This window comes from Leucoraja erinacea, chromosome 3 (assembly GCF_028641065.1).
Source record: "Leucoraja erinacea ecotype New England chromosome 3, Leri_hhj_1, whole genome shotgun sequence".
In the NCBI taxonomy this organism is placed as follows: Eukaryota; Metazoa; Chordata; class Chondrichthyes; order Rajiformes; family Rajidae; genus Leucoraja; species Leucoraja erinaceus.
The window spans coordinates 83959025-84031113 of record NC_073379.1 but is presented as its reverse complement, the minus strand read 5'-3'; the positions used below and the strand labels follow the sequence as shown (position 1 = coordinate 84031113).

At 42.2% G+C, this 72089-nt stretch overlaps 1 long non-coding RNA gene and 1 other non-coding gene across 3 annotated transcripts; one reads left to right on the top strand and one right to left on the bottom strand.

The window, feature by feature from the left end:
• Positions 1–24817: 24817 nt before the first annotated feature.
• On the bottom strand, positions 24818–49164 carry LOC129695797 (uncharacterized). 2 transcript variants are annotated; one of them, XR_008723230.1, is made up of 4 exons: positions 48953–49164; positions 48682–48793; positions 30498–30629; positions 24818–26729 (listed from the first exon to the last, which is right to left on the bottom strand). It is a non-coding gene; the product is annotated as an uncharacterized LOC129695797 (long non-coding RNA). The 2 variants fall into 2 exon arrangements; XR_008723231.1 differs by lacking the exons at positions 24818–26729; positions 30498–30629 and adding an exon at positions 47446–48031 and having other exon boundaries at positions 48953–49158.
• Positions 35069–35263, top strand: LOC129695936 (U2 spliceosomal RNA). Its single transcript, XR_008723255.1, has one exon. It is a non-coding gene; the product is annotated as a U2 spliceosomal RNA (small nuclear RNA).
• Positions 49165–72089: the final 22925 nt, after the last annotated feature.

The window sequence follows — 72089 nt, the reverse complement described above, 5'->3', positions numbered from 1 at the left end:
GATATGTGGATATACCCACCGTGCTGTTAAGGACGGAGTTCCAGGAGTTTGACCTAGCAATGGTGAAGGAAGAACAATATATTTCCAAGTCAGAATGGTGTGCGGCTAGGGGACACACTTCTGGGTGGCGGTGCTCCTATACTTTTGTGCAGGAAGGAACTGTAGCGAGTCTGAAGAAATATTCTGACCCAAAACATCATATATACCTTTTCTCCAGAGATGCTGCCTGACCCGCTGAGTTACTCCAGCACTTTGTGTCTGCTCACATACTTTTGCTGCCCTTGTCCTTCTTGCAGGTAGAGGTCATGGTTTTGAAAGATGCAGTCTTGGTAAGCTGCCTCAGCACATCCCGTAAATGGCACAAACTGATGCCAGTGGTGTGGTGAGTGAAAAGTTGTGGAAAGAGTGCTCATTAGGTGGGCTGCTACATCCTGTATGGTGTCAAGCATCTTGAGTGTTGTTGAAGCTGTACTCATCTGGGCAAATGGCCACTATTCCCTCACGCACCTGATCTGAGCTTTGTGAATAGACAATGGACAATAGACAATAGGTGTAGGAGCCGGCCCTTCGAGCCAGCACCTTTAAGAAATCTATCTAGCTCTCTCTTGAAAGTATCCAGAGAACTGGCCTCCACCGCCCTTTGAGGCAGAGAATTCCACAGACTCGCAACTCTCTGTGTGGAAAAAGTGTTTCCTTATCTCCATTCTAAATGCCATACCCCTTATTGTTAAACTGTGGCCTCTGGTTCTGGTCCCCCCCAAAATCTGGAACAAGTTTCATGTCTCTAGCATGTCACACAGAGAGTGGTGAATCTGTGGAATTCTCTGCCACAGAAGGTAGTTGAGGCCAGTTCATTGGCTATATTTAAGAGGGAGTTAGATGGGGCCCTTGGGGCTAAAGGGATCAGGGGGTATGGAGAGAAGGCAGGTACAGGATACTGAGTTCGATGATCAGTCATGATCATATTGAATGGCGGTGCAGGCTCGAAGGGCCGAATGGCCTACTCCTGCACCTATTTTTCTATGTTTTATGTCCAAACCCTTAATCTATCTTTCTATATTACTAAAAGTCTGTTCTTGACCAGTTTTGGGCATCTGTGCTGCGATTTCCAAGAGAACGCCATGACCTACGGCCATCATTTTGGCCACCTCGCTCAGATCCCCCCTCCGCCGTATGTGTACCGAGGATTTTTCCCGTCGGTGAAAAATGACAGAGATATTAATAATTTTACAAAATTCCCCATTCTCTCTGCTGCCCCTGTTGGCGGCAGGGGGGGAGGGACTATAAAACCAGGAAGTGGTGTGTCTGCAAGCTGGAGGAAGGCAGGGGGTCACGTTTCTCTGAGCTGTGAATAACACTGAACACATGACTACTCAAATGTAAGTGTCCTTAGTGGTTCTAAAACGCTTGCAGAATGTGTCTATTGGTTCTAAAATGTTTGCAAAACGTGTTTATTGGTTCTAAACTGTTTGCAAAAAGTGTCTCTTTTGGTTCTACAATGCTTGCAGAATGTGTCTTTTTTGGTTCTAAAATTTATTTTTAGGTTCTCCTCCCCCTTTCCTCTCTCTCCCCCCCCCCCCCTCCCCTCCCCCCCCCCCCCTCTCCTGCCCCCCCCCCCCTTCTCCTCTCTCCCCCCCCCCTTCTCCTCTCCCCCCCCCCTCCTCCTCTCCCCCCCCCTACCCCTCTCTCCCCCCCTCCCTCCCCCCTCTCTCCCCCTCCCCCCCCCTCTCCCCCCCCTCCCCCTCCCCCCCCCTCTCTCTCTCTCCCCCTCTCTCTCTCTCTCAATCACTCTCTCCCTCCCCTTCACACTGTCTCTCTCCCTCCAGTCTCTCTCTCTCTGTCTCTCATCCTCTCACCCCCTCTCCCCTCCCTTTCCCCCCCTCCCTCCCCCCCCCCTCTTCCTCCCCCCTCCTCTCCCTCCCCCCCCCCCTCCCCCCCCCCCCCCCCCTCCTCCTCCTCTCCCCCCCTCTCCCCTCCCCCCCCCTCTCCCCCCCCCTCTCTCTCTCCCCCCCTTCTCCTCCTCCCCCCCCTTCTCCTCTCCCCCCCTTCTCCTCTTCTTTCCCCCCCCCCCCCTTTCCTCTCCTCTCCCCCCCCATCTCCTCTGCTCTCCCCCCCTCTCTCTCTCTCCCCTCTTTTTTCCCCCCCCTCCCCTCCCCTCCATCCCCCCCCACCATTCCTCCCCTAAAAACCCCCTCCCCTCTGTCTATTGGTTCTAAAGCTAAAGTTTGCAAAAAGTGTTTCTATTGGTTCTAAGCTTGCACAAAAATGTCTCTATTGGTTCTAAGCTTACAGAAAAATATCTCTATTGGTTCTAAAGCTTGCAAAAATATGTCTATTGGTTCTAAAGCTTGCAAAAAAAATGTATATTGGTTCTACAGCTTGCAAAAAATGTCTATTGGTTCTAAAGCTTGCAAAAAATGTCTATTGGTTCTAAAGCTTGCAAAAAATGTCTATTGGTTCTAAAGCTTGTAAAAAGTGTCTATTGGTTCTAAAGCTTGCAAAAAGTGCCTCTATTGGTTCTAAAGCTTGCAAAAAGTGTCTGTATTGGTTCTAAAGCTTGCAAAAATGTCTATTGCTGTAGAGAGATAAGGCAGCCTGAGGAAAGGCTCGCCTGTCAATTTCCCTCCGTAGATGCTGCCTGGCCCGCGGAGTTCCTCCAGTTAGAAACTGCTTTCAGACAAAAAGAGACACAAACTGCTGGAGTACAATAGCTCAGCAAGTGAGAGTACAATAGCTCAGCAACACTCAAAAATGAAAAAGAATAAAAATGTGATTATTTCACCTCCCTTCAACTATTTTGTGTTTCAGCATGAGAGGGATTATAACATTAGAGACATTCCTCTTGTAGTGATGTGTTAATGAAGAGTTGCAGACATCAATCTGATAGTAAAAAATATATTTATTTAACCTCACCTTATGTCCCTTCTGTCAAGCTTCCAGGTTTGCCGTTTTCAGGAGTTCCCACGGTACTCGTAAGAGTCATCACGGATATCGCACTGGCATCTGCACTCATACAATGTTGCAACGCTGCTCAAGACACTCTTGGAGAAATTCAAAAATGTTTGAATTTTCTCCCGACCTTACCAAGTCACACGACTGCCTGCCGTCAGCGCCACGGAGGTCCTCGGTGGTCCACGAATGCCGTACAGCTATCGCAGAAGGTTCCCACGATGTTACACTCTTGTTAGGTCTTGCTTCAGGTCACACCGTGAGATCGCCCTTTAAGGCAGCAACTCTACCACTGCGACACTGGTGATAGAGTCTCCCACTACTGGGAATATCCTCTCCACATCCACTCTATCCAGGCCTGGGACATTGAAAGGTGTTCGATGATCATTTTAGTTGCTTTTTGTTCGGAGTTCAGGTACCAACAGAAATCTTGCCAGTCAAGAAACCTGTGCACACAGCACTCTGTGCACCTGTAGGAAGAAGGAGTATCTCTGACACAGGGCCGTAAGTGACTCCCACGAAACCATTGTTTGAAGAAGAGTCTCAATGTTTCGATTTCCAGTATGTCTTTGAGACGTTGTATCTCTTTATCCCATATAAGAGGTTATTGAACAAAATTGGAGCAAGCATGATTGTGGTAATATACTATTGTGGAGTGAGAATTAGTTAATGGACAGAGACCAGTCATGGAATAAACAATGATGTTTGGGTTTCTGACTGCGAGGATATGAGAGGAATTATTGTAGAAATGGAATAGGCGATGTTTTAGGTGGAGAACATACTTCAGACTAAGTCAAGAAGGGTCTCGACCAGAAACGTCAACTATTCCTTTTCTCCAGAAATGCTGTCTGACCCGATGAGTTACTCCAGTTTTTCGTGTCTATCTTCGGTTTAAACCTGTATCTCCAGTTCCTTCCTATGCATTGTTAAGTGAGGTTGGTGTGGAATATCATAATTTGCTATTTGGAACAATGAAGGCTAGTGCTTTCATCTTTACCTGATACGGCAGCAACTTTGGTCATATTAGCATTTCCATAGAATAGCAAACAGCTGCTATAATATCGCACAAGTTTTGAAGGGCTAAGTATGTTAGTAACCCAGGCCCTAAAGCAGGTGTCCACACCAATCTATAAATGACTATGTTTTCACGATTTGGGAGAGATGTATGGGTGCATCTCAGGACAGTCTCAATGACCTATGTTGAACTTATCTGTTGCACTACAATGCTGAGAACTTTACACTCTGTATTTTCCCCTTTGCTCTACCTATTTTAATTGAGTTTCCCTTAATTGTATTTATGTATAATATCATCTGATTTGATTGGATAGAATAAGACATAAAGCTTTTCACAGCACCTCAGGGCACTTGACAATTGTAAACCTAAGCCTATTAGGAAGCATTCATTTATCTCCTGCCTTTTTGGATATTGTTGGATTTTTTTGTCTATTTTGAGAATTTTCTACTTTTACATTTTTTTCATTTGATCTATCAATGCTCTTAATCAAACCTGCAGCTAAAAACTGCCCTTAATGTCCAATTTTGGATTTAATATTAGGTTATGGGCTCCTTGGGGAGTTCTCATCTGACGGGTATCTCTTCCAACATGCCTGTCTTTAACAGCATGTGCATATTGAGAAGTCTTCTAGTAGTTGTTGAATAGAGAATCAAAATGGATTATACTGCTGGAGCAGCACTTAACTGAATTAAGTGTGCACTTAACCCATGCATTTAGATAGGGAGGAGCTGGCCAGTTATCGAGAACATTTCTTGACAAATGAAAGAATTGGTGTATTTAAAATCCTTGCTATAGCAATTCACATTAAACAAATCCTTGAAAATAAGTCTGTTGTGTACAAATGGAATATCATTCACAATCAAGTATTATTCAGCATACACAGATGAATATTGCCATTTTAAAATCTTGGTTGTGATGGGCTAATATTCATGGTATCAATGCTATTGGAAAATATTGAAGTCAGTTGAAAACGAAAATCAGCAGGATTTAAAACACATTTGCCAAATTATTATCTTCTACTCTTGCACTTCCATTAAACACCAATTTCACATCCCAGTGGGGTTGGATGTAGCTCAATAAGAAATTGGATGAGCTGTAAAAAATTGTCACCTTCGAGCTGCAGTGTGTGCTGTAAATTGTAACGTCGTCATTAGCAACTGGATTTGCGCTGACCCATGTTAAACATCAGGGAATTCAATGTTGTTCACCATTCACACACCACTGAATACTGGATATGCATGGATGTCATCACCATGTCACGACTTTGAAATGAAACTAAAGAAGATAGAAATCTTCTCGAAGAAGGCTAAAGTAGCCTTGTAAGCCACTGCAATAACTAACGCATGGTCATTTAGCATAGGCCAATAATCTTGACAAATGATTGCTAGTTCTCCTTCCAAAAAAAACGAAACATTTGAAAACAGTTCACCTCTTTGTGGATAAACTGAATATGACATAAAACCAAACAGACCAAACAGAGGGAAAGTAAATTCCAAACTATTGACATGTTGAGAAATTGTTGGAACAAGGCTGATATTTTACCTTTGTTCACTAAAGAAACATTTGTTCTTTATAATCATACATCTCTTTAAATCAAGTTGAGAGTGATATATTGTCATATGTCCCAAAACGGAACAATGAAATTCTTACTTGCAGCACAACAGATGTGTAAACATGGTACTCTCTTTAAAAGACAAATGTTTTGTTTGGAACAGGTACATTGCGACATAACAGCATCACAGTATTTCAAGCAAGAATTTACCTGTTTAGTTTTGAGTTTACTATTCCTCTTTTTCGATTGTGTTGTTCTTTAATCTTTAGTAGCTGAGCGACTTGTCGTGTGAAATACAGCTACAAACCTCTTTGTCTTGAGGACATACCATTTAGCTGCAGATTTCAAGCACTGGTTTAAACCGAACAGATCAAAACCAACAAAATAAAACAAAATAATAGGTGAAGTTTATGCCTTAAACAACATAAATGTTTATACTGACAGCATCAGTCGCACCTATTATTGAAACAGAGGCAATAACATTTTACACAAGTAGAGTCATTAATGTCATCAACTAGAGAAAAATCACAGACCATATTTCAAGCACTGGTTTAAACCGAACAGATCAAAACCAACAAAATAAAAACAAAATAATAGGTGAAGTTTTACTGACAGCATCAGTCGCACCTATTATTGAAACAGAGGCAATAACATTTTACACAAGTAGGGTCATTAATGTCAGCAACTAGAGAAAAATCAAAGACCATATTCCCATTTCATACATCACACTGTAAATCTAAAAGCTCTCTGCAGGTTTGTTCCCAAGACGAGCTAATTCCCCAGATTAGCAAGATTCAAAGCCGCGCTATGTGCGATTGTCCCAACTCAACAATGTTGCACTGTCTGACATTATTGGTTACCTTCTGCAACTTCAGTACAGCAAAATTATACCTTCCATTCAATTTTACCAAGAGGCTTATGAGGGAAACATCCCCTCCGTCTCCACCACAAACGAGTAGACTCCTCTCTCAGTACCTGAACTCATCTTTCCGTACCTCCTAGCCTCTGCTAAAGTCACAGAGGCCTGCCCTACCAGAAAACCACGAAGTCTTAGAAGAATATGACAACAAGCCTTTGAACTGTGAGGAAATAATACAATAAAGGTATTATTTTAAATTCACAAATTGAAATCATCAATGATGAAAATGATTGTATGATCATTTTTCACTCCTGCTTGTCAGTCTTCTAATGTTACAGGGGCGATCAGCTTATACCTCATCCCTGGGATTTGAAACCATGAGTGATCAGTAACTACCCAAACCCTGTGTACAAGACTCACCAGTCCACTTTCCATGTTACCATCTATCTGGTGGCGGAGATGAGCCAAATGATCAAATACTGTTCTTATGCCTTACGATCTTATGATCTAGCTATTGTGTCATTGGCTTTGAAAGTTTTATTGTATTTTCATGCGTGGAACATATATAAATGTAACTTTGATGGTGAGAAACACCAAGTTGGCACAGATTTTGGAAAACTCGCATATATCTATGTCCGAAGTTTCTAGATCATGAGATCTATCACATCATGCGAGATTTTATGTAGAATACCGTGGAATTGTTTTTTAAAACATAGCCTATGGATTTAAGAATTCTGAATTTACAGATATAGCATGGAAACAGGCCCTTCAGCCGACTGAGATCACATTGACCAGCGATCACCCCCATACTCTGCCACTATCCTACACATTAGAGTCAAATTACAATTTTTCTGAAGCCAATTATAAGCCTGTATGGCTTGAGTGTAGGAGGAAATTGGAACATCCGGAGGAAACACATGCGTTTCTATGTCACGGGGAGAATGTACAAACTCCGTACAGACAGCACCCAGAGTCAGGATCGAACATGGGCCTCTGGCGCTGTTAGGCAGCAACTCTACCGCTGCGCCACTCTGCTGCCCTAACCCAGCTTCGATCCAGCCAATAGATTTAAAATCACCTGTTCAAATTCCACTGCTACTTCAAGGCACATGCACAGAATTGGTTGTGAACGAAGGGATGTGGTCTGATTATATTGTAGTTAAATGACTTGACCTTACCCGAGCCACTTGTGGGGAGAGCAAGACCTCTATCTTGTTCCAAATGAAAGACTTTAAACCTCGTTGTTAACAAAAAACCCCACCATCCTGCACCCCCTCCCCCTGCTGATCTCATGACTGCTCAATCGCTACTTCAGCTACTCACACCAAGTTTTGGAGACTGAGGGGGTGACCTGATGGAGTAAACAAAATTATGAAAGATGTGTAAGAAGGAACTGCAGTTGCTGGTTTAAACCGAAGATTGACTCAAAATGCTAGAGTAACTCAACGGACAGGCAGCATATCTGGAGAGAAGGAATGGGGGACATTTTGTGTCAAGATCCTTCTTCAGACAGGCTTAGATAACGTAGATGGTCACTCTTTCTTTCAGGGTGGAAATGTTAAATAGTAGAAAGAATAACTTTGTTGAGAGGGGAATATTCAAAGGAAATTTATGAGACAAGACTTTTCATGCAAAGAGTTGTAGGTGCCTGGAATGCATTGCCTGGGAAGTGGTGGAAGCAGATATGATAGTAATATCAATTGGACAGGCATAAGAGCAGGCAGAGAATGGAAAGATATAAAACATGTGCAGGGATTAGTTTCAATTTGCATTATGCTTGACCCAGAAAATGAAGGCCCTATTTCTGTACTGTACTGTTTTATGTTCTATGAAATCAGAATCTGACCATCGGAAGTAGCTGAAAACTAGATAAATATAGGGCGAGTATGCATGTGATACATTTCACTTGAATTTCTTATTTATAGTAGTTTTTTATTTATTTCAGTAGTTTGCAATAGGTTTTGTTGAGAAGCAAATGGATTGTTCAAAGGACATTTTGTCAGAATATGATTGATGTCTGTGTTAGGAGCTTTTATGATTCGTTGCCTTTCAGTGAATCTGACATTTAAGCCAATAAGTGTGCGTTGTGTCCTAGCCTGCAACTGAATGGCAGGTTAGTGAATAAGGGCATTTATCATGCTCATAACTGAGATCGGATACATTTTCCCATCAATGTATTGTGGATAGGTAATCTCTATTGGACTGATTCACAATGCTGTGCTGATGAAAATACACTCACCTTCCAGGAATGTATTTGGGGCGATGTAGACACGAGTGTCCAATGCCTGATATGTTGAATTATGCTAAATTAAAATTTAGTTGGAATTTGAAAACATTACACAAGCAGGATTTGTATCCTGAAAATGAATGCAAATTAATGCTAACATGCTCCATACCAATTTATCATCTATCCCTCCTTCAGTCATTTAAAATAGCCCCTGAGGGGATTATTTTCCTCCAGACTTTATGGTTTTAATAGTGTGTGACTGTTTGCTGTAGCATTGCAAATTAAGAAAGAACTTGAGCTTAAATATTGCTTTTCACACCATGAATACAATTCAAAGCCGGGTACCATTCCACCTGTTTCCCCCACCTTCAATCACAAGCCTTCTGGCCATCTTTCAGCCTCATTTGTCTGTCTGACCCAGGTTTGCGTCTCGCTATGTTGTGAGCCACTCCTCGCTCAAACATAGAACTTTACCCCTTGCCATTTTCACTGAGCATATTGTTAACTGTAAGAAAATATTCAAAAGATTAGTCTGATGTAAATGATTAATTAAACACACAAAAGGCTCTGCAAAGCTACAGATAACTACAACTTTGCAGATCAATATAGGCCAAAGCAATGGAAGGGTTTACAAAAGAATAATTGAATTTGAAATGTTAAATTGAGACAAGCTAGCATGTATTAGGAGGAAAAAGGAATAAAAAATAAAAGGAAAATGCCGAGCAAAGCAAATGCAAATTATTAAAGATTACATTTTTTTTTAGTATACTGCTTAATATTTTGAAATTAAGTATAAAATGTTAGTCCATTGGTAATATCACAAAAGACCAAGTATAAATGACTTGCTATCAATGTTGACAAGAGCTTTGTATCCAAACTCCCATCTTCAGTCCTTACTTCCGTTCCTTCCAGACTGCCAATTTTAAATGTATTTATATTTACAGTGCCAATGAGTTAAGCAGATAGAAATTTAGACGAGCAATGTGGCAGATTATTAAAATAAACTATTTGCAGTGCATTAACTGAGAGAATTCTCAGACTGAGTAGAATAAAAATTAGTCCCTGTCTCAACACTGGAATAAATTATGTAGATGAGACAGCACTGAGACTCAAAAACTTGACAATATGTTTCTCTACACGAGTGGTTTAGTAGGAAATAATTTTTGCACCCAATGGATGTTTGTTTTGCAGCATTGATATAGATGGAAATACATCTAAATCTCATTTCCGAATATTGGCTGAAGACCGGTTACCAGCATGCTGAGGATTGCAGGCACAAATGTATTTATTATTGAATAATGGACACATAATGCTGGAGTAACACAGCAGGTCAGGCAGCATCTCTGGAGCAAAGGAATAGGTGACGTTTTGGGTCGAGACCCTTCTTCATACTAAGAGACAGGGGAGCGGGGAACTAGACCTATGAAAAGGTATGAAGTACAAATGAATTAAAGGTATGAAAAGAACAAATCATTGCCAGCACCGATGATCAAGGAAAGGTGGAGCCCACAAAGGTCTATTATTTGTTGTGCGTTTGCTATCACTGCACTTAGTGCACAAAAAAACCCTGTCTCCCTGATTGGAAAAGATCTCAGATGATTAACCATGGAACTAAAAGTATTTACAGAAATCGCCCAGATGAGTGGCGTACAAGAACATGACTTAAATATGGAATTAGAAGTGGGTTATTCGCATCCACATACCATTATCAACTTTCACTAAGATGAGAGTATCTCCCATTCAGCCACTGTTGAATCCATCTTGCTACTCCACTATTAATACCCAAAAATTGATCCTTCTTAACCAACCTTCCATGTGGAACCTTGTCAAAGGCCTTACTGAAGTCCATATAGACAACATCCACCGCTTTACCCTCATCAATTTCCCTAGTAACCTCTTAAAAAAAATTCAAGAAGATGACCTTCCAGGCACAAATCCATGTTGACTGTTCCTAATCAGACCCTGTTTATCGAGATGCTTAAATATATTATCTCTAAGTATCCTTTCCATTAATTTGCCCACCACTGATGTTAAACTAACAGGTCAATAATTGCTAGGTTTACTCTTAGAACCCTTTTTAAACAATGGAACAACATGCGCAGTACACCAATCCTCCGGCACCATTCCCGTTTCTAATGACATTTGAAATATTTCTGTCATAACCCCTGCTATTTCTACACTAACTTCCCTCAATATCCTAGGGAATATCCTGTTAGGACCTGGAGACTTATCCATTTTTATATTTTTCAAAAGTGTCCGCACTTCCTCTTCTTTGAAACTCATAATTTCCATAGCTACTCTACTTGTTTCCCTTACCTCACATAATTCAATATCCTTCTCCTTGGTGAATACAGGAGAAAATAAATTGTTCAATATCTCCCCCATCTCTTTTTGACTCTGCAGATAGCTGTCCACTCTGACTCTCTAATGGACCAATTGTATCTCTCGTTATCCTTTTGCTATTAATATAGCTGTAGAAACCCTTTGGATTTACTTTCATCTTACATGCCAAAGCTTTTTTTAACTTTTCTAACTTATTTCTTAAGATTCTTTTTATATTTTTTATACTCCTCAAGCACTTCATTTACTCCATGCTGCCTATAAATATTGTACATCTCTCTCTTTTTCCAAACCAAGTGTCCAATTTCCATTGAAAACCATATTATAGTATTGTCTGCTCTGATTGGATACCATGCAAAACAAAGTTTTTCATTGTAACTCGGTACATCTTACAATAATAAAACTAAACATAAACCTACATTGGTGCTTCTGTAAATAAAGGCAAGTGTCCCATTAGCTTTACTAATTGCTTGCTGAAAATGTGACCTGCATATTAACTTTCCGTTGTGTATGTAAAGGACAGCTGGATTCCTCTGAATGTCAACATCTTTTAATCTCTCACCTGTTCTTGCCACCAAAGTGAATAATATCATATTTATCCACATTATACTACATCTGCCATGCATCTTCCCACTCGCCCAACCTATCTAAGTCACCCTGCAACCTCATAGCATCCTCCTCGCAGCCCACACTGCCATGCAGCTTTGTGTCATCCGCAAACTTAGAAATGTTACATTTAATTCCCTCATCTAAATCGTTAACATTTATATAGTAAACCATTAGGGTCCCAGCTTTGAGCCGAGCGACACCCCCACTAGTCACTGCCTGCCGTTCTGAAAATGACCCATTAATTCCAACTCTTTGCTTCCTGCCTGCCAACCAGTTCCCTATCCATGTCAATACCCTACCCCCCAATACCATGTGTTCTAATTTTGCACACTAATCTCTTGTGTGGGACCTTGTCAAAGGCTTTTTGAATGTCCAGATACACCACATCCACAGGCTCTCCCTTATCCATTTTACTTGTTACACCTCAAAAAATGCCAAAAGATCAGTCAAGCATGATTTCTCCTGCATAAATCCATGCTGACTTTGACCGATCCTGTCACTGCTTTCTGAATGTGCTGCTAGAACATCTTTAATAATCGACACCAGCATCTTCCCCACTATCGATGTAAGGCTACTTAGTCTATAATTCCCAATTTTCTCTCTCCCTTTCATAAAAAGTGGACAATAGACAATAGCAGGAGTAGGCCATTCAACCTTTGAGCCAGCACCGCCATTCACTGTGATCATGGCTGATCATCCACATTCAGTACCCCTCCTGCCTTCTCCCCATATGACCTGACTCCACTCCCTTTAAGAGCTCTATCCAACTCTCTCTTGAAAGCATCCAGAGAATTGGCCTTCACTGCCTTCTGAGGCAGAAAATTCCATAATTCACAACTCTCAGGGTGAATTTTTTTTTCCTCATCTCCATTCCAAAGGGCCTACCACTTATTCTTAAACTATGGCCCCTGGTTCTGGACTCCCCCAACTTCAGGAACATGTTTCCTCTAGCGTGTCCAAACCGTTAATAATCTTATATGTTGCAATAAGATCCCCGCTCATCCTTCTAAATTACAGAGTATACAAGCCCAGTCGCTCTATGCTTTCAACATATGACAGTCCCGCCATCCCGAGAATTAACTTTGTGAACCTATGTTACACTCCCTCAATAGCAATAATGTCCTTCCTCAAATTTGGAAACCAAAACTGCAAACAATACTCCAGGTGTGGTCTGCAGAAGGACCTCTTTGGAGTTACTCAACTCCTCCTGTTATAAAGGCCAACATGCCATTAGCTATCTTCACAGCCTGCTGTACCTGCCTGCTCACTTTCAGTGACTGACGTACAAAGACAACCAGATTTTCCTTCCCCTTTTCCTAACTTGACACCATTCAGAAAATAATATGCCTTCCTGTTCTTGCCACCAAAGTGGATAACCTCACATTTATCCACATTAAACTGCATCTGCCATGCATCTGCCCACTCACCCAACTTGTCCAAGTCAACCTGCATTCCATAGCATCCTCCTCACAGTTCACACTGCCACCCAGCGTTGTGTCATCTGCAAATTTGCTAATGCCTTCACGGCCTTTATCTTGCAGCCATGACTATAATTCCCACAACATCACACTTGCCAATTTCTAACTAAGCTTCAAGTTCATCCACTTTATTTCATATACTTTGCGCATTCATATACAACACTTTAACTTTGGGTATTCACCTCCCCTCTCACTATTGCCCCTGACCTTACTGTCTTATCCCTTCTCTAACTTCCCTTCCCTTCCCATTAATCCGGGAGTCTTTTGTAACTTTTCCTGTACTCACTTCACCTTTAATTGGCTAACCTCCAGTCCACAAGAACTGATCCAGAGTTGAGAGAACATTGGAAAATGATACCCAATGCATCCACGATTTCTAGGGCCACCTCCTATAGTACTCTGGAATGCAGACCATCAGGCCCTGGGGATTTATCTGCCTTCAGTCCCAACAATTTACCTAACACCATTTTCTGACTGATGTGGATTCCCTTCAGTTCCTCCCTCCCACTGGATCCTTGGTCCCCTTGTATTTCCGGGAGATTGTTTGTGGCTTCCTTAGTGAAGACAGAACCAAAGTACTTATTTAAATGTTCTGCTATTTCCTTGTTTCCCCATTATAAATTCATCTGTCTCTGACTGTGAGGGACCTACATTCGTCTTCACTAATCTTTTCCTTTTTACATACCTAAATAAACGTTTACAGTCAGTTTTGATATTCCCCACAAGCATTCTTTCATGCTCCCCCCCTCTCCACTCTTAATTAACCCCTCTGTCCTCCTCTGTTGAATTCTAAATTTTTCCCAGTCCTCCTGCTTCTTCTGGCCAATTAATATGCCTCTTCCTTGGATTTAACTATCCTTGACTTCCCTCGTCAGCCATGGTTGAGCCGCCTTCCCAGTTTTATTTTTTTCGCCAGACACGGCTGAACAATTTCTGAAGTTCATCCATGCGGTCTTTAAATCTTTGCCACTGTATCTCCACTGTCAACCCTAAGTATAATTTGCCAGTCTATCCTAGCCAATTCCCTTCTCATACCTTCAAAGTCTCCTTTATTCAAGTTCAGGACCCTTAGTCTCTGAATTAACCATGTCACTCTCCACCCTAATGTAGACTTCCACCATATTATGGTCACTGTTGCCCAAGGGGTCTTGCACAACAAGATCGCTAACTAATCCTTCATTGCACAATACCCAGTCTAGGATGGCCTGCCCTCTAGTCGGTATAGTGGTTTAAAAACACATCCCATATACATTCCAGGAAATTCACCTCCTAATTCCTCTCGTATCCTCTCAGTCAGAACCCCAAAAATCATTGTTTATTCCGTGACTGGTCTCTGAACATTAACTAATTCTCACTCCACGATAGTATATTACCACAATCATAAATGTTTGACGGCACTGGGCCTATATTTGCTGGAGTTTAGAAGAATGAGAGGGGACCTCATGGAAACGTACAGAATAGAGAAAGGCTTGGATAAAATGGATGTTGAGAAGATGTTTCCACCGGTGGGAGAGTCTAGAACAAGAGGTCTTAGCCTCAGAATTAAAAGATGTTCTTTTAAGATGGAGATGAGGAGGAATTTCTTTAGTCAAAGGATGGTGAATCTGTGCAATTATTTGCCACAGATGGCTGTGGAGGCCAAAGTGGATATTTTCTACAGCAGTGATAGATAGATTCGTGATTAGTGCAGGTATGGGGACATGACAGGAGAATGGGTTGAGGAGATGGAGATATATCAGCCATGGTTAAATGGCAGAGTAGACATATGGGCTGAATGGCCTAATTTTATTCCTATCACTTAGGATCTTATGAATCATGCTTGCTCTAATTTTGTTCAATAACCTCTTTCTGGCATAAAGAGATACAACGTCTTCGCAAAGTCATACTGTAAATTGAAACATACCACAAGCACGCATTCCCCTTTATCTAATTTGCAAGTTAAAACCTCAAGAAATCTGCAATAAATTTGTCAAATGTTTTTTTCTCTCTCATGACACGGTCTAGTTTATTACTATTTAGTAAGAACCCTTGCTGCCAGTTCCTTAATCTTGGAATCTAGCATCTTCCCTGCTACTTACATAATTTCTTTGCTATGATTGTTTTAACTGATGCTAATTTCTTCCAGTTCCTCCTCCACTCAAATTCTCCATTAGTTCCTGGAGGTTTTTTTTCCAATTAAAATACATGTTTAATTTCTTTGCCTTTTTGTATTGTTCAATGTGATTTTCATATCTTATTCTTTACGTGACATGCACTGGTGCTTGCTGTTCTATTCCTTTTAAAATATAACTATAACAGCTTGGACTGGTTGATTCTGCGTGTCTTTATAGATTTCTTGTATTTTACTTTCTCTTTCATTAATAATTTGTCAAATTCTGTAAGCTCCCAGTTATTGGGTTAATTATTTAGTTTAGCAATATTATATGATGTTTTCGTTGATCTTTTCTCTCCTGTTAGCCATGAATAGATGATGTTTTATGCTGGACTTTTGTGACAGTGATTGTGTTTGTTATACACTAAGCATTAATTCCATAAATGTTAGCAATTGCTTATTTACGCTTAATATGCTTTAATATGGTTTTTCAATTTATCATAGCCAATTTAGGATTTATACGACCATTGTTAGCTTTACTTATAGTCTAGACCCTGGTTTTGGATTGTGTTGAATCACTTTCCATCTTGATCTGAAATTCTATCATATTTTAATCATTCTTCCTGAAAATCTCCTTACCAGTTTACCAATTAATCCCTCCACATTGCACTATACACCAAAATAGTCCACAATAATGTTAACAGACTATAGCCTTTCGTCTGGACAGTTTAGTTTAGAGATCCTTCATGGAAACAAGCCTTCAACCATCTAGTCCACATCGACCTTTTCACACTAGTTCTATGTTATACCACTTTCACATCCATTCCCTTACACACTAGGGCAATTTACAGAGTCCAATTAACCTACAAACCTGCACATCTTTGGAACGGGGGAGGAACCCAGAGGAAAGCCACAGGATCACAGGATGAACATGCACAAACCTTCCAGCTGTGTCACTGTGCCATGCTGAACAGCCATTCTGCTGAAAGATCTTTGCTCTACGCTTTTCTTCTGTGAAGCTGCCTGACTTGCTGAGGATTAACAGCATTTTCTCAAGATCAACGATTATCACAGGTAAAGAGAGGACACTGCCTCTTGGATTCATTCATTCATTCATTCATTCATTCATTGCATTGTTTCTCCAGTCTAATTTGATAGAAATGCACATTTCATTTTGGCAATTTCTCTTCCTCCATTTCATCTCCATTGAGTGTTGATTGCAGCTGCTTCAACAGTTTCTGCAGAAGCTGACCTGTTATTACAAAATTGGTTGGAAATTAAAATAAATACTTCAATAAATCATTTGCCTCTAACATTCCTAACAAATATGGCAGATATTTGGAAACTACCTTTTTTGGCAATATGGCAGATATTTGGAAAAGAGTGTTAAAAATATTATAGAAACTTACTTATTGAGAGATATTTCTTAGCAGCGAGTGACATTTTGTATAATCCCATGGGGAAAAAAAGATATTTAAACCTTCTGACCTGTGAAGTTTCAAAGCCATTGCCATAATTGACCCTTTTTTATTTTCAAATTTGCACCTTGTCAGCATTCATTGAATTGCATATAATTTTAGGTCATTTGTTCTGCTAAAAAGAAGAGCATCTGCATGAAACTGCTGTCATTTACAAACTTCTACTTTTTGTAGATTCTTGAGCACGCCATATCTAGCCTTTCTGTCCATTTGAATTTTAAGGATGCACTCATATGCACAACATAATGATTTCTTATAGGGAATAATGGGGCAGCACAGACCTCCCCAGATGTTCCAGATCTTAACCTAGAAATCTCAGGACAACTATTGTTAAACAGGCCTTTCGACCCACAATGTCCATGCTGACCATGACGTCAGGTTAAACTAATCTCTGTCTGCACATGATCCATATTCCTGCATTCTCCGCATATCCATGTGCATATTTATAATCCTCTTAAATGCTACTATCTATCTGCCTCCACCACCATGTGCATTCTACACCTTGCTATTTTGATCCCTGTCATTGGGAAGAGAAAATCAGACAGACTGAGGAAAAGATTGAATAATGTAATTATCATTGCCTACAAAAGTTCTACATTGGGGAGCATGGTGGCATTGATGTTAACACTGCTGCATCTCTGCATCAGAGACATACACGTGATCATTCACTCACATACCATCTGTATGGCATTTCTGCCTGAATCCATAGCTTTCCCCGGGATCCCTGGCTTCCCCCGCATGCTAAAGATGTGCTCGTTGGTAGTTGTCTTATGTAAATTGCCCACAGTTTAGGTGGGTGGTAAGATAATTGGGAGTGGGAAGAGTAGGTATGGTCGATGGATATGTAAAAGAGAAGAGTTTGCTTTGAAATAATTGGATTATGGGATTACTCTGAGAACTGACAAAGACTAGATGAGCTGGAGTCATAGAGTGATACAGTGTGGAAACAGGCCCTTCGGCCCAACTTGCCCACACCGGCCAACAATGTCCCAGCTATACTAGTATCACTTGCTAGCACTTGGTCCATATCCCTCCAAACCTGTCCTATTCATGTACCTGTCTAACTGTTTCTTAAACGATTGGATAGTCCCAGCCTCAACTATCTCTTCTAGCAGCTTGTTCCATACATCCACCACCCTATGTGTGAAAATGTTACCCCTCAGATTCCTATTAAATCTTTTCCCCTTCACCTTGAACCAATGTCATCTGGACCTCGATTCCCCTACTCTGGGCTAGAGACTCTGTGTATCTACCCGATCTATTCCTCCCATGATTTTGTACACCTCTATACGATCACCCCTCATCCTCCTGCGCTCCATGGAATAGAGACTCAGCCTACTCAATCTCTCCCTATAGTTCACGCCCTCTAGTCCTGGCAATATCCTCATAAATCTTTTCTGAACCATTTCAAACTTGACAATATCTTTCCTATAACATGGTAACCAGAACTGAACACAATAGTCTAAATGTGGTCAGACCAAAGTATTATATAACTGTAACATGATCTCCCAACTTCTATACTCAATACTCTGACTGATGAAGGCCAAAGTGCCAAAAGCCTTTTTGACAACCTTATCTACCTGCGACTCAACCTTCAAGGAACCATACACCTGTACTCCTAAATCCCTCTGCTCTACACCACTCCCCAGAGGCCTACCATTAACTGTGTTGGTCCTGCGCTTGTTCGACATCCCAAAATGCAACACCTCACACTTCTCTGTATCCTCCCTGTATTCCATCAACCAATCCTCCACCCACCTGGCTAATCTATCCAGATCCTGCTGCAATTGTCCACAACTATCTTCATTATCTGCAAAACCACTCACCTTTGTGTCATCAGCAAACTTGCTATCTTGCCCTGTATGTTCTCATCCAAATCATTGATGTAGATGACAAAAGGTATTGGGCCCAGCACCGAACCACTCGTCACAGGCCTCCAGTCCGAGAAGCAACCTTCCACCATCAACCCTCTGCTTCCTTCCATGGAACCAATTTGCTATCCATTGAGCTATCTCTCCTTGGATCCCATGTGGTCTAACCTTCCAATGCAGCCTACCATGCGGAACCTTGTCGAATGCCTTACTGAAATCATGTACACAACATCTACAGCTCTGCCCTCATTGACCTTTTTGATTTTTTTGAAGATGTGATCAATCAGATTTGTGAAACACGACCTGTACTAAACCATGCTGATTATCCCTAATCCGCCCTTGCCCATCCAAATGCCTGTATAAAGCATCACTCAGAATACTCTCTAGTAACTTTCAATTACAGATGTTAAGCTCACCAGCCTATAGTTCCCAGCATTTTCCCTGCAGCCCTTATTGAAAAGACACTTTCCTCTACACTCCAGTCTTACAGCACCTCTCCTGCATTTCAGGACGATTCATAAATGTTAACCATGGCTCCCTTTCTTCTCTAGATCCCGCAATGTCCTCGGATATATCTGATCAGGCCCTGGAGATTTGTCTACCTTCATACACGACAGTACCTTCAGTACTTCTTGGACGGTAACACTGACCGCTCTCAAGACATTTCCATTGACTGTCCCAAGTTCCTCCATCCTACTGTCTTTGTCCTGGGTAAATACAGAGGAGAAATACTCATTGAGGACTTTGCACATTCCTGTGGCTCCACACAGAAGTGCCCGCTTTGATTCCTGAGAGATCCCACTCTCTCTCTAGTTACATTGTTCCCGATGTTGGGGAAGTCCAGGACAAGGGGTCACAGCTTAAGGATAAGGGGGAAATCCTTTAAAACCGGGATGAGAAGAACTTTTTTCACACAGAGAATGGTGAGTCTCTGGAACTCTCTGCCACAGAGGGTAGTTGAGGCCAGTTCATTGGCTATATTTAAGAGGGAGTTAGATGTGGCCCTTGTGGCTAAGGGGATCAAGGGGTATGGAGAGAAGGCAGGTACGGGATACTGAGTTGGATGATCAGCCATGATCATATTGAATGGTGGTGCAGGCTCGAAGGGCCGAATGGCCTACTCCTACACCTAATGTCTATGTTTCTATGTTACCCTTTTCCCCCTTATGTATTTATAAAATCTTTTGGGATTGTCCTTAATGCTACCCACCAAAGCTATCTCCTGGCCCCTTATAGCCCTTCTGATCTAATTTTTCAGTCTACTCCTTAGTTCCCGAAACTCCTCCAGGGATGCACTGATCCCAGCTGCCTATACCTGTCCCATGGATCCTACTTGTTTTCCCCTTATCAGACAAGCTTCCTTGCGTTTGCCTGCTTTACCCTTCACTCTAAGGGGGACATACATATCCTGAGCCTTCATCAGCACACTTTTAAAAACATCTCACTTGGCTGATGTTCCCTTCCCCTCAATAGCCTGCTTCAGTCAACTTCAGTGAGACCTTCTTTCATACCCTCAAAGTTGGCCTTAGCCCAGTTGAGCATTTTAACACGTGGACCCTCTCCGTCCCTATCCATAACGATCTTAAACCTAAACGAACTGTGGTCACTGAACTCTGGTCCAAAAGGGCTGCTCAACAAACACTTCATTAACCTGCCATTCCCAATATTAGATCCAGCGTTGCCCTCTTTCATGTGGGGGCCGCTACATGCTGCTTAAGAAATCTCTCCTGAACACTTTTGACGAATTTAAACCCCATTTAATGAATTAATTACCCAACTGTCCTTTCAGAGATATGCTGCCTCAGCTGTTAAAGAGCCTATTGTTTCACATTAGCGCAGAAGCCACAGAACCAAAACAAACCATCTTCGAACCCTACAAACTGTCTAAGAAAGGAGGATGTCAAGGGTCCATTTAATGTGTACCTGCACTCTGAATGAAATGCCTTTTGTTTTTCACTTCTCCTTTCAATTCACTTGGGTTTACATTGAGCCAAAACGTGCTACAAAAATAAAAATAATAATGACATGCATTCCTATTAGTGTGTAAATTACCCCACTGATTATTGGAACCAAAGCCACATCACCAAATCCAGATTTGTAGAACATATAGGCTGAATTAAGTTGCCACATAAATAGCATCCAGTGCAAGCCTTCGTACCATTTTTCAGAACTTGTCTACTTTGTCCATTAAGTGGCCAAAAATTCATAATAATATTAATCAGACATCATAAGCATCTTTTTGATATTGTGATAATTATTATTATTATTATATAAAGCAGTTCCTACAGTTTTCAAAGAGATTTGTAAAACAAGATTTTTAACATTTTATTTACTTTGTCTTCCTTTTGATTCTATGCTTTCATTTTCTCTCCAGTTATTTATTTCCCTTTCAGTTACCAATTGACTTTAATGTCCTGTTGCTTCTTCCACTGGATTGTTCTCTTCTTTCAATTTCATTGACTATGTAGATGAACAGTTTGTTCTCCCCAATCGATAAAGTGGTAAATGATCTTCCACCCTTACTGTGCTGTATCCATTAGGTTTTGGCAGGTGACAGATTTGAGTCCAAAGGTAAAGAGAAACATTTAATGGGCACATTGTAAAATGTTATTGGGAGAAGGCAGGAGAATGTGGTCTGGAGGGAGAGATAGATCAGCCTTGATTGAATGGCGGAATAGACTTGTTGGGTCGAATGGCCTGATTCTGCACCCAGAACCTATGAACCTATTCCACAATCCAGTGGCGATGCAGCTTTTTGCTGCTTTGTTTGCATTTTCTAGTTGCATTATTTTGACAAGAATACCTGTGGCATCATCTCTAAGATTGGTGAAAAATGCTCAGAAAGTTTATCATCGCACATGGTCTAAAACAACCACTTAATTTCCAAACTTCTTGTTCCAAGTTTTTTTCAATGATGCAATCTATTGCCAAAATAGCTTGTGGGCAAAGTGAAAATTTCTCTTTCATAACATCTAATTTGCATCCAGCTGTGGGTATTTCTGGAATCCTCTATGCACTTGGTGAGGCAACAGTTGCCTGCAGTGTCTTGCAAAACAAGTTAAAAAGGGCATAGTTTCCAGTTTGCAAATGAATATCCTGTGGCTTTATGTGTACTTGAAATTTGACTAACGACTTTCAAACCATAAAGAATATATTATCTGTTTTGTTGAGATTATGCCATACCAATATACACTTGCAGTTTGAAAGGGGAAAAAAAATCAACTATTAATAAATCAATTCTCACTTCTCTCCTAAAGTAGCTGACACCTTGATGAATGATTCTCACCCAGAGGTGTTCACTGTTGAACAGTGTTGAGGAGCTATTCCATTGCGAATGACATAGTCAGTTGAAAGAGTCAAGAGTGTTTAATTGTACCTGACAATGGAACAATGAAATACTTACTTTCAGCAACGTTTCTTTGAGATCTACGATTTTCTCCCACGCTCCAAAGAAGTGCAGGTATGTAGGTTAATTGGCTTGATGTGTAAATTGTCCCTAGTGTGTGTAGGATAGTGTTAATGTGTGGGGATCGCTGGTCGGCACGGACACGGTGGGCCGAAAGGCTTGTTTCCGCGCTGTATCTCTAAACCAAACAAAACTAAACATAAGAGGCCTGCAAATGCAATACACACAGATGGTAGAGTAATAAGTATGGTAGAGGAATACTGCAAATACTTATAATCTGAAATGTCCAAAATTGACAGAAGCACAGGTCAGTCTGCAATTGGTGAGGAAGAAATAGAGTCAATATTTTATGCTTTGTTACATAAGATTCTTTTGACCCCTTATTAAGGTCTCCCCCCCCTTCCCCCCTCCCCCCTCCTACAGAAAGCTTTCTTCCCACTACACCAATCAATGTGAAAAAGTGGTCTTGTCCATGTCCTCCAGAGATGCTGCCTAAACTGTTGAGTTACTCCAGCACTTTCTGTCTTTTTTAACTGTCAGTGGAAATGCATTCGCACAACTTGCTTATCCCACACAACCCAAGATCTGGTAGGTTCGTGAGTTCACTCATCTTGTTAGTATTTTTGACACAATGCATGTGTGCGTGTGCGTGTGTGTGTGCTCTCGCTCTCTAGATCTCTCTAAGTTGTAAATACAGTACTTGCCAAGGCATTCTTTGCAAGGGTTTGGAGAAAGGAATAAAAAGCCTGTCTCCATTATGTAGAGTTTTGGTGAGACCACTCCTGGAGTACCGTGGGCAATACTCAGCCCGGCATCTTGCTTTAGAGGCAGCCCAGTGAAGGTTGTCACTGTACAGGTTGCTGGGATGAGGTCATGAGCAAAAGTATGCTCTCAATTAAGTTTGGTAAAATGAGAGGTAATCTCATTGAAGCATAAGGAATTCTGCTAGGATTTGACGGAATAAATACTGCAAAAATATTTCCTCAAGTTAGGGAAACTAGAACAAGGGCACAAGGGGGAATAGAATCAGGATACATGGCCACTTATCAATGACTTGAGGAGAAGGTTATTAATCTTTGGAGTACTCCAACACTGGGAGATGCTTTGTGGATGCTTGGTCTTTGTGTCAATTCACAAGCGAGGCTGATAGATTTTCAGACTAAATGGATCAGAGAATAACTTTTTTGATGTTGGTCGAATAAATGGAATTGATTTTGAGGATCAGCCATGATTTTATTGAATACAGGGCTTGTGTGGTATATTTCTGCTCCTACATCTAATGTCCGTATGACTTTGCAGTAAATATTAGATTCTCTTGATTATTGTTGAAGGCCAGTCAACATTCTACAAAAACTTGGTATGGGGTTAGAAAATAGTAGAAAACCATAAACTGATAAAAACCAAAATCTTCTGAGAAGATTCAGGGAGAAACAAAGTTAATGTTTTAGGTTGATGCCTACAAACAAGAGAAAGTTTGTCACAAATCGCATCCCTCCTCCCGAAACTTTGATTCCCAATCCTTTCTACTCTCTGCTGCCTTCCTCCCTAGGATTTTTAATGCACCATACAAAAGGGAGTGAGAAGATGACATCATTGTTCCTATCATGGCCTGTCGCATGAGTGTTAAGGATTAATCCCTCCCTTGAATAGAATAGACATGCAAAAATGATAATCAATTTTCAGTATTCATAGCATGCAAGAAAACCCAGATATTGGCATACCATTTTGGGGATTGAGTTTCATAGATTATAATTGATAAGAGCATCAGCGATATAAATTCAAACACGATCTAATTGAACGGCGGAACAGGCTACAGAGCCTAAAAGGTTATATTTCTTTCTTTCACCGTAATCATTAAAAAAAACTTGGGTGCCATGAATTAATTGCTCTGCCTTCCATGGTTGATTTTCTGCTTCAGGCTCTTGTCAAACCAGCCACTTGGTTGGATACAGAGCTTTCAGAAATGTGTAATACAAATTGCCACAGAAACTCAGTTTGTCAGACAGCATGTGTGGAAGCCAGGAAATGGACAAATGACATTTCAAGTCAGGACCCATCTTTGGTAGTCTTATGTACCCATCTTATGTCCATTTCCTTCCACACATGCTGCCTGACCTGTTGAGTTCATCCACCACTTTTTTTTTTGTTCGAGCTTCCAGCAGCTGCAAACCCTGGTGTCTCCTCCTCAGAAAATGTATGTTGATATTTAATATTACGCACAAATAGTTGCCAATTAGTGACGTTCTGAAAAAAGGCCATCTTCAGAATAGAAAAAAAGAGCTGGGAAAGATACCCAATGATTACGGAGGGCTCGAGAATATTTCCAAGTCCAGTAAATTAAAATCTGGCATAAACATGGTATCTATCTGCAAAGCCCAAGTGGCCAAATATACTAAGTTGCAGAAGCACTTACCCAGTTGATGAACTGACACAGGGATCTCAGCAAAACATGATGATCTTTGTAGTGATGTGGCATACAAGGACAACAGAACGCAAACTAACTCTGATAAATTTTGAAATATTGATAGTTTGTTGCATGATGCAATTACAATATAGATAATATTCCTGTTAGCTCTGTCAGTTTTATTATTTGGACCATGAAGTCTTTGTACCTGACACACTCGACCCAAAACATCACCTATTCCTTTTCTCCAGAGATGCTGCATGACCCGCTGAGTTACTCCAGCACTTTGTGTCTATCGTCGGTGTAAACCAGCATCTGCAGTTCCTTCCTACACATACAATAGCTGAATTCAGCCATGGCATTATTCATTTCATGGCATGGGCTTGAAATAACCTCAATCTCACAAATATCCAACATTCCTTCTTTTCTTTTACATTTTACATTCAGAAACTATTAAATAATCACAATTTAGAAATCACCGAAGTAAAAATGAGCATAGACATCAAATTTGTTTTCTCTAGTGGAATGCTTCATCACAACTCTTTGCTTTTTAACACCTAATCTCCAATTACAATTTGTAGTCTATCTTAATTAAACACAAATTGCAGTGTATTGTTTTAAATGGAACAAACTCCACCGCATCCTGGTTTATCATAAGCACAGAGTGTTCATGGAAATCATCAGATAGTACTTTCACAACAGAAAATACACAGATTAGTCAATCAGCTTTTCTTTTTAATTCACTCACTGGAGATGAACAGCACTAGCAAGAATAGCATTTATTATCCATCCCTAATTGACTCTCTGAATTGAATGGCTCCCTAAACTATTTTAATACCAATCAGATTGGCGTGTCTTGAATGACATAAGGTAGGTACCTGGGTAGAGGTGCATAGCTTCCTTCTCTGAAGGATAACAGTAAGCTAGAGTGTTTGTTTAAAGAGTAATCCAGAATTTTCTGTTCACACTTAATAATAATTAGCCTGTTTATCCAGTTTTATTTAATTAATTGCATTTAGTCTTGAAGTAGTTTTCACAAGAATGGACTACTGATCAGATGCTATAATTGTACCATTACACCATTGTAAATTCTCACAGAGGGTTTAAAGTTCATGTTTCCTAATCAGTAACCCAGACCTCTGAATACGACTTCAACAATTGACAGTCAGAACCTTTTTCCATGTGGGAAATATTAAAGACATGTCAAGAGGCAAGAGTCAAGAGTGTTTTATTGTCATATGTCCCAGATAGAACAATGAAAGTCTTACTTGCTGCAGCACACAGAATATGTACATAATAAATAACATAACAAAAACTCAGGGAAAAAACCCAATAACAGATTTAAGGTTCGAGGGGCAAAGGTGGAAAGGAGATGTGTGAGGTAGCTTTTCTACACAGAATCTGGTGGATTCCTGGAATGCGCTGCCAAGATCGTAAACAGATAGGACAGTGGTGTTTAAGAGGCTTTTAGATGGGCACAAGGATATGCAGGCAATGGAGGGATATGGATCACGTGCAGGCAGATGAAATTAATTTAGTTTAGCATCATGTTCGGCATGGACATTGCGGGCCAATGGCATGTTCCTGTGTAGGAAGGAAGTGCAGATGCTGGTTTACACTGAAGATAGACACAAAATGCTGGAGTAACTCAGCGGAACAGGCCGCATCTCTGGATAGAAGGAATGGGTGACATTTCGGGTCGAGACCCTTCTTCAAACCCGTCTTAAGAAGGGTCTCAACCTGAAACATCACCCATTCCTTCTGTCCAGAGATTCTGTCCCGCTGAGTGAATCGGGCATTTTCCTGTGCTGCTCCATTCTATGTTCTATGCTCACCTGGGTGTAATCCTATCAAACCACTGCAATAACAATGCGGGGACTAGCCTTGGCTATTAGCAATTCAAAACTCTATTGCAATACATGAATCCCCACTTTCCAAACCTTGGTCACAATCTAATCCTTTGGGAAATCATAATTGTACCTATGTCAATTGTATAGGAGGGGTTGTATCATTCCCCTATATTTGCAGGTTAGGCTCCATCATGTTCAAAAACTGACCCAATTCATTGTAGCAGGTACACAAAAATGCTGGAGAAACTCAGCGGGTGCAGCAGCATCTATGGTGCGAAGGAAATAGGCGACGTTTCGGGCCGAAACCCTTCTTCAGACTGATTGTCAATTCATTGTAGCTCTGGAATAAGCATTTCATTTCTGCACATTCAGGCCATTATAAAAAGAAACAAAAATGATTTTAATACTTGAAAAATCAATAACATCAATGGAATGCAGAGTGATACATAACATTTACAGATCATGAAATTATGTGTTTAACAGTTTCACTATAAGAATTAATCAGTGATAATCCAGTGGTCCCATGTTGCTTGCTGCAGTGGCTTCAGCAGGTCTGCTCACAGTAGAATACCTTCCCCTTCCGGTAGCACTTACATCCACTGTAATGAAATGCTTCAGGAGGTTGGTTGTGGCATGAATTTAGTTATCCTTCAGAAATAACCTGGATCTACTTCAATTTGCCTATGGCCACAGCAGGTGAAAGCAGATGCTATCTCAGCTCTGCTCTGGACATGTTGGATAACAAGAACACATACGGCAGGCTGCTGTTCATTGTTTACATCCTGGCGTTCAACACTATCCTCTCCTACTAAACCCATTACTAAGCTCCAAGCCCTGGGCCTTTGTACCTCTCTTTGCAACAGGATCGCTAACTTCCTCATCAGCAGACCTCAATCAGTATGGACAAGGGTCCACATCTCCTCCTCACTGACCATCAATACAGTTGCACACAATGGTTCCATGCTTAGCCCCCTGCACCCATGACTGTGTGGGAAGCACAGCTTCAATGCCATTGAGTAATTCACCAACAAAACCACTTTTTTTTTAATGAAAAAAATTATTCACTTACTAAAATTAATATTTACAATACAATAAAACAAAACAGATCCCACCACCATAATACAAGACAAACAAATATACTAAATAAACTACTATACAACTATGTTACAATCCTTGTCAAGGATGCATTCCACCCCCCGCAGTGCCCAGCGGTCCCGGAAATACCCCAGGGTGCCCGTGGACAGCACGTAGCCCCTCTCTAACACCACCCCGGAAAAGGGGCAGGCAGCTGACTCGGGCAGAGCCCTCTTCCACCTGGTACTGTGACTCGCGGATGGCCAGCTGGTCCAGGCCCAGGAGCAACCCAACCCACACATCTTCATCCCTACCCTCTCCCCTATACACAAGCTGTCTAAAGATGAGGATGTTGGGTGAGAAATGCAGACAGAAGGCAAGACCAACAACACCACAGGTGGTGATGAGTCTGAATACAGGAGAGAGTTCGAACACCTGGTTGAATGGTGTGGCAACAACCTCTCACTCAGTATCAAGCATTAAGGTGGAAAATCTGGTCTGTACCCAAGCTTATGGAAGGACCGTTTAGAAGTCTGATAACAGAAGAGAAGAAACCACTCCTGAGTCTGGTGGTATGTTTTCTGATTGCCGTAGCAGCAAATATATCTGTGCCACTCTATAACTAATGCATGTGGTTAGTCAGAGGCCTGTTAAAGAGCTGATTGCCACACAATTGGCCTGCTAGTTATCATCAGGGAGACTGAATTGCATTTTGGTGAAAAATGCATGAATAGCTCCCACTCCTGAACTTGACTAGCCAATTGGCAATAAGCATTGCCAACACAGAGTATTTTCAGTGTCATCATAACATCATTAGGTCATAAGGTCATAAATGTCTGTGGAATTCTCTGCCTCAGAGGGCGGTGGAGGCAGGTTCTCTGGATGCTTTCAAGAGAGAGCTAGATAGGGCTCTTAAAGATAGCAGAGTCAGGGGATATGGGGAGAAGGCAGGAACGGGGTACTGATTGGGGATGATCAGCCATGATCACATTGAATGGCGGTGCTGGCTCAAAGGGCCAAATGGCCTGCTCCAGCACCTATTGTCTATTAATAAGAGCTGAATTTGGCCATTCGGCCTATCGAGTCGACTCAGCCATTCACTCATGGCTGATCTATCTCTCCTTCCTAACTCCATTTTCCTGCCTTCTCCACATAACCTCTGACACTTGTACTAATCAAGAATCAGCGTGAATTAATGTTTTATCCCATTTTATTGATCAATTCCTGATGGATATTTAAGATTCATTGAAGTAGAATGGGAGACTTTCTGGGAAGCTTAATCAAGGCTTCACCTAGGAAATATCTAAGGATATATCTTTAAAAAATGTAAGACTACAAAGCTGACCTAACCAGTATGGAGTATTTGGCACTTAGTTTATTAAATTTGTTCAAATATGCGGTTAAAATCTTTTGCGGTATAGTGTTGCCAGATAATGAAATATGCTAAGTAGATAGATTATAATGTCAATCAGTATGAAGCACTTTGCATAAGGTTTACAATCTTCCCATGGGAAATTTTGTGCCATGTAGGTTTTGAGCCACCACTTGTTATCTCTGAGAATCATTGCAAACAGAAGGAATTCCAACATGGACCATGAGATATTCAACATGGATCGTATAGCCATTTCAGAATTTCTAGTTGCAATCACACAATGAAATTCCATGTTCTCCCCATCTATATCTGCTGAAATAATCCACAGCCCCTGCCCTCTCTGATCTTGCAAGTAGAATCCACAATCGAACCGCCATCCTTGGTGAGATGTTGGGGCCAGACCCATAGATTGGTAATTTAATCTTTCTTTATTGAATTCTTGCTCCAGTGATCACATCTGACCAGGTGTCCATCAGAATTCTAGGAAGTTATTATGAAATAAATCCCTTCAGATTGCTGAAGCCATTGCATACCTACCCTTATTGGGTATATCATCCATTAAATTGTTAATGGATATCATGTTCATAAGTTCATAAGTGATAGGAGAAGAATTAGGCCATTTGGCCCATCAAGTCTACTCCATCATTCAATCATGGCTGATCTATCTTTCCCTCTTAACCCCATTTTCCTGCCTTTTCCCCATAATCCCCGAGACCTGTACTAATCTATCTCTGCCTTAAAAATATCCATTGAGTTGGCCTCCACAGCCTTCTGTGGCAATGAATTACACAGATTCACCACCCTAAAGAAATTCCCCCTCATCTCCAGTAGGTTCACGAGGTTAATTCCCAGGATGACCGGACTGTCATATGTTGATAGAATGGAGCGGCTGGGCTTGGATACTCTGGAATTTAGAAGGATGAGAGGGATTCTTATTGAAACATATAAGATTATTAAGGTATTGGACACGCTAGAGGCAGGAAACGTGTTCCCGATGTTGGGGGAGTCCAGAACCGGGGCCGTTAAGAATAACGGGTAGGCCATTTAGAACGGAGATGAGGAAAAACTTTTTAACCCAGAGAGTTAAACCAGGAACGGGGTACTGATTGTGGATGATCAGCCATGATCACACTGAATGATGGTGCTGGCTCGAAGGGCCGAATGGCCTACTCCTGCACCTATTGTCTATTGTCTATCTCCTTCCTAAAGGAACGTCCTTTAATTCTGAGGCTATGACCTCTTTTCCGGGACCCTCTCCACATCCACTCTATTCAGGCCTTTCTCTATTCGTACGTTTCAATGTTCCCCCTCATCCTTCTAACTCCAGCGAGTACAGGCCCAGTGCCATCAAATGCTTGTCATATGTTAACTCGTATCTTTCCCTTCCCTAGTGTAAATATCACAACTTTAATGACCAATGTAATAAGTGATTAATGAGATAGCAGTGGGTGGCTATGATTATGTTAATGAATAAGAAAGGCAGGCAGAGGTCATATTTGTACAGATAGTGGTGGGTTCCTGCAACAAGCTGCGAGGGAGTGGAAGTGGAGGCGGATACAATAAAGGTATTTAAGAGGGTTTTCGAAAGGCAGGGAATGGAAGGATCTAGATCACATGCAGGCAATTGAGATGATCTTAATTTAAGAACGTGTTTAGCATGGACATTATGGGCGGAAGGGCCTGTTCCTGTGCTGTGCTCAAAGTGAAAATGAAAAAGGTGAAATTGTTTGCGAGAATCAAATATTAGTCACAATGAAGGACACAACTAAAGGAAGAATGGTAAGACTACGGGATCAGAGAATTAAGTAAATTGTTCAAATGTTGGAGAAATTTAAAAAGTGGGTCACCCATCTGTTCCCATCCTCCCCTCACACGCTCTTTTCCTATAAATTGAACATGAGAGAAAATTCTCAGCAGTTACCCGTCGAATGTTGTTTTTTTCTTGTAAGGAAACAGCTGGACATAACACCATTTTTTCCTGATGATTTCTGTTCCTAACGCTTTCCAGGTGTCAGTGTGGTAACAAAACCTCATTTTTCTTCCCCTAGAGAGACTAAAACATGCAAATAAAATGGTGGTGAATATGCGTAGATTAAGATTCAGATTAGTTTATTATCATACACACAAGGGTGCAATGAAGCTGATAGAGTAAACAGTATACATACAGTAATGATAAATACAACAATAAGTGCAATGACGAGTACTTAAAGGCACAAAGGACAGATTATTACAGGTTTAATTAAATCATGTTATGTCATTTTAATGTTATCATTGTCTATATTAAATATTTCAGTTGCTAAGCAAAAAAATGATTGGAGCCAATAGAAACTCAACAGCATTTAAACTGAAGACACCTTTGTTCTATATGAATTAATATTGAATAATCAGAAATTAAAACCATGTAAAATGAACATCGAATTCTCCCAATTTTGTTAGTCCTTGCTGTCTCCTCCCCTTCCTCAGCTCCCCTGCTGTCTCCTCCCACCCTCCAGCCTTCTGGCTACTCCTCCTTTTCCCTTTCTTGTCCCCACCTACCCCCACCCCCGATCAGTCTGAAGAAGGGTTTCGGCCCGAAACGTTGCCTATTTCCTTCGCTCCATAGATGCTGCTGCACCCGCTGAGTTTCTCCAGCTTTTCTGTGTAACCATGTAAAATAACATATACACACCATATTTGCATAAGTTTGGCCTAAGGCAAAGCCTTGGGATTAAGTTACATTTTATCAGCTAAGCAACATTTGGTTAAACAAATCAGCCGACGCTCAAATCAGACCTTCCTCACCTTCATTGTTAAATGTGCAAACAGATTCAGTCATTCATTTTAACAATTTGAATTAAGTTTATGTGTTTGTTTCAGCAATCCATCCACCAACTCTGCAATCTGATTAAAATAGAGAGAGTACATAGGAGATTTACTAGAATGTTGCCTGGGTTTCAGCAACTAAGTTACAGAGAAAGGTTGAACAAGTTAGGGCTTTATTCTTTGGAGCGCAGAAGGTTAAGGGGGGACTTGATAGAGGTTTTTAAAATGATGAGAGGGATAGACAGAGTTGACGTGGAAAAGCTTTTCCCACTGAGAGTAGGGAAGATTCAAACAAGGGGACATGATTTGAGAATTAAGGGACTGAAGTTTAGGGGTAACATGAGGGGGAACTTCTTTACTCAGAGAGTGGTAGCTGTGTGGAATGAGCTTCCAGTGAAGGTGGTGGAGGCAGGTTCATTTTTATCATTTAAAAATAAATTGGATAGTTATATGGACGGGAAAGGAATGGAGGGTTATGGTCTGAGCACAGGTATATGGGACTAGGGGAGATTTTACTTCGGAGTCACGTGAGGGACTCCATGAAGAAGCCCGCCCACAGCGCCAGCGTGCCATATCGCAAACAACGCATGGACGTGTCACACCTGGGGAGGACATCCCCGTGAATGGGAGAGGAAAAAAGCCGACGAACGGCAGGTAAGGGACTCTGCATTTCTAACTTTGTTGTAGGAATGGACAGAGCACCTCGCAGGAAGTCGGTAAGAAAGGAGCAGCAACTAAGTCGGGAAGGAGCCGGGGACCTGCAGCAGCAGCAGCCGATGCCACAGGTGTTACCGATGGAGGAACCAGCTGTGCCCGACTTGAACCCCGCGCCGGCAAAAGCGATTTCGCGGCCGGGCGGGAAGGCAAAACAAAAGTCCCATCACCTTAATTCTGGTGGTGGAGACAGTACTTACCAGTTCAGGAGAACTGACGAGCAGCTGCGGGAAATGGAGCAGCCAGGAGCGGCCAGCCTTACGGAGCTGGAAAGCCGCTACCAATGGATGGATATCCAGCCGCCGGCGACAGGTGCTCGTGAGTACCGGGGCCGGGAAGGGCGGCAGGAGAATATTGGGCGGCCGGGAGCGACCAGTGCAGGGAGGCATGGGGACCGGCTGCGGGAACCGCGAGCGACTAGTGCCCGAGTGCACGGAAGTCGGTTGGAGCGGCCCGATAAGCACCCGCGATCGACTAGCGCCCGAGAGCGCGAAAGTCGGCTGGAGCGGCTGCTGGACGAAATTGTCCAAAGTGGCAGGCCCCGTGAGAGGGAGGATAGCCACAGTGGGCATAATGTAAGCCCCACAGCAGGTTCCCTTAAAGGGCTGCAAGATATATCAGACTCCTCTGAGGAGGATATCGAATGTCTGACCAGCTCAGAGTCTGAGCAAGAGGTGGAACCGTCTTCTCCCATTGAAGGGAAGGAATGCAGCTTACTGGACATGGTGGGACAGTACTTCACGCAGGAGCAGACCGGCAAGAACCTGGAGGACAGGATGGCTGCAAGTATCGAGTACATGTCCACACACCAGTTGCAGGCTAATACGATGGCTGAAGTATTGGCAAGGCCCTTACCACCAGGGAATTGTACTGCGCTGCATGTAGCCAGTGTAAATAGGTGTATTTGGAAGCATGTGGGGGGGGTATTAGGAATCAGGATCTTAAGGTCCAAAATGCCCTCAAAAGTCTCACAGCGGGGATTACAGCTTTGGCCCGTTAGTTCGAGAAAGTGCAGATGAATAGTGTTCAAAAGGATGCATTAGCATTATTGTGTAATGTACAATTGGAATTAAACTATTTAAGAAAGGGAGCTATTCAGCCAGTTCTAGACCCTAAATTTGCTGCTTTGTGCAAGCAAAGGGATATAAAACCCCAAACCCTACTATTTGGAGGAGACTTGTCTAAACAGGTCAAAGAGTTGGATGAGGAGGCCATGACTTTGGGGCTGATTAGGGCAGCCAAAGGGTATCTAGGAAAGAGATATCAACCCTATGGGCGTCCAAAAAATGGTGGGTTCTATAATACCACCAGGAATTGGAGAGAGAGGAGCCCCAGCAGCAGCAGCGTCCTTTTTTAAGGGTTTGGCCCGGGACGTCCGCTGTGGAAAATGCGGAAGCCAGTACATCAGCAGCCATCGCAACCTCAACTTCAAGGGCCTCCACATCCACGAATAAAAATAAATTACCACCGATAACCATGGAGGTAGGTGAATCTGCGGCTCCAAAAGTTGTAGGGAGCACGGAAGTTGGAGGGGCATTGCAACTTCATTTGGAAGCATGGTGCAATATAACTATGGACAGATATATCCTTAGCAGTATTAAGGGATATCTGATAGAGTTCTTACACAAACATAACCCTCCAGTACAACATACACCGGACAGAAAATATATACTTACTAAATTAGAACAAGCAAAAGCTCACATAGGATAAAAGATTATTCAATTAAGGGGTAATTGAACAAACCAAACCTGATAAACAGGAGTTTTGTCTCTAACATATTTATTAGGAATAAGATAGATGGGGGTTGTCGTGTTATTATAGATTTGTCAACACTTAACAAATTTGTGCAATATGTTCATTTTAAAATGGATACGTTTAGCACTGCTATAGACTTAGTGTCTAAAGGCTATTTTATGGCAAGTATTGGTCTTAAGGATGCTTACTATACAATACCCATTAGAAATAGACACAGGAGGTTTTGAAATTTAATTGGATAAAACCAGCTTTGGCATTATTTCGACAACAAAATCATAGAGTAATGGCATATTTGGATGATATTCTTATAGTGGGGAAAACTTATGAATTGGCATGTCAGGCAGTGGTGGCCACTAAGCAATTGTTTGAACACCTGGGGTTCATTAGCCATCCAATTAAGTCTAAATTAACACCATCAACTAATATGGATTACCTGGGGTTCACCATTAACTCAATTGATATGTTAGTGACTTTACCACTAGGGAAAGCCACAGAAATACAAAAGGATTCCACAGAGCTTATTAATACCGTTAAACCATCCATTAGACGGGTAGCGAGAATGATTGGGAAAATTGTGGCTACATTTCCTGCCATACAATTGGGACCATTACATTACCAAAATTTACAGAGAGACAAAATAAGAGCACTCAAAATTAACAGAGGCCATTTTGATAGGCCAATGGAGCTAACAATTGAAGCTATAAAAGAATTACAATGGTGGGAACACAATGTGAAGTATGGCTCCAACCCAATAGTTATTGACAACCCGTCGGTGGTATTACATACAGATGCCAGTGCAATTGGTTGGGGTGCGACGGATACCATCTCGAGCTGTGGAGGGAGATGGAATATTCAAGAAGCTAACCTACTAAATACTAAGGGTATAAATTATTTAGAAATGTTAAGGGCATTTCATGGGCTTAAGTCTTTTTGCTCAGGTATGAATCAGCAGCAGGTTAGATTGCAGATAGACAATACCACGGTGGTGGCATATATATAAATCATATGGGTGGAAATATATCAATATCTTGTGATAAATTGGCAAATTTAATTTGGCAATGGTGTATCCAAAGGAATATTTGGTTATCGGCTACGTATCTACCAGGGATACTAAATTCAGTGGCGGACGCCAGGTCATGAAAATTTAATGAAAATACAGAATGGATGTTGAATAGAAAGGTCTTTGGGGAAATCACAGGAAAGTACTAAGACCGGATATTGATCGCTTCTCGGCCTTTTGGCTAAGATCAAGTGTAGTATCTGTTCTTATCAGTTTAATATCTGATACGTCCCTTATCTAGGGACCATATATTAAAAAACAATCGGGTACTAAGGAAAATTCAACAGGATTCGGCATCTGGGATTCTCATAGTACCTGATTGGCCTACACAACTATGGTTCTCGGTGATACAGGATATGGTTTTAGAACCATGTATGCACTTTAAACATAGTCCTAAGTTGCTGGTGCATCCGGTAACTCACGATAGCCATCCATGTTATAAAAATATTGCTTTGTTGGCTTGTAGACTTTGAAGGAACCTCTACGAGACATGGGGCTATCGAGTAGAAGTGTGGATATGATCACAGCAGCGCAAAGAAGGTCAACACAAAAGTAATATTTAAGTCACATTAGGAAATGGATTAATTACTGCCATTATAATCATCTGGATCACAGAGATAGAATGTGCCGGCAGTGCTAGAGTTCCTCACCAGTCTGCACTACGAAGGACTTAGTTATAGCACTGTTAATAGTGCCAGAAGTGCTTTATCAACCTTTTGTGGCAAGGAACAGACAGTCTTTCAGTGGGGTCTCATCCGCTGGTAATTAAACTGTTAAGAGGAATTTTAACACCAGACCACCAAAACCAAGATATACCCAGATTTGGGATGCAAGTGTGGTCCTCAACATGCTAAGAAGTTGGTCGCCGGCCACAGCATTGACTCTGGACACGTTAACTAGAAATATGGTTATGCTGATGGCATTGGTCACAGCACAGAGGGTCCAGTCACTGCAAACGTTGAGACTGGATAGCTTCTCTATGGCGGCAGGACGTTTGGTCTTTGTAATACAGGATTTAATTAAACAAAATAGACCAGGATCAGCAGGACAGGTCATTGAATTTCTGGCTTACCCGGAGGACGAACGTCTCTGTATTATGAAACATATTTTGTGGTATATTGAACGGACTAAGGCCATTAGAGGCAAAGATATGGGGCTGTTAATCAGCTATAGGAAACCATACCACAGGGTGTCTACTCAGACTATTTCACGGTGGATTATATATGGGTTAAGGAAGGCAGGAGTGGACACCAATATATATATTTAAATCTCACTCCACCAGGGCGGCAGCTACATTAGCAGCGAAACGCCTTGAGGTCTCCATGGACCAAATCCTCAGGACTGCAGGATGGTCGTCGGAGAGGACATTTCAAAAATTCTATAATAAACCACTTAGTGGTATAGAAACGTTTTCGGGGAAACTTTTAAGTTCCGTATTATAATTTATCCCTGATGAACAAGGATTTATGATTTGAATTATAAATATTATTTATTGTTACGTTAAACAATTGGTATCAATGTTTTTCTGGTTTTAAAAAATCATTAACAATTTCTCCCAAACTACCAAGGCAGTTGTGAAGCATGGACTCGGTTTTCCAGGGCATGAGGTCACAGAGCTTTGAAATCTTCATGGAGTCCCTCACGTGACTCCGAAGTAAAATAGTAAGATTAAACGAGAACTTACCAGTTTGAAGTTTGATCTGTATTTTATGAGGAGGAACGTTGAGGGAATACATGCCCTCCGCTCCCACCCTCGTACGGTCAAATCTTAAGCTGGTATCTCTTTAATAATCTTGCTATTTTAGGTCAATATTGGGTATCTGTGACTTCACACCGCTGCTTTGAAGGATGACACGCTGGCGCTGTGGGCGGGCTTCTTCATGTATTCCCTCAACGTTCCTCCTCATAAAATACAGATCAAACTTCAAACTGGTAAGTTCTCGTTTAATCTTACTATTATGTGTTCGGCATGGACTAGAAGGGTCGATATGGCCTGTTTCCGTGCTGTAATTGTTATATGGTTATATGGTTATAAAGAATTTCATGTAGAAACTTGAAACTGCAGATGCAGTTAGAAAAAAAGACACAAAGTGCTGGAGTAAATCAGCAGGTCAGGCAGCATCTCTGGAAAACATGGACAGGTGACATTTTGGGTTGGGACCCTTCTTCAGCCTGATTGTAGGAGGGGGGGGGAGAGAAATCTGGAAGAGAGGAGGGGCAGGATAAAGTATGCCAGCTAATAGTTAAACACAGATGGGGGAGACGGATGGTTGGACAAATGCCAGAGATGACAATACACAAGATGTGAGACAAAAGCATTGAAGTTGCAAATTGTGAAGCCAGAGGGAGGAATGAAGGTAGATGGGAAGAGGGAATAGATACACGTTCAGGTGGAGGATGGAAGAAAGGGAGGTGTGGGGACAAAGGAGGTTTTTAGAAGTTCTGTAAAATTGGGGAATTCAATGTTCATACCCTTGGGATTTAAGCTACCCAATCGGAATATGAGGTGCTGTTCCATCAGTTTACGGGTGGCCTCACTCTGGCAATGGAGGAGCCCAGGACCAAAAGGTCAAAATGCAAATGGGAAGGGGAGTTGAAATGGTTAATAACAAAGAGATCCAGTAGAACCTGACAGACAAAGGGCATGTTTAAGGATGTCCAGACCCCCTTACCCCTCCTCCACTTCCACCTTTTTCCCCACTCTTTTCCCTGGGCCCCACCTGGATTCATACCCATCCCTCCCCTTTCACCTATATTCCTTCCTCTGGTTATAGGTGAATTGGGAACTCAATAAGTATCTGATTTAATAGGAACCCGAAGGTCAATTTTTCACATAGGGCGGTGGGTAAGTGGAATGAGCTGCCTGTCCATCTCCGTCTGCGCTGAGGCTTAATCGCGGAGCTGGCGGCCTCCAACTGGGACCGACCTCGAAGCTCCAGATGCAGAGCTAGGACTTACCAACGTAGGGCTGGCCGACTTCGGGGCTGTCATGGCGCGGCAGCGGCGACCTGACTCTGGAGCCTCCGGAGGCTTCGGCCGCGGGCCCAGTGGACTCGGCCGCGGGCCCAGTGGACAACAACATCGGGAGCTCGCAGGTCCCAGGTTGGTGCCCGGTTCTCCAGAGCTCCCGCAACAACAGCTTCGTCCACTGGACTGGAGGGTGGCAGCTTCGTCTGCCCCGGGCCGCGGAGTTTGAACCGGCCCGTTCGAAGAGCTCACATTTGGCCGCAGGACTTACCATCACCCGGCGGGGTCACAACATCGGAAGCCTGGATCGCCTCAACGCAGAGGGAGAACAAGGAGGGAAGAGTTTAGCCTTCCATCACAATGAGGAGGTGCCTGGTAGACTCACTGTGGTGGATGTTAAATCTGTGTTCAGTGTGTGTTTTCTTATTTTATTTTATGTTATGACTGCAAGGCACAACATTTCGTTCAGACTGTCTAAATGACACTAAAGGATACTTTGACTTTTGACAGAGGAGGTAGTTGAGGCAGATACTATAAATTACATTTTAAAATACATTTGGACAGGTACATGGATAGGATAGGATAAGAAGGATATGGGCCAAATGCAGGCAGTTGCGACTAGTGTTAATGGGACATCTTGGTCGTCATGTGCAAGTTGGGCTGAAGGGCCTGTTTCTGTGCGGTGTAACTCTATGACTATAACTATGAATCTAAAATATATTTTTCATTTCTCCGAGAAAATGCATAAAATCTTAATTGGTAGCTGCTAGAACCATACCATACCCACCTCAGTTTAGCTGGATTATTAAAAGTGCATGTAGGTTCAGTCATTTGTTTTTCCAATTTGAATTAAGTTTTACTGTATTTCTATTTTGGAATGTGACATTTATTTCAACAAGCCATAATAACAAGCCAGATAAGTAAAATATAACACCTTCAGCCTAAATCAAATTTCAGGTGTGAACTATCAGAGCGGCAGGGTACCTGTTGACTAGACAACACTGAAGCCTATACAAATGTTGATGACCAACCCCAACCATCAAGCAATCCCAAGCTATATTTTAGGACATATTCAGTGACACACCTAAACGACAGATAACAATCACCTTCTGTTGTACTTTCACCCACTTGCAAACATCTGTGGAATTTTTATGATAGTATTTTATGTCATTCAACAGAGTGCAATCTCATCAGCACTTTTCAAGGTAGGTAAGTCCATATTTTTCTGACTTTTTCTAAGAACTAAGTTCTACATTATTTTCCTTGCTCAATGGTGGCATTATGTTGAAGGTGCAATCTGATCAATGACCTACACAGCCACAGCATGCCACCTTTAGACCTTCTATCAATTCCTCCTTATCGACTTGGCAATAAAGCCAGTTTAGCTTGCTTTGTTGATTGTTGCTACTTGCATAAATATTTGGTAATCAAATGACAAATTAGATCTATCTCTTCAGAATATGCGTGTGATCAAAATATTTTATCTTGACTTAGATAAGCCAGCAAAGATTTAGATTCCTTATTATTGTCTAATCATACTTGTTTTTGAAAATACTTTTAACATGTGTTGTTACCTTGGCTACAATTCATCTCTTCATGTGATGGATCTTTATGCTCATGCATTGAAGTGGTCACGTAAAACTAAAATATTTCCTGAATTGGACCTTTGTTACAAAAAGAAAAACATTTCAGAAAAATATATCTTTTGCAAAATATTTTTGAAGATTAGCTTTCCTTTGTTTTGAATATTCTTTGGCGTAGAAATCTGCATTCTTTTTTCCTATTTTAAAGTCTAGCTTAGTTTAGTTTAGTTCAGAGATACAGGCCGTTCAGCCCACCGAGTCCGTGCCGACCAGCGATCCCCGTACACGAGCACTATCCTACACACTAGGGACCATTTACCAAAGGAAATTAACTTACAAACATGTACATTGGAGTGTTGGAGGAAACCTGAACACCCGGAAAAAACCCAAGCAGACAGCACCCATAGTCAGGATCAAACCCGGGTCTCTGTGCAGACAGCACCCATAGTCAGGATCAAACCTGGGTCTCTGGTGCTGCAAGACAGAACTCTACTGCTGAGCCACCGTGCTGCCCATTAGTGGTCTGTTAGCGATCTGTTTCAAAAAGAATCATGAAGTTCTATTGGAACCATGCTGACTAATTTTGTCCAGCTAAACCAGTCTCATTGGCATGTATTAGGTCTACATTCTTCCCATGACTTGCCTTCCCAAGTGCTTACCCAAATGTCTCTTAAATATACTGATTGCTGTTGACTCTACCACCTTCTCTGGCAGAATGTTCCAGATTGCATCCACTCTCAGTATGTAAAAACAAATGTTTCCCCACAAAACCCTTTCAGAACTGTTTTTTTCTCACCTTAAACCTACATCCTCTGATTTGTGAAACACCAACCATGGGGGGAAAATGTTTCTGACCTACCCTATGCTGTCTACCCTATGCTTCTTATCATTTTACATGCTATTATCAAGTTACCCCTCCGAGTCCTTCACTCTAGGAAAAACAAATCCAGTCTATCAAATGTCTCCACACAATTAAAGTACTTCAATCCAGGCAACAATTTGAAAGCACGAATTATGGATTGTTGATTAAACTAAGGAACCAAGAGTTTTGTGTTATCCTCCTTCATAGTTGAGAGGGAAATATTTCACTTGGTAAAGACTGTCACACAACCAAAGTCAATGGAGATATATTTATGAAAGGGGTGGTCAATACACTGATACATGAAGGAATAACGAGAACCATTTGTTGTTATTAATGATCAAAAAGAATGGTTGCATAATTGAAGAAACTTACCAAAGCATTTGAGTTCAGTTTAACAGAAATGGAAGTTTAGAGTCATAGAGTCATAGAGAGGTACAGCACAGAAACAAGCCCTTTTGCCCAGCTTGGACGTGCCGGCCAAGTTGGCATATTGAGCTAGTCCCAATTACCCATTAGGTGCAGGAGGAGGCCATTCGGCCCTTCGAGCCAGCACCGCCATTCATTGTGATCATGGCTGATCAACCGCTATCAATAACCTGTGCCTGCCTTCTTCCCATATCCCTTGACTCCACTAACCCCTAGAGCTCTATCTAACTCTCTCTTAAATCCATCCAGTGACTTAGCCTCCACTGCCCTGTGAGGCAGGGAATTCCATAAATTCACAACTCTCTGGGTGAAAAAGTTTTTTCTCACCTCAGTCTTAAATGACCTCCCCTTTATTCAAAAACTGTGGCCCCTGGCTCTTGACTCACCCAACATTGGGAACATTTTTCCTGCATCGAGCTTGTCCAGTCCTTTTATAATGTTATATATTTCTATAAGATCCCCCTCATCCTTCTAAACTCCAGTGATTACAAGCCTAGTCTTTTCAATCTTTCCTCATATAACAGTCCCGCCATCCCAGCGATCAATTTCGTGAACCATTTGACCCATAGCCCTTCTTATCCATACACCTGTCCATATGTCTTTAAAAAGTTATAGGTTAAAAGGTAGATCAGGTAAATATACAGCTAGAGAGTTGGTTTAGGGCAAAAAGCTGACAAATTCTGAATTACTGGGATTGCTTTGAGGGAGATTGTGACCTGTACAAGCTGCATGGTTGATAGCTGAACTGAAACGGGAAGGATTGCGAGTGCAAAGGTTTGGGGAGGTTTTCAATTAAATTGGCTGCGGAATGGAGCACAGAGTAGATGTACAGTTTAGAGGGTGCTGCAATAAGATATTAACGGAAAATTAAGTAGGCAGAATGCATGGGAATTATTGCGACCACAGAGCCAATAGACAATAGACAATAGGTGCAGGAGTGGCTATTTGGCTCTTCGAGCCAGCACCATCATTCAATGTGATCATGGCTGATCATCCCCAATCAGGACACCGTTCCTGCCTTCTCCCCATATCCCCTGACTCCGCGATTTTTAAGAGCCCTATCTAGCTCTCTCTTGAAAACATCTAGAGAACCCACCTCCACTGCCCTCTGAGGCAGAGAATTCTACAGACTCACCACTCTCTGTGAAAAAAAGTGTTTCCTCGTCTCCGTTCTAAATGGCTTCCTCCTTATTCTTAAACTGTGGCCCCTGGTTCTGGATTCCCCCAACATCGGGAACATGTTTCCTGCCTCTAGTGTGTCCAAGCCCTTAACAATCTTATATGTTTCAATGAAATCTCCTCTCATCCTTCTAAACTCCAGAGTTTACAAGCCAAGCTACTCCATTCGCTCAGCATATGACAGTCGCGCCATCCAGGGAATTAACCTTGTAAACCTATGCTGCATCCCTCAATAGCAAGAATGTCCTTCCTCAAACTAGGGGACCAAAACTGCACACAATGCTCCAGGTGTATTCTCACTAGGGCTCTGTACAACTGCAGAAGGACCTCTTTGCTCCTATATTTGACTCCTCTTGTTATAAATGCCAACATGCCATTCGTTTCACTGCCTGCTGTACCTGCATGCTTACTTTCATAGACTGATGTACAAGGACCCCCAGATCCCGTTGTACTTCCCCTTTTCCCAACTTGATGCCATTTAGATAGTAATCTGCCTTCATGTTTTTGCTACCAAGGTGGATAACCTCACATTTATCAGCATTAAACTTCATCTGCCATGCATCTACCCACTCCCCTACCCTGTCCAATTCCCCCTGCATTCTCATAGCACACTCCTCACAGTTCACACTACCACCCAGCTTTGTGTCATCTGCAAATTTGCTAATGTTACTTTGAATCCCTTCATCCAAATCATTGTAATATTATATTGTAAATAGCTGCGGTCCCAGCACCGAGCCTTGCGGTACCCCACTAGTCACTGCCAGCCATTCTGAAAGGGACCCGTTAATCCCTACTCTTTGTTTCCTGTCTGCCAACCACTTTTCTATCCATGTCAGCACTCTACCCCCAATACCATGTGCCCTAATTTTGCCCACTAATCTCCTATGTGGGACCTTATCAAATGCTTTCTGAAAGTCCAGGTACACTACATCCACTGGCTCTCCCTTGTCCATTTTCCTAGTTACATCCTCAAAAAATTCCAGAAGATTAGTCAAGCATGATTTCCCCTTCGTAAATCCATGCTGACTCGGACCGATCCTGTAACTGCTATCCAAATGTTCGGCTATCTCATCTTTTATAATTGACTCCAGCATCTTCCCCACCACCGATGTCAGGCTAACTGGCCTATAATTCCCAGTTTTCTCTCTCCTGCCTTTCTTAAAAAGTGGGATAATATTAGCTACCCTCCAATCCACAGGAACTGATCCTGAGTCTATAGAACATTGGAAAATTATCACCAATTCATCCACAATTTCTAGAGCCACTTCCTTAAGTACCCTGGGATGCAGACCATCAGGCCATGGGGGTTTATCAGCCTTCAGTCCCATCAGTCTATCCAACACCGTTTCCTGCCTAATGTGGATTTCCTTCAGTTCCTCCGTCACCCCAGATCCTCTGGCCACTATAATATCAGGAAGATTGTTTGTGTCCTCCTTAGTGAAGACAGATCCAAAGTACCTGTTCAACTCATCTGCCATTTCCTTGTTCCCCATAATAAATTCACCTTTTTCAGTCTTCGAGGGTCCAATTTTGGTCTTAACTATTTTTTTCTTCTTCACAAACCTAAAGAAGCTTTTACTATCCTGCTTTATATTCTTGGCTAGCTTACCTTCGTACCTCATCTTTTCTCCCCGTATTGTCTTTTTGGTTATCTTCTGTTGTTCTTGAAACATTACCCAATCCTCTTGCTTCCCGCTCATCTTTGCTACGTTGTACTTCTTTGCTTTAATTTTTATACTGTCCCTGACATCCCTTGTCAGCCATGCTTGTCCCTTTCTCCCCTTGGAATCTTTCTTCCTCCCAGGAATGAATTGATCCTGCACCTTCTGTATTATTCTTAGAAATACCTGTCATTTTTGTTCCACTGTCATCCCTGCTAGTGTATTTTTCCTGTCAACATTGGCCAGCTCCTCCCTCATGGCCCCATAGTCCCCTTTATTCAACTGCAACACTGACACCTCCGATCTACCCCTCTCCCTCTACAATTGTAGATTAAACCTGACCATGTTATGGTCACTGCCTCCTAATGGCTCATTAACTCGAGATCCTTTATCAAATCCAGTTCATTACATAACACTTAATCCAGAATTGCCTTCTCCCTGGTAAGCTCCAATACAACTGATCTAAGAATCCATCACAAAGGCACTCTACAAAGTCCCTTTCTTGGGGGTCCAGTACCAACCTGATTTTCCCAGTCTACCTGCATGTTGAAATCTCCCATAACAACCACAGCATTACTTTTACTACATGCCAATTTTAACTCCTGATTCAACTTGCGCCCTATGTCCAGGCTACTGTTTGGGGGCCTGTAGATTAGTCCCATTAGGGTCTTTTTACCCTTACAATTCCTTAGTTCTATCCATACTGACTCCACATCTCCTGTTTCAATGCCACCCCTTGTAAGAGACTAAATTTCATTCTTCACAACAGGGCAACCCCACCCCCTCTGCCCACCTGTCTGTCTTTTCGATAAGAGGTAGCCCTTGAATATTCAGTTCCCAGCCCTGGCCCTCTTGCAGCCATGTCACAGTAATTCCCACAATATCATACTTGCCAATTTCTAACTGAGCCTCAAGCTCGTCCACTTTATTCCTTATACTTCACGCATTCATATACAGCACGTTGACCTCCGTATTCACTTCCCCCCTCGCAATTGGCCCTGACCTTACTCTGTTTTCCATTCTCGAGCTTTCCTTCCCATTAATTCGATAATCTTTTGTAATTTTTCCTGTAGTCACTTCCCCTTCAGCTCCATCTTTATACTGCCAATTTGTCAATTCCCCCCCCCCCACTATTTAGTTTAGAGGCTGAAGGAAGGGCAGGAACTGCAACAACATTCCAGGGTGGAGAGCCTTCAGGTGCGGGGATGGGTGAGGGATGTAAAGGAGCAGGTGACACACTACATAATAACATTAATGATGTGGTTCATGACTGCAGTAGTCAGAGAATATGTCAAGAAGGCTCTTCAAACAAGCAACATGAGCAGATCCAAGGAACAAAAAAATGGGGTTTGATCTTTTTTCAGAAGTTGCACTTAGAGGTCTCTGAACAGTTTTCAGCAGAGAGAAAAACAGATGAATAGACAAATCATAGTGATGTCCGAATACTAGGGTTATAACAGTAAGGCGATATCAATTGCTGCAATTTTAATTAGGACCATTTGAGTGTGAAAGGCACAGAGGGTATGGAGTTTCTAAAGTGTGTTCACGGTTGCCTTTTGACCCACTATATCAATAATTTACCAGAGAACAGGCTTTACTGGACCTAATCTTGAGGAATCATAGAATCATTGCAACAAACAGCACAGTTATTGGCCCCTTTCAGCCCACCTCATCCATGCCAACCTCGATGCCTGTCTGTGCTAATCACATTTGCTGCATCTCACTATATCTTTTCTATCCAGGTATCTGTCTAATTACCTTTTAAGTATTGCATTCAATATGTCATCTGGCAGCTCGTTCCAGATATTCACCATCATGCAAAAAGCCCATCTTCTCGCATCTCCTTCAAATGTCTTGAGTCAGTCTCACATTAGTTTAGTTTATTGTCACGTGTACTGAGGTACAGTGAAAAGTTTTCTTCAATGCGTACTATCCAATCAGCGGAAAGACTATACATGATTGCAATCAGGTCAACCACAGTGTACAGATACAGGATGAAGAGGATAAAATGTAGTGCAAAAATAGTCCAGTAAAGATTAAAGATAGTCCAAAGGTCTTCAATGAGATAGATGGTGGGTCAGAACCGTTCTCTAGTTGGTGATAGAATGGTTCAGTTGCCTGGTAACAGCTGGCAACCTATTATATCTTGCTCTCGATTCTCCTGCTGTGGGAAAAGATTTTGACAATATATACCATCTATGCTCCTCATCCATCTATACATAACTAAAGCTCTGAACTTGTTATAGAAACATAGAAAATAGGTGCAGGAGGAGGCCATTCGGCCCTTTCAGCCAGCACCGCATTCATTGTGATCATGGATGATCGTCCCCAATCAATAACCCGTGCCTGCCTTCTCCCATATCCCTTGATTCCACTAGCCCCTAGAGCCCTATTAAATCCATCTGTTAAATCCATCCAGTGATTTGGTCTCCACTGCCCTCTGTGGCAGGGAATTCCATAAATTCACAACTCTCTGGGTAAAAAAGTGTTTTCTCACCTCACTTAAATGGCCTCCCCTTTATTCTAAGACTGTGGCCCCTGGTTCTGGACTCGCCCAACATTGGGAATATTTTTGCTGCATCTAGCTTGTCCAGTCCTTTTATAATTTTATATGGTTCTCTAAGATTCCCCCTCATCCTTCTAAACTCCAGTGAATACAAGCCTAGTCTTTTCAATTTTTCCTCATTTGACAGCCCCGCCATCCCAGGGATCAATCTCGTGAACCCACGCTGCACTGCCTCAGTCACAAGGATGTCCTTCCTCAAGTTAGGAGACCAAAACTGTACACAATACTCCAGATATTGTCTTACCAGAGCCCTATACAACTGCAGAAGAACCTCTTTACTCATATACTGAAATCCTCTTGATATGAAGGCCAACATCCCATTAGCTTTCTTCACTGCCTGCTGTATCTGCACGCCAACTTACAGTGACTGGTGTATAAGGACACCCAGGTCTCACTGCACCTCCCCCTTACCTAACCTAACCCCATTGAGATAATAATCTGCCCCCTTTTTTTGCCGCCTAAGTGGATAACCTCACATTTATCTATATTATACTGCATCTGTCACACAGCTGCCCACTCACTCAACCTGTCCAGGTCACCCTGCAACCTCCTAACATCCTTTTCACAGTTGACACTGCCACCCATCTTTGTGTCATCCGCAAACTTGTTAGTGTTGCTCCTAATTCCCTCTTCCAAATCATTAATACATATGGAAAACAGTTACGGCCGGAAGCGCGGTAATTCTATTTGCGCAAAAACGTTATGCGATAGCGCTACGATTTTTTGCCAGCTTACTCACCGTTCTTCTGCGCTGCGATTGTACCAAGTTTCGTTCCGATCGGTGGTCTAATGTAAACTTTAGCGAGGTTTAAAAATCTTAAAAACCACGCATGCGCAGATCGATCTCCACTTCTGTCATTCAGCACCACGTGGATTGGTCTTTTCTCCTGTCACTCCGTGGGATGGTCCACCCCTTCCTGCGCCATTGTGTCTTTACTGGGTGCGGTGGATGGCCGGAGGAGGTTTCCAACTGGACACAATTTTCGGAGGGACTGGAAACGGCCCGGCCCAGCACGGGAAATGTCGCCAAATGGAAAGCGACATTGGCAGAGGAGAGTGAACAGCAACCAGCAGACCAGCGGTCCAGCGACCACTGTGAGTCCGCTCCAGCTCCCTTCCCCTCTGGTCCCCCTCGCTGGCTCCTGCCTCCCTCCCCATGTGATACCCACACAACACCCATATTTTCTCCGAGCTCTGTCCCCCCCCCCCCCCCCCCCCTCCCGCCCCCATAACAGTGGGCTGAAGGGCCTGTTTCTGTGCAGTATGACTCAATGACTCGACAAACGAAACATGGCCCACCAGGGATATAAGCTATTTATTCCAACAAATATAGTAATTGAAAATGCAACAAAGCACAATTGATCCCTTAGCAGAACAGTAAATAAACAGTAACTACCAGAGTTATAATGAAAGATCAGCTTGAAGAATTATGTTAGGTAGACAAAAATGCTGGAGAAACTCAGCGGGTGATGCAGCATCTATGGAGCGAAGGAAATAGCCAACATTTCGGGCCGAAGAAAGGTTTCGGCTCGAAACGCTGAGTTACTCCAGCATTTTTGTCTACCTTCGATTTTCCAGCATCTGCAGTTCCTTCTTAAACAGAATGGTGTTATGGTTGAGTAAAGTTATGAATCCTTGTAAACGAATGCAAAATGTTGAGTAAAAAGTGATGCAATTCTCTTCCAAATGATGAATATTTTATTGTTTCCTGAACTCGGAAAGTCCAGTATTTGATTATTGCAGAGTTAGGATCTCGGGTTGCATCAGTTGTCAGCTGGCAGGGAATGAATGCAAATAACCCACTTCCCAGCTGTCAGCCGAGCGATCCCTTATAATTCTTGTTGTGCTCCCGTGAAGCACCTTCTGATGACTCCGACAATCTATTTAAATGCAAATTGTTTTGTTATTGCAATCAGCTTTTCAGGCTGTTTCTTGTCACGCGCACACAAAAATGAAATTTGTAATTCACAATTGTTTTTGAAACATTTGCTGGAAAATATCCATCATTGAACACTTTAAGATCATGAACAGACTCATATATATATATATATATAGCAACAGGGGCACATTTACATTTAAATTTGCATGACAGCATTCCTGATCTTTTGCTCATGTTAGATACTATGTGTGGTGGAACAAAATGGTTCTCTTTGTGAAAGCACAAGTTATGTGCTCTGACTTAAATATTGCATATCATGTCAGCAGGATTTTATCCTTCTGTATCCACTTGTAGTTTTCTTTTACTCATTTTATCCTTGTGTGTCTATTTGAGACAATTGGATGTTTCAGCAGCTCCGTGGCAAGTGCTGAGCACATCAAGCAGTAAATCAATAGAGGTCATGTACAGAGAATCTTAAAGCATATTCAACAGAAAATGTCAGGCTTGAAAAAAGCTCTGGCTGAAAAATGAGGAGAGTGATTACATGCAGCCTGCTACACATTGAGGCTGTCCATTTATGGATAACCATTATTGTCAATTATAATGTTGCATCCATTAAATAAATTTACACAAGTGTGTCAACGTACTTACCCAAAACTGATCCAGTAAGCTGATGTTAATGCCATACCAGAAGAAGTAAAGAAGATGAGAATTAACTCACCGGGATCAAAAGAGGCCACAAAAGGGACTCCAAATAATGGAGCTGGGAAAGATTGAAGAATGACTGTAATTAATCATTTTTACAGCTAATATTTGCAGTGCACTCAGTCAACTCTCAGGAATGCATAAATCATAGAACCATACTGCTGCCTATTAAACATGTAATACAATATTTGTTAATTTGAAGCATAATTATGTTCACCTTATAGAAATTAGTTGCATTGAATAGAGAGTATGGAACTCAGCTGGGTGGAGAAATCAGCAGAGCTCTCAGCTCTTTGATGAAGGTCATTGAGTGGGGAAGTGTGCACAGTATGGGTGGCGTGCAAGCTGGAAGCTTGTATAATTATAACCACTTATCTTCTCTGTACAAACATGTTGCAGCAGGAGTAACCAGTGATTGAATAGCAAAACAAATGCCATGTATTTCCTCTGCAATTTTATTTCCACTCTGCCCCGTAACATCAACAATCGCATCTTGTATTTATATATTGCCTTTAGCATAGACAAATGCTGCACAGAAGCAAAATAGTGGAAAAAAAATCAAACTAGAAAAGGAACCATTAAATTAGGTGCGTAAAAGTAGGGTCAGAGAGATAAAGCTTAACATTTATTAAAGTAGAGCTGAGGGAGGTGAAAATAAGTTTAGGAGTGGTATCCAATGGCCAAGACAGTTGAAGGCTATTGATTGAATGATACAGCATGAAACCAGGCTCTTTGGCCCACTGAGTCCACACTGACAATTGATCACCCATTCACACCAGTTCTATGGTATCCCACTTTCACATCTACCCCCTTCAGGTTAGGGGTAATTTACAGAGGACAATTAACCCACAAACATGCACGTCTTTGGGATGTTGCAAGAAACCAGAGCACCTGGAGGAAACCCCATGCGGTCACAGGGAGAACTTAAGGGCCTGTCCCACTTGGGCGTCATTTGGACGACAGTTAAGCGACAGCCTAGAAAGAGGATGTCGCGTCGTGGTCGGGCCGTGACGCGGGCGTGTGACGTGGTGAAGCGTGGTGACGCATGCAGTGATGCGCGGTAATGCACGATGTTTCCCTGTCGCCCCAGGATGTTGGAATGTTCAAAATCCTGGGGCGACATTTGGGTGTCTCATCATGTCATGCTCCCTGTCACACACTGACGTATGCTGTCCTGTGGGTGATGCCCGGTTAGAGTTAGGGACCACAGATGGGCTGTAAAATATCCTTCCTTCAATGCATGGATTTTAAAAATTAATATATTAAAAATTAATTATATATTAATTAATACAATAAAATCAATTGTGCAAATGAAAAGATGTCTGAGTCGTTCAGTTTTATTTATAGATGTATCGGTCTGCTTCCATATCTGATCACCATCTCTATAACTTTTCACAGGGATGGATGTAGACTGAACGGCCCTCTCCCCTCTACCCCCCTTCCGCCCCATCCCCTCCTTCTCTCCACTACCCCCACCCTTCTCCCTCTCCTCTCCCCCCCCTTCTTCTTCCTTTCCCCCTCTTCCTCCCTTCTCCCCCTTATCCAGTACCCCCCCCCTCCCCTCACATGCCCTTCTCCCCCTCTCCCTCCCTTCTCCCATTCCCCCCCCCCCCCCCCCCCCCCCCCCCCCCACACACTTTCCCATCATTTGTGGACCCAGCCTGCGATCAGCAATCTCCCGCACACTATCCCACACAGGCTACGGACAATTTATACAAACCTGGCCGCCTTTGGAGTGCGGGAGGAAATCCAAACCCTAACCCTAGCCCTAGCCCTAGCCCTAACCCTAACCCTAGCCCTAACCCTAGCCCTGGCCCTAACCCTAACCCTAACCCTGGCCCTGGCCCTGGCCCTGGCCCTGGCCCTAACCCTAGCCCTAACCCTGGCCCTGGCCCTAACCCTAACCCTAACCCTGGCCCTAACCCTAACCCTAACCCTAGCCCTAACCCTAACCCTAGCTTCTGCCTGCTCCTCATGGGAACTAAACTGTTGGCCACGAGTTGTTAGTGGGATCTAGCTGTCACAGGTTGGATCCACAAATGGGGGGCGTCCCCCTCTCTTCTCTTCGCCCCGCTCCACTCTTCTCCCCCTTATCCGGTATCCCCTCTCCTCACACCCCCTTCTCCCCCTCTCCCTCCCTTCTCCCATTCTCCAACCCCCCCCCACTTTCTCCAATGCCCCCATTTGTGGACCCAGCCTGTGACAGCTAGATCCCACCTATAGTACCACACAAAGGCCACATTATCTGTTTTAGTAACATTGACGATGGGTAAATGCAGACTTTGGAAACAACACCCCTCACCTCCCCACCCACCACACCTCGCCTTGCTTCAAAATGGGTGGTGGGTATTTAGACTCAGTGGCCAGAGCAGGTGGGTGGCACTGGTACATTGACAACATTACCTGTACCCAGTTGAAAAGCCCGCTGTCTCTGGAGGTTTGGAGAGACCATTGGAAGAGTGATCTGCCTCTGGGACAACTCGTGGCCAAGAGTTTAGTTCCCATGAGGAGCAGACAGAACATTGGGGCCACTGTGTCACATTTAGTTCAGAGATACAGTGCCCTAAGACCCACTGATTCCGCACCGACCAGCGATCCCCCGCACCCTGTCCCACACACGCTAGGGACAATTTATACTTATACCAAGCCTATCAAGCTAGAGTTAGGGTTATGTTTACGGTTACTGTTAGGGTTAGGGCTAGGGCTAGGGTTAGGGTTAGGGTTAGGGTTAGGGTTAGGGTTAGGGTTAGGGTTAGGGTTAGGGTTAGGGTTAGGGTTGGGGTTAGGGCTAGGATTAGGGGTAGAATGAGGGTTAGGGGTTCCTCCTGCACAAGGTGGGGGGGGGGAAGAATGGGAGGAGGGGGAGAAGGGGGTGTGAGGGTAGGGGGTAGTGGATAAGGGGGAGAAGAGTGGAGCGGGGAGAAGGGAGGAAGAGGGGGAAGGGAAGATGGGGGGGGGTGAGAGAGGCGGGGAAAAGGGTAGGGGGAGTGGAGAAGGAAGGATGGGGGTGAGAGGGAGGAAGAGGGGAGAGGGGAGTTCAGTATACACTCACTGAATCCATCCCTGTGAAAAGTTATATAGATGGTGATCGGATCCGGAAGTGGACCCATACATCTATAAATAAAACTGAAATAAAACTCAGACCGTTTCATTTGCACAATTAATTTTATTGTATTAAGTTTAATGCGTCCCGACCCCCGGAGATTCGGAGGCTTACCGCAGGTCTGGCAGACAGTAATATCGGGAGCCCGCGAGTCCCTGGTGGGAGACCGCTTTTCGAGGCTTCTGCAACGGCGACTTCTCCTGCCCGAGTCGCGGGGTCGAGGAGTGCCTGGAGCGGGGCCTCACATCATCGCCCGGCGTGGCTTGAACGGCTGCGGGACTTTGCTAGCGCCCGCCGGAGGCTCCAACAACAAGACCCGGAGCGTGGACTTGCATCCCCGGCGTGGCTTTAATGGCCGCGGGACAATTGCCATCGCCTGCCGGGGGCTTTGACTCTGACATCGGGAAGGGAATGGGGAGCGCAGGGGAGAGATAAGTTTTTTTGCCTTCCATCACAGCGAGGAGGAGATGCGCTGTGATGGATGTCTGTGTAAATTGTGTTGTGTCTTGGGTCTTTTTTTTCACGTGTGTATGACTGCAGAAACAACATTTCATTTGAGCCTCTATGAGGTTCAAGTGACAAATAAATTGTATTGTGTATTGTGTATTGTGTTAATATATTAATGTTTAAAATCCATGCATTGAAGGAAGAATATTTTACAGCCTCAACCCTAACCGGGCGTCACCCGGTGTGTATGTCGTGCAACTTGAAGGTTTTACGGGCGTCAGTCACAGACGCTCCGCAGTTGCCCAAATGTCGCCCAAGTGGGACCGGCCCTTTACAAACCCCACATAGACAGCACCTGAGGTCAGCGTTGAATCCAGGTCTCTAGCATTGTGAGACAGCAGCTTTACCAACTGTGCCACTGTGCCTCCACATGACATCAATAATGAAGCAAAATAAATTAGAATAAGAACTCAGGATTTGAGGAGCACAGTAATCTCCTTCAGTAGATAGTCAGTGCAAACCATGTTTAAACGCAAAATTGGAGTTCTGATAAACTTCCTTCATAGTTAAGGAATCAGAACAGGAGGTGTGACCACTTTGTTCTGAAGCCCTATCAAATGTCTTTTACTCCACGTATTTTCATGCTTATCATTGCTACTTCAGATGGCATGAAAGTATGAGTGTACGTACATGGTTGATTAATTGGTTCAGAGTCCCTTTCAGTGATAGAAGGAAATCATTGGTAATTGTGGCCAGAAACAGTTAAGCATCAATTTGCTATGCAGTAGTGCGTATGGTGAGGATACTCTAGTAGAACGTTGTTGGAGAATCGAGTTAAGCAAAGTCCTAAAATTGTGTGAAGTTGTTAGATGTAATTCACAGAGTAAGTTCATAACTCACTGAAGTACTCACAAAACTCTGCCTTAAATATATTAGTTGGTACGGATACCTAGTATTTATAATAATGGATAATTGGAACAAAGTAGATAGATGCAAGTAGTTCTCAGTAGTTAAGAAATCAAGAACCAAGTTTTGGACAGAACCACAGTATGACTATAGTTGCGAAGGAGGTTATTTGTTCTGCCAGGTTTGTATCTTGATAAGAGCAACCTAGCTAGAGCCACATTCACCGTCCTCAGCCCATAGCACTACCCATTCTTTCCTTTCAAACTCTTATCAAGCTCCCCAATGAATGCTACAATTCAATTTGCCTCTGGTACTAGCAATGCATTCTCAACCATAACCTGTTACTGCCTAGAATATATTTCCCTCTTGTTTCTTTCAGTTCTTTACCGGTTACCTTCATTTTATGACCTCGCTGCTAGGAGAGCAATCCGGATTTCTCCATTCTATTGACGCAACTAAATTGCATTTATCCATGAAATCATGTTAGTAGATCTCTTCTGCATCCACTTTAAACCCTTTACATCTTTTCTAAACTGGACGTGGTACTCCTGCTGTAGTTGACCCAGTATTTTATAAATATTTCATAAAGATAGAAGAATAACTGGAAAAAAAAACCAAAACATCGATAATGGAGAATTCTGAGGTTGTACCATTAACACTGCACATTATTTACTTTTAAAATCTTATCAAGCTCCCTAATGAATCCTACAATTCGTCCGCCTCTTGATTAGTACGTGTCAGAGGTTATGGGGAGAAGGCAGGAGTTGGGGTTGAGAGGGAAAGATAGATCAGCCACGACTGAATGATCAGTAGATCTGATGAGCCAAATGGCTTAATTTTGGTCCTATAACTTACGAACTAATGAACTTAAGAACATTTCAAAGTATTGGCTGAGAAAGAAATAACACCAACTTTCAAGATTAAATTGTTTTGGCAAATTATAATAAATGGATTGAATGCTATTGAGAAAGGACAGATAAATATGGCTATTTGATCATGGCTATTTGCTTGTAAGAGTAGCAAATAGTAAAATGGAATGATTAAGCTGATATATATTCTTTCCTATATTCTTTGTACATGTGTATCTTGAGTTAATTTACTCTGTCAATTATATTATTCGTGATAGGTAATTGTACCAGTTGCAAAGGGTTAGGGTAGAAAATATAACTGTGAACATTATTCTGCTAACACTTGCTGTGGTACACCAAATTATTCTTTCAACGGAGGTAGCGACCAGTATTATCACACATCAAAACAGTCTCTGTTAAAAAGAGCAGTGAGAGTGTAATTTAGTGGATACTTTAACTGTCTGTGTGATAACACCACCAATGATAATTTCTACATCTTAATGTAATTTCGAGGAAGCTATGAAATAAGATTTTGTGTTAATAAATTAGACAGCTTCACACTGAAATACATTAATGGAATACATTAAGGTTTATAGGCCATGGTTTTATTTTATTTTTTAACTAATGGTATTAAAAAATTGTGCTCCGTATCATAAAATTATCTAAGAGGTGTCAAATAAAGTGTATCCATCTTACTGCTGTTGCTCTGGAAAGGTGTAGGTCATGTTAAGCCCCACAGAAGCCAGTTTCCATTTGTTAAATAACCACTTCATAGAAATGAGCCCAGTTTTATGAATAAACCCAATCTAGGGATACCGAACTAAAGCTATTACATCCCTGGTTTTCATTAAATTCAAGAAAGGCCTCTTATGGTACAAGTGCCGAGAGAGTGTCTTATGTTCGCAAGGCATTGTGCTGGATAACTATTGATTAGCTATCTTGGTGGGTGGTATATCTAACCCAGTCTCAGGAGGAAGTGTGGTTGTGCTTATGTATGTCAGAAGTCCATGTAAATTTAGCATTTAGCAATAGCAAAGCAGACCACCCACTGATGATTAAAGTAGCTCTTGTAAACTCTGGTATAACTAACTGTTCTATATTTAGTGGCATTTCAGCACTGAAACAATACAAGATTTTTCTTTAAAAGTGATGATGAAATGTTACCCTAAGTTTTAACAGTTTTCTTTCTTTTCAGTTGGTAACTAAATATTAAAATTGTATTGTTGGAGGTCGATCTAAATATAGGTGAGGATTTTATACAACATATTATCATGTTAATCTATGATTCTCTAATTTAGATCAAACAATTATTTTATTTACTCTTTTTTGCTCAATTGATAGGCTGACACTTCTGAGACAGAAGGTCATGAGGTCAGGCCTCAACGCAGACTCGAGTCATTAATCCTCACGAGCAAACCTGCATCACAGAAATAGTGCTGAATTGTTAAAGAGAACAGAGTGATCTTCCATTTACTCCAGCAGGTTTTTCACATGGGAGTTAGCTGGAAAGCAATTAAATCTGGGCAGACACATTGGCCATCTAATAGAAAAGAAAAAGAGTCTGCAGTCAGAGATATTTTGCCCCCATCTGTCCCCACCCGCATGCTGGGTTTATGTCACAGGAGAGGCTCACTGCAAGGAATTAAGACAGTTGCAAACTATATGTTCACAGAAGTGGAAATTTACATTTGCAAATAATTTCATTTCCGACAATGATGTTTGAAGCTGGTGATAGACACAAAAAGCGGGAGTAATTCAGTGGGACAGGCAGAATGTTTAAGAAAGAACTGCAGATGCTGGTTTAAATCGAAAGTAGACACAAAATGATGGAGTAACTCAGCGGGTGAGGCAGCATCTCTGGAGAGAAGGAATGGGCGACGTTTCGGGTTAAGACCCTTCTTCAGACTGTCTGAAGTCTGAAGAAGGGTCTCGACCCGAAACGTCGCCCATTCCTTCCCTCCAGAGATGCTGCCTAACCCGCTGAGTTACTCCAGCATTTTGGGACAGGCAGGATCTCTGGAGAGAAGGAATGGGTGACGTTTCGGGTCGAGACCCTTCTTCAGACTGGTTAGGGATAAGGGAAACAAGAGATGTAAACAGTAAAGAACAATGAATGAAATATATGCAAATAAGTAATGATGATAAAGGAAACAGGCCATTGTAAGCTGTTTGTTAAGTGAAAACAAGAGGGAATGCCGAGGCTACTTGAAGTTGGTGAAACTGGTGAGGTCTTAATGTGCATGCGTTTTGGACTATGACTGTTCTCAACGTCGATAGTGAACAATCATACTCCTATAGGTCGGTAAAAAGGTTTCAACCAGAGTTCGTCAACACATGGTGTCTAATTTTTGTATCGTCTATGGAATGTTAGTTCCTTATGGCTCCTCGAGAATGTAACATAAGGGAAGGTGGTGTATTGATTAAATCATTGGTCCGAGTCATCAGTTTGAATCTCACCATTGTAGCCGGGAAATTTAATTGATGGATTTTTTTGTTCTTGGAAAAAGCTAGCAAGGGTAACCATGAAACTACTGCAAGAGCATCTCGCTATTACCAGTGTTCTTTCAGGGAAGTACATTTGTCATTGTTACCCGGGGTGCCATGTGTCTCCAGATATACAAACGAGAAACACAAGGAACTGCGGGTGCTGCAATCTTAAGCAAATCACAAAGTGCTGAGGAACTCCGTAGATCAGACAACATCTGTGGAGGGAATGAACAGGTGATGGTTTAGGTTGGGGCACTTCCTCGGAATGATGATCACAAATGTGAACTTCCTTCTCAGGTCAGGGCAATTGAGGGAAGGGGGAGTGAAAATAAACATTGATCTTGTCTCCATTGTCCATGTTCTATAAATGAAAAGTGGGCTTCTTCACTTTCACTGCAATACTGCTTTGTCTAATCCTACTGTGTTCCTAACCTTTAATTTCACATCCAGCCTAACTCAGCTCCCCCCCCCCCCCCCCCATCTCCCACACTTCCCTTTCCATTTTATACCTTACTGAGACTAATTTCACAATCTCCATCACATTCCATAATATTTAGCGAGCCAAATTGTTTTTTACCACTCTCCCCATCACTCATTGGTCCATTTAATACATTATTCTGTCTCATTTCACATTCACTCCCCACACAAATTTATTTTGAACCCAATTTAATCTTATACTTCTGCTCATTACATTGACTTTTATTTTTTATTGCACTCTATTATAACTATTGCATCTATTGCAATTGTTGCTCTCAGTGTAGTCTCCTCTACGTCTCAGAGACCAAACACAATAGGTGACTTGCAACTGTACTTTGTCTACACCTGTAATTCCCCTTCCCATTCACACATTTGTCCTATCTATCAAAATGACACAAAGTGTTGGAGCAACTCAGCAGGCCAGGCAGCATCTCTGGAGGACATGGATCGATTAAGTTTTGGGTCAGGACCCGGTTCAGAAGGGTTCTGACCTGAAATATCATGAACCCATGTTCTCCAGAGATGTTGCCTGACTCACTGAGTTACTCCAGCATTTTATATCCCTCTGTGTAATCTACTATCTGCATTTCCTTGCCTCTATATTTTGCCACGGTAGTGTTAAGACAGGGTTGCTGGGAAGAAGTCCTGACCAGTGCCTCTACTGAGGCTAAGACTGAGTGACTTGGGCAAGCCTGAGATGCCAGTCCCTCTTCCTGTACATGGACAATGAGGAACTATGCCTACAAACAGAAGCAAAGCCTGAGCTGCCAGGATAAGAGTATAGAAGTTGGGAGGTCATGTTGCAGTTGTATAATATGTCAGTGAAGCCGCATTTAGAGTATTGTGTTCAGTTCTGGGCATCATGTCATAGGAAAGATGTTGTCAAGCTGGAAAGGGTAGTAAAATGATTTATGAGGATATTGCCTGGACTAGAGCATCTGAGCCATAGGGAGAGGTTGAGTAGGCTGGGACTCTATTCCTTGGCGCACATGAGGATGAGGGGTGATCTTATTGAGGTGTATAAAATCATGAGAGGAATAGATTGGGTAGATCTCTTGTCCAGTGTAAGTGAATCGAAGACCAGAGGACATAGGTTTAAGGTGAAGGGGAAAAGATTGAATAGGAATCTGAGGGGTAACTATTTCACACAAAGGGTGGTGGCTGTATGGAACAAGCTGCCAAAGGACATGGTTAAGGCTGGGACTATCCCCATGTTTAAGAAACAGTTAGACAGGTACATGGATAGGACATGTTTGGAGGGATATGAATAAATGTGGGCAAGTGGGCCAAGTGTAGTTGGGACATGTTGGCCGTTGTGGGCAAGTTGGGCCGAAGGGCCTGTTTCCATGCTGTATACTCTATGACAAGCCAGAGACTCCCAGCACCACCTCTTCAAGCGCAAAGCTGAGCCACCTGGTCAAACCTGAGACCACCAGCATGTTCTCTCAATGCAAAGGTGAACTGCATGAAGCCTGAGGTTGTCATGCCTGCTCTTTCGAGACTAGGACTGAGTTACTGGGACAAGCCCGATATCACCATGATCACTGCACCGGCACCTTGCAATAAACAGACCGCACCCATGCGGTCCTGGACTTTCTTGTCACTGTAAATAAAACATATCATGTGAGTTCACCCCTACTGCAAATGTAGCTGTGATCACTGTCGAACCCGGCATCATCCCTAACACCACAATGGATATGGGCCAGGAACAAGCATGGGGAACTAGCTCAGTTGGGCAAATAGGTCAGCATGATTGAGTTGGGACGAAGGATCTTTCTGTACTGTTTAGCTTCATGATTTTATGACTTACTGTACTGTTTGCTCATTGTCTGTGATTCATGTAGGGAGATAATCCAGATCTGCATGCTTCGTATGTAGCCATCTATTGTCTCTTTCCATTCAAATAATGGTCAGATTTTGTTTCATCTTCCTACCGTGAATAGCCATCTGTTTCCGTCATTATACACCCTGCCATACATTTGCTCATGTACTTGTGTTTGTATCCCATTGAAGACTCTTCATCCCCCTCACATTTTGCTTTGTCAGCAACTTTGGCAAATTTTGCAGCAGCCAGACTGTCCTATGAAATGTGATCAATCCCCCCCCAGCTGAAATAGACAAAGGCTGTTTTGATATCCATATCAGGATATGGCATCAGGTGGATGGACCTCAGCCGTATAAACAGATTTTAGGATACTGTGTCTGAGTAATTTGAGATATGACATATGGTAATTTCACTGAAAGCTCGGTCCGCCTATGCCAACGGGATCTCCCGGTTGCCAACCATTTCAACTCCCCTTCCCATCCACACACTGACCTTTCTGTCCTCGATCTCTTCCATTGCCACTTAAGCCACATTCAAATTGGAGGAACAGCACCTTGTATATCGCTTGTGTAGCTTACAACCCAGCAGTATGATCATTGAATTCACTCATTTTAAGCAGCTTCTACTTACACTACCCTCCCCTCCCCCTCCCTTGTTATCCCCTTCCTATACCTTTGTTGTTTAACCAGTTGAAATAGTCCCAGCCTCAACTACCTCCTTTGACAGCTTGTTCCATACACCCACCACCCTTTGTGAGAAAAAGTCATCCCTCAGATTCCTATTAAATCTTCCCCCTTCACCTTAAACCTATGTCCTCTGGTTCTCGATTCGCCAACTCTGGGCAAGAGACTTTGTGCGCCCACCCAATCTATTCCCCTCATGATTTTATACACCTCTATCCTCCTATGCTCCAAGGTATAGAGTCCCAGTCTGCTCAACCTCTCCTGGTAGCTCAGACTCTCGAGTGCTGGCAACATCCTCGTAAATCTTCTCTGTACCCTTTCCAACTTGACAACATGTATCCAGGTACAGTGAAACTCTGTGTTTCTGCATAAAATCTGGTAAAATCCAGTACAATATGGAAGCCTGACAAGCTGGTAACTGAGTTGGGAGAAAAAAATGCAAGTTATTTGTTTCAAAAATAAAAGAAAAATATTAAGAATTCAATTTTGGATAGGCAAGGATGTTGGAATGGGGTCATTTGTGTGAAGTGAATCCAACTGATGAGAGCTTTCAACCAACAATAGGCCTTGTTAAAGTAAATCTAGTTGAATCAGGTTAAATGAAGGAAAGTCAGCATCTTTGGTTTCTTTCCCCACCTTGGATAACATTTGATAATCAGCATATTGCCTGATTTCATCGGGTTGGTAAGAACGACAGCCTGCCCCACAGTTGGACACCAAAGCCCATGGCTTAAATCGCTGCAAATCATAATAATAAAGACAGCATTGTGCTATTGAAAATGTTCTTGGCTGCAGAGCAAGATATTTGCATTATGTCACAATGACTCTGCTATCATTTTCTGCAGCTAAAGGGAACTCAATGAATATAACAAGCAAGTAATTTAATACCATGAACTGGTTCAGGACAGCACTTAAGTGAATCACATAGAGAGATTGAATTTAATCTGTATCATACCTTTCTGAAATGAATATTATACAATTTATCAGATAAATGGCTGCTTTTGGGTTAAACCAGATTTGCTATTTGCAGTAAAATCATTAAATCTTTTATAAGAAACACATTTAGAAATAACCACAAATAACAAGCAGATGAACACTTCTCATCATAAGTGAACTCAGTCACGGCTTTTTCAATATTGATGTATTAGTCGCCAGAGCACTGTCTTATCACTCAGAGTCATATCAACACTAGCAGTACCTTATTTATTTTAAATTGGTTGGCATGGACATCCTGCATACGCATTTCAGCCCATTTAAGTTTATCCCTGCAAAAAAATTCTGAATAAACGGTTTTGCAGCATCCTATGGTTTTCTCTATCCAATTAGTTCAGTTTTAGTTTAGTGATACAGCACGGAAACAGGCCCAACAAGTCCGCTCTCACCAATGATCCCCGTACACTAGCACTATCCTACACACTAGGGACAATTTACAATGCTTACTGAAGTCAATTAACCTACAAACCTGTATTCTTTGGAATGTGGGAATCCGGAGCACTCGGAGAAAACCTATGTGGACACAGGAAGAACGTACAAACTTCGTACAGACAGCACCTGTAGTCAGGATCGCACCTGTGTCTCTGGTGCTGTAAGGCACCAACTCTATGACTCACTCGGAGGCAGTTTTGCTCAACACAAAAACCCAAGGGTCAAGAACAGAACAAGCTCAGAGTAATGTTAATGAAGTGAGACCTTCTTCTACGTGCTGCATCATTAGGGTGCTGCTAGTGGGCTAATAGGAAACCAGTGGCAACGTGAGTGCAAAAGGTAAGAATGCAACAGGAAACATGGTCGCAAAAGGTGGGAAGCCTTGGATGTCGTGATAATGACGGCCTCAGAATGCTCATTCAAGATGACAATCACAGACTAGTGATGACAATCACTGGCAGTAAAGACGTTTGTGCCCGTCCTCAGGAACTGAAAGGGAAAGGGCATGACCACTCTCCCTGTGGTGATGTATATATTGTAGAATCAGATAACAAGGGAGAGGAAGTTGGAATGTTGAATGGGATCTATTCCACACCAAAGGAAGGCGATAAGGAGTGTATACATAGGCTAAGTATCCTGATGACCAAGACATGTATTGGACCTACCTCAACCAGTTTTTTGATTTAGTTTTAGTTCAGGGTTTTAGGTAAGGGTCTCTGGCATGTGAGGCAACAGATCTACAGCTGCACCATTGTGAAAGATTGTGGTGACTGTGGTAAACTCTCTTCAGCTTCTACAGGTGTACTGTAGAGAGCACAATGACTGGTTGCATCATGGTCTGGTTCGACAACTCCAACGCCCAGGAATGAATGAGATCACAAAAATGGTGGACACAGTCCAGTCCATCACAGATTCTGACCTTCCCACCATTGAAGGGATCTAAACTAGGTGCTTTCTCAAAAAGACAGCCCCAGCTTCATCAAGGATCCACACCACCCTGCCCATTACTCTCCTTCTATTGGGAAGAAGGTATAGGTGTCTAAAACCTGCAAGGTACAGGTTCAGAAACAGCTTCTTCCCAATGACCATTCAACACTATAAACTTCAACTAAACTATGAACTGCCTTAGTTGCACTGGGGACTTGGGGCTTTGTTTCTTTATTTATTAAATTTATATTCTTTATGTTTGTTTATTATATTATCTATTGAGTAACCGTGCTTATATATCTATTGTGCTGCTGCGAGAATATAGTTGCTGCTGCAAGAATGTCATTGTTCCATTTCAGTACATATGATCATCAAAAACATTCTTGACTCTTTTGACCTGCAACTCTTGACTATAATTGTGCGTGGTGGGGAAAAGTGTTGCTCGGCATATAGAGTTGTGAATCTGTGGAATTCTCTGCCACAGGAGTTCAATGGAGTCCAATTCACTGGATGTTTTCAAGAGAGAGTTAGATATAGCTCTTAGGGCAAAAGGAATCAAGGGATATGGGGAAAAAGCAGGAAGCGGGGTACTGATTTTTGGATGATCAGCCATGATCATATTGAATGGTGGTGCTGGCTTGAAGGGCTGAATAGCCTACTCCTGCCCCTTGTTTCTATGTTTCAATGTTTCTATGCTGCAGGGACTCTCAGAAGTTATGGTGGAAATGAACAGTTGACCTGCCAGTGGACATAGTGCATCCAGATACCCCGCATAATCAATAGCGTGCAACAGTGACTGTGGACTAAAGTTGGAATGATTTAGATTGAGAGACAGCAATTTTGAAAGGTAATAGAATTGGGCAGCAAGGAAATCCAAGAATCACATGTTTGTAAATCATCTGTGTGGATCAACCCTTCATCACCCTGTCTCAGCCACCATTTACATCACTGTTCATTTTTGGTTCTCAGCGAAACACCACATGTTCTAATAAAAGATTTTGTTTCTAAATTTAATTACTCAACTGCTCATACTTCTAATATGTTCTGTTTTCATTATGCATTAATTTAGAATTGGTCACATTTATAACTATGCATGTAATTATCTCTGTAAAAAAATTAGTTAATAGCATAATTTCATAAATGCAAATGGGGGTGGCACATTGGCGTAACAGTAGAGTTGCTGCCTTACAGTGCCAGAGACCCGGGTTCGATCCTGACTATGGGCGCTGTCTGCATGGAGGGTGCACATTCTCCCTGTGACCATGTGGGTTTTCACCACGTGCTCCAGCTTCCCCCCATATTCCAAAGATGTGCAGGTTGTGGGTTATTTGGCTTCTATAAATTGCACCTAGTGCATAGAATAAAACTGGTGTTCGGATGATTGTTTGTCAGCACGGACTCGGTGGGCCAAAGGATCTGTTTCCATGTTGTATATCTGCACTAAACTAAACAAATAGTTAATATTGTATCATTTTATGTATATTGAAGACCTAGAAACATAGAAAATAGGTGCAGGAGGAGGCCATTCGGCCCCAAGCCAGCATCGCCATTCATTGTGATCATGGCTGATCATCCACAATCAGTAACCCGTGCCTGCCTTCTCCCCATACCTCTTGATTCCGCTAGCTCAAAGAACTCTATCTAACTCTCTTTTAAATACTTCCAGTGAATTGGCTTCTGTGGCAGAGAATTCCACTAATTCACAACTCTCTGGGTGAATAGGTTTTATCTCATCTCAGTTTTAAATGGCCTCCCCTTTCCAGACTGTTCCGGACTCCCCAACATTGGGAACATTTTTTCTGCATCTAGCTTGTCCAGTCCTTTTATAATTTTATATGTTTCTATAAGACCCCCTCTCCTCCTAAATTTCAGTGAATACAAGCCCAGTCTTTCCAATCTTTCCTCATTTGACAGTCCCAACATCCCGGAGATTAACCTGCACTCCCTCAATAGCAAGGATGTCCCTCCTCTAATTGGGAGAACAAAACTGCGCACAATTCTCCAGATGTGGTCTCACCAGGGCCCTGTACAACTGCAGAAGGACCTCTTTACTCCTACTGAACTGAACTGAACTTTATTTATAGAGCACTTTAAAAACAACCACTGTTGCAACAAAGTGCTGTACATGACTAATCATAAACATAAAACAAAACAATAAAAACATTAAAAGACTAAGAACAATTTAAAATAAATAAATAAATAAATAAATAAACAATAATAGAAACACTAAAACAAGAGCAAAGTCTCATGCAGGGGCGAAAGCCAAGGAATAGAAAAGGGTTTTAAGACTAGTTTTGAAAATGGACAGTGAAGGGGCCTGTCTAATGTGCAAAGGTAGAGTGTTCCAAAATGTTCCTACACTAAAATCCTCTCGTTATGAAGGCCAACATGCCATTACCTTTCTTCACTGCCTGCTCTACCTACATGTTTACTTTCAGTGACTGGTGCACAAGGACACTGAGGTATCGTTGCACTTCCCTTTTTCCTAATCTAACACCATTGAGATAATAATCTGCTTCCTTGTTCTTGCCGTGAATGTGGATAACCTCACATTTATCTACATTATACTGCACCTGCCATGCATCTGGCCACTCACTCAACCTGTCCAAGCCACCCTGCAACCTCCAAGCATCCCCTTCGCAGTTCACACTGCCATCCAGCTTTGTGTCATCTGCATCAAATTTACTAGTGTTACTTTTAATTCTATCATCTTAATCAATAATATATATTGCAAATAGTTGCGGCCCCAGCACCGAGCCTTGTGGCACTCCACTCGCCACTGCCTGCCATTCTGACAGGGACCCGTTTATTCCTATTTCCTGTCTGCCAACCAATTCTCTATCCATGTCAATACCCTACCTCCAATACCATGTGCTCTAATTTTGCCCACTAATCTCCTGGGTGGGACCTTATCAAAGACTTTCTGAAAGTCCAGATACACAACATCCACTGGCTCTCCTTCACCATTTTACTTGTCCCATCCTCAAAAAATTCCAGAAGATCAGTCAAGCAGGATTCCCCCTTCATAAATCCATGCTAACTTGGGCCAATCCTTTTACTGCTATCCAAATGCGCCATTATTACTTCTTTAATAATTGACTCCAGCATCTTCCCCACCACCGATGTCAGGCTAACGTCTGTAATTCCCCGTTTCCTCTCTCGCTCCTTTCTTGAAAAGTGGGATAACATTAGCTACCCTCCAATCCACATGAACTGATCCTGAATCTATAGAACAATGTAAAATGAACACCAATGTGTCAACAATTTTTAGAGCCACCTCCTTGAGTACCCTGGGATGCAGACCGCCAGGCCCTGGTTATTTATTAGCCTTCAGTCCCATCAATCTACCCAATACTATTTCTCACCTAATGCAAATTTCTTTCAGTTCCTCTGTCTCCCTGGATCCTCTGTCCTCTAGTACATCTGGGAGATCGTTTATGTCTTCCTTAGTGAAGACAGAACCAAAGTACCTGTTCCACTCTTCTGCCACTTCCATGTTCCCCATAATAATTTCACCTGTTTCTGCCTTCACGGGGCCCACATTTGTTTTTAGTAATCTTTTTCTTAACATACTTAAATAAGCTTTTACTATCCATCTTTATTTTCTTGGTGAGTTTACCTTCATACTTCATCTTTTCACCCCATATTGCCCTTTTTGTTAACTTCTGATCCCAATCCTCTGGCTTTCCACTACTCTTTGCGATATATACCCCTTTTTTTAGTTTTATACCGTCCCTAACTACCATTTTTCAGCCATGGTGCATCTTACTCCCCTTAGAATCTTTCTTCCACTTTGGAATTAAATGATCCTGCATCTTCTGGATTATGCCCAGAAATTCCTGCCACCATCATTCCTGCTAGGATCCTTTTCCAGTTGACCAAGCCCAGCTCCTCTCTCATGCCTTCATAGTCCCATTTGTTCAACTGCAACACTGATACTCCTGATTTAACCTCCTCCCTCTCAAATTGCTGATTAAAACTTATCATATTATGGTCACTACTTCCTAGCTGTTCCTTTACCTTGAATTCCCTTATTAAAATCTGGTTCATTGTTCTCTGATCTACGGACCTGTCTCCCAAGTTGTATTATTGATAGTTTATCTAATTTTTCTAATTTCTTTCTTTCTTTATTTTTCCTATCTATAAATATAAATAAATAATTAGAGGCAATGTTAATAGGTAACCGATAAAGGAGGATCCCAGCTACTTTGGTAACTGGGTCCCTGGAAACCTGGATATTTAATATGTAACCATCTGTACTGGTTTGGTTTAGAGATGCCTCTAATAAAAAATTATTTACATTTTTTTTTTTAAATCTGGTTCATTGGACAACACTAATTCCAGAATCTGGTAGGCTCCAGTACAAGCTGCTCTAAGAATCCATCTTGCAAGCATCTACAAACTCCCTTTCTTGGGGTCCAGAACCAACCTGATTTTCCCAGTCTATCTGCATATTGAAATCTCCCGTAACCACAGTGGGATTACCTTTGTTACATGCCAATTTTAACTCCTGCTGCAACTTGAACCCTATATCCAGGCTACTGCTTGGGGGTCTGTAGATAACTCCCATTAGGGTCTTCTTAACTTTACAATTCCTCAATTCTATCCACAGTGACTACATCATCAGTCCCTATGTCATCCCTCGCAAAGGACTGAATTTCATCCCTCACCAGAGCCACCCCACCTCCTCTGTCCACCTGCCTGTTCTTTCTATTGGACACAGAACCCTGAATATTCAGTTCCCGGTTCTGATTCTCCTGCAGCCATGTCTCTGTGATCCCCACAATGTCATATCTACCAACTTCCAACTGAACCTCAACCTCATCCACTTTATTTCTTATACTTCGCACATTCATGTATTATACTTTTAATCCATTACTCACCTCACCTTTCACATCGATTCCGATTTCAGTTGGCCATACTTTCCTATCCCTTTGTGAGCTTTCTGTCCCGTTAATTCTGGTGGTTACTTAACTTTTCCTATACTCTCTTTCCCTTTAACTCCATCCTTGTATTTCCAATTTGTCTACCCCCCACCTATCCGTGTAACAGTGGCAGAATGCTGGTTCCCCCGCCTGTTAAGGTGCACCCCATCCCTTTTGTACAATTCACCTTTACCCCAAATAAGATCCCAGTGGTCTAAGAATTTAAATCTCTGCCCCTTGCACCAGCTCCTCAGTCAATCAATTTCTCATTGATTAAAAATAAAGGAGTTATTAATGTTTAAAATATGTTAACATTCTCTCTGCTGCCCCTGCTGGTGGGAGGGGGACGGGACTATAAAACCGAGAAGTGTTGTGCCTCACTCATTCTCTGCAAGATGGAGGAAGCAAAGGGGTCACATCTCTCTTAGCTGTGAATAACACTGAACATATGTCTACTCAACTGTGAGCGCCCTTAATGTGGTTTGAAAATGAAGATGTGGTAACTGAAATGTTACACTGCAAATGGTTGTTGGTGGTGATAACTGCTTTGAAATGCTGCAATGAACTGGCCTCAACTACCTTCCAGAGAATTCCAGAGATTCACCACTCTCTGTGTGAAAAATGTTTTCCTCATCCCGATCCTAAAAGATTTCCCCCTTATCCTTAAACTGTGACCCCTTGTTCTGGACTTCCTCAACATCAGGAACAATCTTCCTGCATCTAGCCTGTCCAACCCCTTAAGAATTTTGTAAGTTTCTATAAGGTCCCCCCACAATCTTCTAAATTCTAGCGAGTACAAACCGAGTCTATCCAGTCTTTCTTCATATGAAAGTCCTGACATCCCAGGAATCACTGGTGAACCTTCTCTGTACTCCCCTTATAGCAAGAATGTATTTCCACAGATTAGGAGACCAAAACTGTACGCAATACTCCAGGTGTGGTCTCACCAAGACACTGTACAACTGCAGTAGACCTCACTGCTCCTATACTCAAATCAATTGCTATGAATGCTAACATACCATTCGCTTTCTTCACTGCCTGTTGCACCTGCATGCCTACTTTTAATGACTGGTGTACAATGGCACCCAGGTCTCGTTGCATCTCCCCTTTTCCTAATCGGCCACCATTCAGATAACAGTCTACTTTCCTGTTTTTGCCACCAAAGTGTATAACCTCACATTTATCCACATTATACTGCATCTGCCATGCATTTGCCCACTCACCCAGCTTATCCAAGTCACCTTGCAGCCTCCTAGCATCCTCCTCACAGCTAACACTGCCCCCAGCATTGTGTCATCCGCAAACTTGGAGATGTTGCATTCAATTCCCTCATCCAAATCATTAATATATATTGTAAATAGCTGGGGTCCCAGCACTGAGCCTTGTGGTACCCCACTAGTCACTGCCTGCCATTGTGAAAAGGACCCGTTTACTCCTACTCTTTGCTTCCTGTCTGCCAGCCAGTTCTCTATCCACATCAAAACTGAACCCCCAATACTGTGTGCTTTAAGTTTGTATACTAATCTCTTATGTGGAACCTTGTCGAAAGCCTTCTGAAAGTCCAGATATAACACATCCACTGGTTCTCCCTTATCCACTCTACTAGTTACATCCTCGAAAAATTCTATAAGATTTGTCAAACATGATTTACCTTTCATAATGCTGACTTTGTCCAATGATTTCACCACTTTCCGAATGTGCTGCTATCCCATCTTTAATAACTAATTCTAGCAGTTTCCCCACTACTGATGTTAGACTAACTGGTCTGTAATTCCCCGTTTTCACTCTCCCTTCTTTTTTAAAAAGTGGGGTTACATTATCTACCCTCCAATCCTCAGGAACTACTCCAGAATCTAAAGAGTTTTGAAAAATTATCACTAATGCATCCACTATTTCTGGGGCTACTTCCTTAAGTAGTCTGGGATGCAGCCTATCTGGCCCTGGGGATTTATCGGCCTATAATCCATTCAATTTACCTAACACCACTTCCTGGCTAACCTGGATTTCACTCAGTTCCTCCATCTCATTTGACCCCCGGTACCCTACTATTTATGGCAGATTATTTATGTCTTCCTTAGTGAAGACAGAACCAAAGTAGTTATTCAATTGGTCTGCCATGTCCTTGTTCCCCATGATCAATTCACCTGTTTCTGACTGCAAAGGACCTACATTTGTTTTAACTAAACTTTTTCTCTTCACATATCTATAAAAACATTTGCAGTCAGTTTTTATGTTCCATGCCAGTTTTCTTTCATAATCTTTTTTCCCTTTCCTAATTAAGCCCTTTGTCCTCCTCTGCTGGATTCTGAATTTCTCCGTCCTCTGGTAGGCTGCTTTTTCTGGCTAATTTGTATGCTTCATCTTTTGTTTTGATACTATCCCTGATTTCCCTTGTTATCCACGGATGCACTACCTTCCCTGATTTATTCTTTTGCCAAACTGGGATGGACAATTGTTGTAGTTCATCCATGCAGTCTTTAAATGCATCCCATTGCATATCCACCGTCAACCTTTTAAGAATCAATTGTCAGCCTATCTTGGCACAATTCAGTCTATCTTTCTTTAAGTTCAGGACCCTGGTTTCTGAATTAATAATGTCACTCTCCATCCTAATGAAGAACTCAACCATATTATGGTCACTCTTGTTGGTGGTGGTAACGGCACAACTTCCTGTTTGCACTGTATATTTGACGTGCATGATCTACATTCTCCACATTCAGCTTCTTCATCTCATCCTCTTCCTCCACCATCTTGTTTTTGCTTCTCCCAACTGGAATGCCACAGGGAGATGATGAACTCATTTGATGAGATTGCTGATAATGACGGTGAATACTGTGCAAAAGATGAGTTCTGCAGAACAATGCCTTGTCTACAAGCACAGCCCCAACACCTCAATCCCTCCCTGTGGAGCACATGCTAAAACTGCATGTTGAGGAGCCCATACATCTTTTAATTTGTGCTTCCGGTAGAGGTTCGTCATTTCTTACAGCACTGTTCAGCTGCACTTGCTGGTTCACAGTCAGATGCAAAGGACAGAGGGAAGTACCATAACCACTCAGAGCCATTGAAGGAGACTAGCCAGTGTAGGAGAATGAAGAACTGGAGGACATAATTTTAAGGTGAGTGGGGAAAATTGTACTAGGTGCCCGAGAGGCAACTTTTGTGTGGTGGGTGTATGGAATGAGCTGCCAGAGGAGGTAGTTGAACCAGGGCTATCATAACATTTAATATACATTATGGACTGCTACATGGATAGGGTAGGTTTAGAAAGGTATAAGCCAAAAGCAGGCAAATGGGACTAGTATAGATGGGGCATGTTAGTCAGCTTGGGGAAGTTTCCTGTTTCCACGCCATATGACTCTATGACTCTACGCTAGAGACTGAAGAGATGAGTCTTACTGAAGAAGGGTCTCGACCCGAAACGTCACCCAATCCTTCTTCCCAGAGGTGCCTGTCACGCTGAGTTACTCCAGCTTTTTGTGTCTATCTTTAGTCTTCTTGCCCTCGGGCTTTGGGGGTGCCCTTCCATGCCTGGTCAGACTGCAGCGCCTGCCCCACAGCTACAACCAGTGCAGTGCATGCTGTGGGACCCCATGGAAATATGGCAATGGCAGAGGACTTCCCCGAGGGCAATTGGAGCATGTTCCAGAGTCAGCCCTGAGGTTGGTATATATCAGACTGTGAGGTTTATGTAAAATGGCATTTAATTACACCGCTTTACAGAATGCAACAAAGTGAAAAAGTAAATTGTGCAGGGAATGATAAACAATAAGTCTGAATTGGACCAATTTCCCTGGCCAATGATAGTTGCACAAAGATTGATGTCACCGTGCATGCATGTGTGCGATGTGTCTGTCCGTGCATGCATGCATGCGCTTGCTTGTATCTGCATGCGCACCTGTGTGTGTAAGTGCATGTGTGCATGTGTGTGTGAGCAGGTGCGCATGTGTGTGTGTGTGTGCATGGGTACGCGCATGTGTGTGCGTACATGCATTTATGTATACGTGCATGTGGTTTACATGACAACCGCACAATCTCAATTTATTTTACAATAGATCCGTTTGCATTCACATGTTGAAAATGGCAGTGCCATGTGAAAATATATATTTTAAATAATCTTTGTGTGTTGTTTGATGATTTATGTACAAAACCATGTGTGATGAAAATGAGGGTGTTGATTCATCAAAGCAACATTTATCCCTAAACTACTTTGATCATTATTTTTTAAATGAAGCATCACTAAGTACTATTTTTTTTTTTGCACAGATTTTCCATCTATGACAAACTTTAATCCATCATTTTCAATAATTGGTATACACAAGAGCACAAGAACCAGCTTCTAATGCTCTGTTGCATTTGGGACACCAGCTGGATAGTGAGTTGGTGCAAAGCATAAGCACTAGACCCCAGAGAAACTTAAACAAACAACATTTATTGAACTTTTAAATTATTTACAGAGGTTTTGACCTTTTGTGCTAAGCTGACACACACTCCATTTTTAGCACACAGCTAACAATTTCTCTGGTCAAAATAGTATGTGTGTTCAGTTATATATTTTTCCTTTGCCATTTGTTTCTAACAGTTCTAATTATTCTTTAAAGGTTAATGTAACGGGTGAGATCTGGATTCAGAATAAAAACTTTCAGTCAGAATGTCATTCAGAATAATAGCTAAATGAAACTAACATGCACATGAAAGGCAAGTCACACCATCTTCACAATGGGTCAGTCACAGTCACTCCCTACCTTTCAAATGTGTGTCACAAAGGGTGAGAATACAAAAGTCAGGATAGGAAAACAAAATTCCTGTTCTGATCATTATCCTTCTAGAAAATCTAGATGCGTGGGGTTAGTGCATCGAATTTAGTTTAGTTTGGAGATACAGCATGGGAAACAGGCCCTTCGGCCCACCGTGTCCATGCCAACTGGTGATCACACAGTACACTAGTTCTATCCTACACACTAGAGACAATTTACAGAAGCCAATTAACTTTCAAACATGAAAGTTTTGGAATGTGGGAGAAAACCGCAGCAGCCGGAGAAAACGTACAAACTTCCATACCATACCGTACAATGTTCTGGACTTAGTTTACACTAATATCACTGAAGCCTACAAAGCCCTCCCCCTCCCCCACCTTGGACAGTCTGACCACCTCTCCCTGTTCCTGCTCCCCAAATACACACCTCTGATCAGACGTGTGAAACCTACCATGAGGACAGTGAAGGTCTGGCCTGAGGGGGCTGTCTCTGACTTACAGGAGCAGTTTCAGCAGACAGACTGGAGTCTCTTTGCTACTCAGTC